This window comes from Botryllus schlosseri, chromosome 15 (genome assembly GCF_051294905.1).
Source record: "Botryllus schlosseri isolate E-star chromosome 15, Bs_hap1, whole genome shotgun sequence".
Taxonomy (NCBI): Eukaryota; Metazoa; Chordata; class Ascidiacea; order Stolidobranchia; family Styelidae; genus Botryllus; species Botryllus schlosseri.
In genome coordinates, this window is record NC_137250.1 from 22,716,293 (window position 1) to 22,788,381 (window position 72,089).

General features: G+C 40.8%; 2 protein-coding genes across 4 annotated transcripts in view; both read right to left on the minus strand.

Moving 5' to 3' along the window:
• LOC145457253 (protein zyg-11 homolog) overlaps window positions 1-10,800 on the minus strand; it is a 15,788-nt gene extending 4,988 nt beyond the window's left edge. Inside the window, exons 1-9 of one of the 3 annotated variants that reach the window (XM_080335441.1) lie at window positions 10,058-10,799; window positions 9,701-9,845; window positions 8,143-8,265; window positions 7,423-7,566; window positions 6,734-6,832; window positions 1,834-1,998; window positions 1,014-1,175; window positions 880-927; window positions 567-665 (exon numbers count right to left, since the gene is read on the minus strand). In XM_080335441.1, the coding sequence (XP_080191567.1) occupies window positions 567-665; window positions 880-927; window positions 1,014-1,175; window positions 1,834-1,998; window positions 6,734-6,832; window positions 7,423-7,566; window positions 8,143-8,265; window positions 9,701-9,845; window positions 10,058-10,221 (1,149 nt within the window). In that variant the 5' untranslated portion in view covers window positions 10,222-10,799. Of the gene's footprint in view, window positions 1-566; window positions 666-879; window positions 928-1,013; window positions 1,176-1,833; window positions 1,999-6,721; window positions 6,833-7,422; window positions 7,567-8,142; window positions 8,266-9,700; window positions 9,846-10,057 lie in introns of all 3 variants that reach the window. The other 2 variants (XM_080335440.1, XM_080335442.1) reach the window with 2 other exon arrangements.
• Window positions 10,801-23,237: 12,437 nt separating this feature from the next.
• LOC145457250 (uncharacterized) lies at window positions 23,238-58,444 on the minus strand. Its single transcript, XM_080335435.1, has 4 exons — window positions 55,955-58,444; window positions 48,162-48,249; window positions 23,890-27,864; window positions 23,238-23,613 (listed from the first exon to the last, which is right to left on the minus strand). The coding sequence occupies exons 1-4, from the start codon at window positions 58,081-58,083 to the stop codon at window positions 23,536-23,538; spliced, it is 6,270 nt and encodes a 2,089-aa protein (XP_080191561.1). The 5' UTR covers window positions 58,084-58,444; the 3' UTR covers window positions 23,238-23,535.
• Between the last annotated feature and the right edge of the window lie 13,645 nt (window positions 58,445-72,089).

The window sequence follows — 72,089 nt, forward strand, 5'->3', positions numbered from 1 at the left end:
TTAATATATTGCTGAGATATCGTGATCGTCCATCCATGAATGTATTTTTACGCCATATTTTAGCATTAGAAAATTACTTCCTGTTGTGAATTTACTTCGAGTATACAAGTGTCTCAAAGCATGTGGAGGATAAGAGGCTTATACGCTGAAACTACTTGCATAACATTGAATAAATTGTATTGTATTGAGTACATCCGACTCGAAGAACTTTATCGCAACAGGACTTCTCGAAGTTAAGTAGTCAGACATCTCTAAACTATGATATTTGGTAAGCTATTATTCTGATACAGATCAACAAGAGACAATAGCCTGTATTGCTGCGATATACAGCAAGTTACCATGGCAAGGACAAGGATTTTGTTAAATGGAGTGGCGCAAAACAAATATGACTCATGCTGTAAGAGGGCAATCAACTTTCAAAAATTGGGTATATTTAAAAAAATACGACGACCTTGTGCTTTCAGGCTGGTAAGATCTTGCTACTGCCTGTTTTAATCCATGAATGAAATCGATATTATTATAAACAAGTTTAATTAATGGAAGACAGAAAATCATGTTCAACTCACTCTGTGATTCTGAGACACCAAGAATTCTTTGAGCACTTCTATAATGGTTTTGTGCCTGATAATATCAGGTTGGATGTCTTTTATTTCAGCCAAATTACCCTGTAAAAGAGTGTTTTATAGTTTTATTACATGGTTAACAGAAGCTAAATCGGTAAGGCTGGAAACTATTTCTATTGACTGATAATTATGAATGAAAGTAAACAAAACAAAACTTTGCAGTATCATGTGAAAGTTCTTTTAATATGATAACTTGAAATGAAAATGAAACAGATGTATATTGGTATACGATACACAACAACATATCCCACTGTACCAACAATTGTATTGCATCCGCTTTCGCGTCTTGTCTGATAGCGTGATTCTGGAAGAAGAATAAAAATTACTAGACGCAACAGTGATACCAGATATTTGAACAGGCATAGACATTGGACATGGTAGTAAACTCACCCGAAAGAGTGTTTCGAGAATTTCAAGTCCATTCTCCTTAACGATATTCAGTGAGGTTGAAGGCATTTCATCCGATAGATTTGTCAAGACACAGAGAATCCGAGATAATAACGCCATACTTGAAGGGGCGCTCAATTCTTTCCTCAAAATCTCAAGAATATTCTGAAAAGATAGTCAACCAACGCCATTTAGTACAGAATATCGCCAAACTGGATAAATTCTACGTGCAGTACGTTCACAGCTCACATACATGGAAAAGTTTTGAAGTCAGTGTCTTGTAACCAAAGACTTTAGTCTGCACCACCACCTCATAGGACTATACGGGGACAGTGAGTATGCTCCAGTGATCTCAATAGTATATCTTATTGGATGAAAACCATGTTGGTTGGCTCAAATTGACATAAGATGTGAAGGTCAGAATTTTATCAGCGCGAACAACTGGACAATGCTTGATGCAGCAAAAGAGCTGGGACTGCCGAAGCTGTTCCAATGCAGCATTATTGTTTTCAAACCATGGGTCGAAGAAGTTTTTGTAAACAAGGGAAGCCAGAGGTGAACTGCTTCTATATAGTATGTAAATGTTTCAGAATACTTTCACTTCAAAGTAACAGTTTTTTAGACAAAACTCACGTATTTGAAATTGCTACTTCTACTTCTGCTTTATGTGCTACTTCTACCTCTGTACACGATAGCACAGCCACAAAGTAATGCAATAATATAGGTTCTTAACTATGACTTTTATATGTTCCGTCTCAGCATTTGCATCGGTGTTGTAACCAGGATACGTTGGCTTGACATACATCACGCTAAGTAAGCATACTTTCATATTAGCTTGACTGCAGATTTCCGAATTTTGCTCTCGCGACAATTGAAGAGATCTTGCAAGGATATCCAAGACTTCCATGACTTTGGTTATTTCAGCCCGTTCAAGAGGACAGTTGAGCGCCTGCAGAGTTGTTTTGCAGACATCAAGCATGGAATCACCCTGAATGAGAAAAGCTAATGTTCAACAACGTTTCAGATAACTGACAGTTTCAATAAACTTTTCAACAGTTCAGAAGTATTGCTTTCGGACCTGTCATGGAATGATCGAATAATGATTTGAAGAAAGCGAGCGCGAGCAGTCATAACTCAATTCTGCTGCAAAATGATTGAAATGGTGACCTACAGCACGGATTTATATTTCGAGCACCGACTACAAAAACGAAACATATCAACTTGAAATAATGTTGATGTTCGTCCAAAAGAGTACAAAATAACACAATGATATGGCAAATTGCATTATAATTTCATCAACAAGCTTTTTGTAAAAGTTCACTGATGATCAATAAACACGGAGCTGTGTGGAGGTCCCTACGATTCCTATTAAATCATGGGCGTTAGCCCGGCGGAAAAAGATGCAGACGTATCGACTTATGCCTACAAAATGAGCATGGCGAAGATTAATTTTCTGTGCATGTTTTTATAATGCCAGAATTAGCTGCTTTATGGAAGGGTCAGCACTACAAATCGATTTAACGACTTCAATAGTTTAGAACAGGGCCGGCATTCTTTAGCATACATTCTCATTCCTCATTACATAAAACAAGCCAAAAGCCGCAAGCCCTGCTTCATCACCTCCCTTAATGACGATTAGGCCACACTTTCATTTTGCTAATGCCACAGTATTAAAACAAGCCATTTGGGGTACAGAACCATAGAATATCGCAAAACAATTTGCTAAAAGCTTTTCGACTGACTCTCGTGAGTCACATCAGTAGCAAACATCATTCACGCCTTACAGTTTTATCGACGAAAACACAGAATTGATACCGTAATTGTAAGCAAATGGTGCAAATACAACTTTTAACATGACATTATCCCGCGCCTGTGTGCTTCTATTTGACATATTTTTGAAGTTTTCATGTTTGAGTTGCCAGCGAACCCTAATGCGATTCATTTCCCATTAATAACATGAGTTGTCCTACGCAATGTGAAGAACAGTTTACCGTACTAGTTTTACTAGTTCATTGAACTTGCCTCGAAAATTATTTATATACTGTAAGGCAGTGGTTCTTCAACTTTTTAGACCGCGACCCAAATCTGAGTTTTAATGGCATCTCGCGACCTAAGCCTAACACATCAAAAAGAATACATTTTTAATATTAGTAGGCATATGCTACGTTTTATGGGGCATATATGACATAGCGCATGATGCGCAGACAACAGTTGGACGCAACTTAGCTCTATGAAATATGTCTGACGCACGCAATTTCAAATCGAAGTGTATTATTTTCTCCGGGGTTCGCATCTGTGCTACTGCCACTCAAGATTGCAAGGACGGGTGCCAACCATTTTGACGATGGATATGTCAATATCGAAGGTTTTTGGCCAACCAGCGACGGTCAATTTTGGCCAACCTTCTACCATTGTCGATCTTTTTGGCATTGCACATTGCCCAGCCGTATGTTTGCCAAAACTTCATGTCTTCATGAGTTCTGACGCCAAAGGGGTTGGATTCAAAATGGGCCTATAGGCAGGCCACTTTAAATTGTACTTTGGGGTCTCAAAAGTACAATTTAGTATAAAATAAAATTTCTGCCGAGTATAAAATAAGGATTTTTTTGTTTACCATTTTTCGGTGTTTGTCACTTCACCGGAGTCTCTAAGAAACACATTGGCGGGTTATCGCTTCCGTTCGGGCCCTGCTGCCTCCCACAGGTGCTGCCTGACGGTTGGGGGGGGGGGAGACCGGCAGCGGCGGGGGTGCAGATGCCGCATCGCACTGGGGTTCTTCCTGCGCAGCGCTGTGTGTGTGGCTTTGCTTGCACGGCGGGATTGATTTCCGTTTCATTCCATTCCACGCTCAGCTCATCTTCCTCTTCCTTTGTTCATTTTTTTTTCTGTTTTGTGATCTATCGCATCTCAAATTAAATTGCCATAGTAGGCTTCCAAATTTCATCTTTCTCGCTCGCTATAATCTAAACTCTAGTGAGTGAGTGAATTATCTTAACTATAGGTTGTAACTTGGCACGGCTGACCATCCCTGCTGAACTGGACAAGACTGGAATATACTGTTGCAGTGTATATACCGGCAGTAGGTTGCTTGGTTGAATCAGTTCTTAAGGGGGGAAGGATCATCAAAATATTTCATATTTTTTTTTATTGCAGAATTACAAAGTATGAGACTGGCTCTTTCATAAAATAATATCATCTTGCATGATTTCAAGCAATAAGTAGGTTAAAATTCAATTTAAAATCTCTCATTTTCGTGAGAAATCGAGAATCCCCCCCATATTTTTTAACTAGCTCAAAATTGTCACCAGTTGCGAGACAACCTGAAGGACTTGTGTTCAGCAACTACAGAGCTTCGTGAGGAGGATGGCTTCCAGGGTGAATTAGAATACGTCAGAGTGGAATCAGTTTCTGTTTCCATGACAAATGTTCAGGAGTTCATCCTCGACTTTTTGTGCAGGCCAAACTTGATGAAATCTCGGAGGCTACAAGGAAAACTGTTCAAAGGAAAGTCGGCCTTCTAGGTTTGCACCCTACTTCATGGCGTCTGTGATCTCCTGGCAAACAACGCAGACATCAAAAACAACGAGATACCACCGACGCTCCCGAAGGAACTGGTTAAGTTGCGTCGTTCAGCTGTCTCTGACTTGGTTTGCGAACAGTCAGGACGGCTTCGAGCAGCTGGGTGGGCCGAAGAAAAACTCGAGGATGTCGAGACGTAGCACGCTCAACTGCGGGACTTTAACAGAGACCATGACAATTTCCGCATTACGTTGGAGGAGGAGGGCCCTGACAGCAGCTTCAGGGACGCTTGGGGTGTCCTCGAGGGTATGAACGTCCACCTGCCCACCCTAAAGGACTTCTGCGGAACGCTCTCGACCGTGTTTCCAACGACGGCACCAGTGGAGGCGGATTTATCCGCCATCGGAATTGAAAAGGATGACTACCGGCAGAGCCTGACCGATTTCTCCCTCGAAGGCTGCCTTCACGCAACAGTTTCAAGAGCTGCTGCAGAAAATTGTGTGATTTTTGGTTAGATCATTAAACTTGAAACACCGGCAGGTGGAGTAACGCAAAACACGAGCTGGTTTTCACATAAAAGTCTCAGTATGGTACCCTCCTACGCCAGGAAAGCTATTTTTCATAAAAGTATAATTTAGTATAATTTAAAATTCTGGTTGAGTATAAAATAAGCTATTTTTGCTAAATTGTACTAAAGTGCAATTTACCCGTACCCCTAGTCTAAAGCATCCCAACGGTCTTCGACTGTGTTTCCAACGCAGAGAAAACAATGTCGGACAAATCTTATCATGAACCCACACCAAATTGCGTATCCTCATTCAAAGGTCACACATTTTCATGATCAAGCCATACTGGGTGCCTTGCTTATTATTGGCTATAGTACCAAAACAGTGACATTGGACATTGGTGAGGAAATCGTGCCAAGCGCAAAGAATTTCTTTAGTTGCAAGAATTTCACGATCGCTGTGGTGCTGTCGCAACCCAAATTATACTCTTGGCGACCCATGTTTGGGTTGTGACCCATACTTTAAGAACCCCTGCTGTAAGGAAATCAACATAAATTTTGAAATCTGGGTCATGGATTTTGGCGCTTGACTATCACCCCTCTAATTCGAGCATACTGGTGTATGGTGGATGTTTGGCAGTGACATGATCAAGGAAGTCGTAGTAATCATGTATTGGTTCGATGGTGAACAATATCTTGCTTGCCATATTTTTTTGAAACATATTCTGGTCACAACTACGGCAATAAGCATGCATTCAATTGGTCATTCGAAAAAAGAGTTCATGTGTACGAAAAGAAGGAAAGGACGTAGTCTATTTTTGTCCTTGATGTTTTTTGCGGCATATACACCGACTCATGATACGCATACACACGATCTGTGCATACTGCATATGCATGCCATGAGTGCATGATGTGCATCTGCCGCTGGACAAGGAAGTGCAGATATAGCCTTTACGGCTTTCTAAGTCATGCACCACCCCTCCATGCTATCCCAGTAATGCATGAGCGCCAAGCAGGGAAGTCATGGATACCAGTGTTACTAGTCAGGTCTTTGGTCTGACCAGGCCGGGGATCGAACCCACGACCTACCGATCAAGAAGCCGGACGCTTCACCATTACACACTCTTGTCGGTACGAGAATATCAAAGCACGGATGCAGTCGTAATTGTGCGAACCATTGGAGCGTCACAACCACGATTTTGATATTTCTATTACCGGATGACCTCTTGACCTGCACAGTTTGTATTAAAGGAACTCTACCTTACCATTATCATTATATTAAAATTTTTATCAAATCAATACACCACAAGATTGCGATATAATGAAAAGATAGGAGGGTGACGAAACGACTTAAAGTAGTCTTTTAATCAGACACCCCCCTTGACCTGCAGCATGTAAATAAGAGGTATGCACAGGGATTTAAGAAAGGATAACACAAAAGGAAGCAAGATACGAGTACTTGAAAGCACACTAAGATCCTTTTATATGCCCCTATGGACTCAGCAACACTTTCGTGGGCATTGGTAACACTCCATTTGTCCACAAACAACTTACAGGCAGACGGTCAAAAATCGACTCATCTCGCATTACGTCATAGTCTATGTGAAAATGCAATGTAGCAATACTATCCCAGTTACGATAGTTAGTCTACATTCGACTCTGCATTGAAATCGAGAATGATACTTACAAGTAAGCTTACTTTAGGGTCAGCAAGATATCTCAAGATACGGATGCCACGAGCTTGTATCGGCGATCGGCGTTTGAATGAATTCATAATATCCAAGACACCTTGAATCAGCTGTAAGAAATTATGGATACCGGTATGACAAATGGGGAGAGATGTATATGCTACTTTCAAGAATGGCTGAAAAATAGCATCATATCAATGTTTGATATAACAACAATGAAAGAAACATCAAAATGTATGTGTCAAACTTTGTACGAACTTTCAACAAGATAGTGTAATGGTGGGGCGTCTGACTTTTTGATCAGTGGTTGTGGGTTCAATCCCTGGCCGGGTCAGACTGAAGACCTGGTCAGTAAAACTGTTATTTATGGTTTCCACCCTTGGCACTCACTATCACCGGGATAGCATGGAGGGGTGGGGCAAGACTTGGAAAGCCTCACAAGGCTATATCTGCACCTTCCTTGTCCAGCGGCATATGCACATCATACACTCATAGTATGAATTATGCACGTATCGTGTGTATGTATATCATGAGTCGCTGTATATGCTGCAAAAACGTCAAGGCAAAAATATGCAACAGCATATTATTATTATATTCCTACTTAATTGACATGTACGGAACGATGGTGGCTCATCATGATGAAACATGTCCTAGATTTGACATTACAGAAAATTTCAACAGTAAACGAGTCACCACTTACACGTTGCATCAATTTCTGAAAATTCAAGAGCTGGGATCCCGCTTTTTGAATCTGGCTGCGAACAAGTTCGAGACAAGTGATAATAATGTCGATGTTCTCTGCATCGCCAACTTGCTTGTAATAATCCATGCACTTGAGAATTGCCTGAGAAAGAAACACCGCAGTCAGTGGTGCGCTGGTGTCGTATCCCATGTCAACTAATACGCAATGAAATTAGCAAATAGGGTTATGAAAAACAATGCAATGCACACAATGAGAACTTTCGATAATTTTGGTGTGTCGGTTTCAATTCCGATAAGTTTTCCTGCATCTTACTCTAGTATTTAGTCATTGAAGTTTACCCCCTTTGCCGTAAAAGCCTTCTAATACTATTTAGCAAAGATCAAGACCAAGATTCATTTTCCAGATTTGGCATATTCTGTCGAATTCTTATGCCAATGGTTGTTTGTTTTACTCCCATGGTGACATAGCATTCTTCAACAATCCACTCTGCATCTTATATTTTGTTTCGTAATTGGTTACACAACTATTCCCATCTAGACAGTATTGTGTTCTTCTAGTATTCGGGCCAATCTAATCTTGACGAGATAGATTTCTGCTAGAATTTGTAGTTATCACACCAGTCCCTATTTCAGGCGTGACATAGCAATGACTGTAAAATAGGGTTGTTCGAAAATAACATTTTTTTCCAGAGGTAAAATCTAAAACATCCAAACTTACCGACAGATGATCAGCTTCAAACTCCTTGTCGTTATGACCTTGTATATAGTTCTTCAAAGTAGACCTGACTTTACTTGGAGTTTTGTAACAGTTGTAGAGATTTTGTACAGAACCTTCCGAGCCCTGTTAAAGTAGTATGGATAGAATTTGAAACCTTGCAATTAAAAATTTGCTGACATGTAGGCTACCATTTCTAGCCAGTGCGAAATAGTGTTCATAATGATTGATGGGATGGGACCATTCCATCTATAACAGTGGTCGTCAAACAGGGGGCTCATGAAAAAAACTTGGTCCCGTGAGGAAATGAAAAGTTTGAATCGCGAGCGGCCCACGCCATTGGTTTTTAATTTAGTTTACAATCAGGTACGATTGAGGTAAGCTCAAGTGGGGTAACAGAACATCACATTGTAATTGATTATTTTTGATCCAGCTCATCATTAACGCTCTGTGTATAATCTAAACTTCATATTTGATAAGTCTGTCATCAGTCATAACCTTCCTATGGCATTAAACTATGCGTTGGGATTGCAGATATTTTGGTCGTGTAATTTTTCACTATCATCAAGGGGGGCGTGACTGAAAAAGTTAGAGAACCACTGAAAACTGATCTATAATATTGTGACAATCATTCCACTTTAACTATAGGGTCTATGTAGGCTAACTAGATATAGTAATTTAACTATAATTGATCAAGTAGCGGAAGAGAGGAGGGGAGATAAGATAAATTTAGCATATTTCAACGCCACTCAAAGAATACGGTAGTGCCTTCTCAGCAAGAATTTGTTGACACCACGCCTCTTGTGGCAGTGTATGGCACTTGGGCCAGAGTCGTGACTTGACTCGAGTCATCTTGATTGCATGACTTGACTTGACTCGAGTCACTTTGCTAAAATGACTTGACTTGACTCGGTGTATCAGAAATGTGGATTGACTAGTGACTCGGAGCAAATTTAACGAGTCAATTTCAAGTCATCAAGTAATCAGTGTCGATAAAAATCACAGGCATGCTCGAATTGTGTCATATCTATTTGTATATGGGTATGTATTGCATCTTATCAATTCATTTCTCTATTCTCTATTCTGGCTGGTAACTATAAACTGTTGCTATGCAATTACGTAGTTCAACAGTTTTATGTATAAGTGAGTGATATAGCGCCTTCTTGCGTGCATATTCAACTCTGTATTCGCTCATCGGTTCGGAATCAATGATCACTCAAACTGAATTTCAGACAGCTTGCAAATTGCAATGACGTAATCATGCCTCATACATACTTCGAAAAGGCAACTTGACTTGAAATGTGACTTGACTCGTGACTTGACTTTACTCGAGTCAACTCCAAAAATCGAGGGACTTGACTTGACTCGAGTCAAAATGTGCAATTAAATCGTGACTCAAAGGTAGTGACTTGATCCCAACACTGGCTTATGCATGATAGACCAGAGCGCAGAATTAATAATTCAAGACTTCAACATAATAGCTAGCTATCAACAAAAATGTGGAATATCTCAATATATACATCGCATCCACCATCACGAATCTTTAAAAGAGTAGACTTACCTGACTTTGGGCTTTGGAATCGGGCCTACTGGCAGTATTTGCAGGTGTAGGTCCCTTAGAATCAATCACTTGCATAAGCGTTAAATTGTTGGTTAACTCCTCAACTTGTATGTAATGTTGCCTGCGACATACTGGGCATTGAATGCTGTCGTATAGAAAAAAACATTCATTGATGTGGCATTACGAATTATGGGAAAGTACTGGAAAACTTTGTCTATTATTTTGCAGTTTATGAAATATTCAAGGAGTCAATAGCTGATTGGATTGTCATCATGCAGTAGTGATAGTGATTATTTAGGGAAGGAGGAAGTTCCAGCGCCATGACCAAGAAACACAGGTAATATTTGAGGTACTTACGTCGACCTTGCGGACATTTTGCGCAAGCAGCCAATATCAAACGAATGCTGGCATGGCAACATTTTCGGCTGCATCACCCCCGATGTCTGAAATGCCTCCATGCATATGCTGCACTGCAGCAAGTCACTCAATATATCTTCGTCACTTGCAGACATGATTACCATGAATTGACATAACAAACCGCGGAGCTGATTGAGGCCTCCCACCAGTCACAGATCCTCAAATCTGCAAGCTTAAATGTACTCTAAACTCTGCTGCATCTAACAAAAGACAGTGCTTTATCAGTATTAACTGCTGATTATATAGGGGATATGATCATGTCATGACGATGTTCTTGTCAACCAACCAGATTAAATGGTTATTCAAATAAATTAATATCATAAACTAACAAGTAACTAGGGTTAACCAAGAACATATCATACAAAATCCAATAGTTGGACTCGCTGAGCACAGCATGTTGAGCAGTGAGCAGCAGTAAGAAAAGAAGCCAAGGAACACATAACAGTTTATAGAGTCACACACAGTCAATGAGTCTATGTGCAACGTGCATTGTGCACAAAGAAAAATAGGTTGCAGAATGGACAGTGTATAAGCATTGACTTGTAACTAGTATTTATTCAGAAGCTAGTCCCGGTGGGGATCATTACAAAAACACCAAGAAGCGGAAGCATAGAAAAGCGGAAGTGGTCGAGATTTGACCCTAAAACACGGAAACAGCGGACACGGCAAAAATGCAAACAGCGGACACAGCGGATACACCACAAAAATGCGATACAATGAAAAGACAGGAAGATGTCGAAGCGACAAGAAGTAGTCTATGGAATCTGACACCCACCTTGGCCTACGCGATGTAAAGAGGAGGCATGCACACTGAATGAAAGTAAAGAAGATAGTATAGAAAAAGAATGCGACAAGAAATAGGGCGGCATGTCATGGGAAGCGAGATCGATAGGTCAGTCGTGGTCCGGTAATCTTGAGGATGGACTGTATTTATTTAGTAGTAATTGCTTGTATTTCGACTTGAATGTGGACATGCTCGTCGACTGTCGGATGGCCGGCGGGATACTGTTCCACACATCAGGTCCGGCATATTTGATGGAGCGATGATCTTTTCGGTGTCTGAGATCGCAACCATTTGTCGTGCGCAATAACTCGAATCCAACTCGAGTCAATACAAAGATTGACTGAGTCATTTCCGTATTTTGAGAAAATGACTCAAGTCATGAGAAAATCGTGAGTCGAGTCGAGTTGTGACTCGAGTCATTACAACCCAGGAAAACATTGTCTGGATCGAAATATCGTAAGCCCCGCATCGAGTAATACAAAATGGAAGAGAAAGCATCGAATTACGCATGCGCTGCTGCAGCTATTCCGCTGTGATCACTCGTCCATGATATTTGGCTATGTCTCGAATAAGAAAACTACTTCTCGTTGTGATTACTCGAGAGTCGAGACTTCTATATAAGTGTAGGTAACACGTGTTAGAGATAACCTTTTATTATGATTGAGACTCTATACGCTACTACTGCATCAACGTCGAATAAACCATTGTATTGAGCATATATCTGGTACGAAGAACTTCACCCAAGGCAACAGCTTCTCGAGATGAGTATTGTATAGCCGAGCACCAAAACGATTGGTTAGCTGTACTTTTATACAGATCATCAGAGACAATAAGCTCTAATTGCTGCATGGGCCCCGAGAACAGTCGTTGGATATACATCTTCAATACTGAGACTGACGTTTTGCTATCGACGACTAGGACATTCTTCACGGACGAACACGGTACACGTTTTAATTGTCGATTTCTGTTGAAAACTTCACGACAGCAGACCCTATGACTGTGTAGGTGTTAGTGATTTTTTGAGTGTTATTGTTATATTTTCGTTGCATATTCAATATTGCCATAGACAAATGTCACTTATAAGTGTCTAAATGGCGTGTAATGATAATGAGAAATCAGTTGCTGATAAGGAAACCGAATCTAACTCTGAAATCGGTCACGCTAAAGATGTTAAGCAAGAAGCTGCTTTACCTGGTATTGCCGACGAAAGTATTAGGCACACTCTTCCTATCAGCGTTGTTAAAAACGGGCCTACGTATTTATGCGAAGCCCGAGTTGCGGACATTGCGGACGATCCGACTATTGTCGAACCGCAAGATTTAAATCGCATTCCCGTTCAGAATTATGTCGTGACTTCAGCCGTCGCGCCGTCAGTGAATAGCTCAGCTTCTCTGAGACAATGTATGACACACACGCAAAGGCAATTGACTTTGGTTGTTTACTAACTGAAGCGCATTACATTCGATACGCGTTCCGGTATCACTAATCTATGATTTTTCAAAACCAAGATATTATGCTAAAGATATGGACGAATGTATAATCAGGTATTGGGTAGCTTTTGCTTGAATTCGTTAGCCTAATATGGGAAGTATCATGTGTACAAATATAATGAACTTATCCCACAGTTGTAGAATTCGTTAAGCCCAATATTATGGGATTACCATACGCAAATAATGGATTTGTCCCACATTTGCTTGAGAAGAATCACCGATAATTATGCAATTTATACGGCCACACTCAGATGTATTTGGGGATTAGATGCGGGAAATCGGCGACTGTGATTTCGTTACGCGCGTGAGTGTGAACCGGGGTGACTATATGTATTTGGATGTAATATCTGGTATACTTAAGGTTAATGAATTTTAAGATGTTCCAATTCGCTGTAAGGTTGGGGCATAAAGTTTTTGCTCTAAACAATCTGCCGGCAGTTTGAACGAGACAGGGCTGAATGCGTCTTCTTTTAGCGAATCTCCTGGTTTACACGATAAAACTTTTGAACAGTACCGCAACCTCGTGTCTGATTTTAAGTACATTTGACTGTTATGTCGAAAAGCATTTTTATGCGATACAACGCGTATCATGAGTAACCTACTTAGCTATAATGGCCTCCTCTATTTAGGTGTAATCGGTGAATTCGTAGTCAACATTGTGAACGCCGCAATGCAACGTACTCAGCGCAAGACCTGTTATAAAATTAGGTATAAATATGACATATCTTGTTCGGTCAGATGATATAACTGAACTGCGTACATTGGTTTGGATTCATAGATAACGGACACGTGGATATTATGGAATAGACTAGTTATGGAAATCGTTTTTTTTTTCAATTCGTGAACGGATACCTTATCACATAACGCGTATGTGAATTTCAGCTTTCGATATTAATACTAGGGCTGGGCAAAATCGAGTACCTGAGTGATTCGATTCTGAATCACGTAATATGCTTCGAGTCGAGTCGAGTAATCAAGTAACACCCATTATGACGTCATAACATAATGTAATACGTCAAAGTTCAAATATGTACCGTTTATGCCACCACAAAGAATATAATGCCTGTTATCCATCTCCTAACTAAATGATACTTTGGTATTTTTTTGACCATACCGATTTCATTTCACTTGGTGAAAATGTTGGGGGATAATCATGACTTCGGAAATGCGCTACGTCCAGTAACCTTTGTAGCTTTGTACCTTATGTCTTGTATGCTACGATACCGTCAATTAAGGTTTCAAGGCTTCAACAGTGAAAGTTAGTTTCGAAACTATACTTCTCATTGACAAATTAACTTCCAGTGCCGAGGACCGTACAATTTCAGTACTCGAAAAAATCGTCTTTTACTACTCGACTCGAATCATTAAAATTAATACTCGATTCAGATTCGAGTACTCGAATCATTGTGCCCAGCCCTAATTAATACGGCACACGCTATATCGCCACGTTCAGGTTCCGCTGTCTAAACCCAACGGTTTCTTAAAATTTCGTAACTTTTAGCAAGGAAGTGTAATTTCGCTATACAGATTTCTTGTTCAGCATAATAGCCATAAATCATCATTCGGTTCCACCATTAATGTGTCGAACCGGATTATGCTAATTTGCCGAATATTGTACTTTTACCGATCGTCCATAATGACGCATCTTTCATTCAAAGAACCATTCGTGACTCCACGATCCACATTGAGTAATGGTATTCTGACGGCATTTCAAAATGTGATTTGCTAGGAACTTCAGCTTTCAAATCATCGCAGACACATACCAGTACTCTGTATGATAACATCCTCCATTGATCAATGTGTGTTTGGCTGATAATTCCATTGCTGACTGACATATATAATAAATCTTTGAATTGTTTTCAATTACGCCATGCCTCGTGAGCAGGGCATCTATTCCGTAACTCCTTGCGTGTCGGTTGAAATGAGGTGAGTTGTTTGGAATTATCTTTACAAAACTCAGCAGTGCCTATCAATCGCACCTCCGCTGTCAAGATCACGCAAACCATGGCCCCGGCCGCACCGGGAATTTATTACTTGGATCGCAATTTAACAGACATGTTTGACTTACATCAAGGAGTTCGCTAGTTAGCAGACTTCCTGTGCATTTTGCATTTACTTCTACCACGTGCAGAAAATTTTTTTTGCTCGTCTGCTTACATTTTTTTTGCAGTCACCAGAGATTGACCCCTTGCTTGCAATGCTGTAAGGGAATAGCGTGCCTTATATTTCTTTAATTGTTTCTGATATTGTTGACACCTTGCTAAATCCGGTGCCTTCTCAGACTGGTTACTTATCGATAGGCTTTGTGTTTATTTCATGCTGTATTGTTATCTGGCGCTAGTTGTAATCGTGCTAGTATATTCCCTTTCTTCGTCATGCTGTCGTGAGTTTTTTTTACAGAATTGGCGATTAGTGTCCGTCGTCCACGCTTCCGCGTTCCGGCGTACCAAGCTTCTACTCATGTGTGCGAATTAATCGAAACGATTTCGGCCTACTCAACAACAACGACCTGGCAATATACTTCGGTACGATTCTGACACCACGTGACGTCGCACTGCAACGTCTGCAACAGTCGACAGCAACAGTTCGCAGCTACTTCACCGACGCAACTGTATCGATATCCGCTAACGATCGACGATATCCCACCCCTGCAATCATTGGCCGACCATGCTGAATCTCCAGCCCCCCAACAGCTATACGCTGACGTTTGTGTGAATCAGACAAGCCATGAATCGCAGACGATAATTACAGTTTTTACAACCGAAAACGATGCCAGACCCCCAGGATACCTGCACGTGGACGCAAAAGTGCAGGCACACACGAGTTGAGTGGCATTTGTACGCCGGAAACGCATGTACATTATCGATCGAGATTTTGTACGAATTTCACTGACCAGGAACACACTGGTGCATATGGGCCACGGCCCGAAACTGAAGCTTACGCGGACTTGAGTATGTTGGTTACTCTAAGTCACAATATCGACCGAGATATTGCAATGATTGAACTGGCCACTATTGTATATATACCGGCCACACACTGAAGTTAATTTTGCCTTCACGTGAACAGCGGCGGTACCACTCATGATGATTTGGGCTGTCACGTGGATGTATTTGTAATTGTTTAGGCTTACTAATTGCTTAGGACTACATTGTTTTATGCTATTCCAATTTAGGATAACTTGTATATTAGAAAAGCAGTATAAAACCTTACTCTTGCAATTCTCATACTAAAACCGAAACTGTATAGGCCTAGTTCATTATAGTTGTTGGATAACATTTCATGTAGCCTAATTACTTGAAGGGTCGTTGAAATTAAAAGTCTTTACTCGTGATTGTTACTATCCGGTTTCCTTTTTTAATGGGGGATGGGGTGACCCTTCTGTATCAAATTTGCATTCGACATAGTAAATCGATTTTGTCATTCATGGTCGTATAATCTAATTGGCTTTTTCCTTAATTATTCCTAATTAATTCCCTTTTCGAGTAGAAATAATGCAGCTATTCCGCTGTGATCACTCGTCCATGATATTTGGCTATGTCTCGAATAAGAAAACTACTTCTCGTTGTGATTACTCGAGAGTCGAGACTTCTATATAAGTGTAGGTAACACGTGTTAGAGATTACCTTTTATTATGATTGAGACTCTATACGCTACTACTGCATCAACGTCGAATAAACCATTGTATTGAGCATATATCTGGTACGAAGAACTTCACCCAAGGCAACAGCTTCTCGAGATGAGTATTGTATAGCCGAGCACCAAAACGATTGGTTAGCTGTACTTTTATACAGATCATCAGAGACAATAAGCTCTAATTGCTGCACTGCGCATATCTATGAAGGAAGGCTAATGCCCGATTGTTCCGCCTTCCGCTATTTCAGTGGTTTAGGAATCAGCAATTTTCAATATTCCCGCGATCTCTGCTGTCTGCGTGTCCTTTTTCGTCAACTTCTGCACTACCGTTGACCACAATCATACTTGCAGTTTTGCACATTGTAGTTGTAGCAACCGTACGACCTTTAGGTGTCGCTATGACCATAGCAATTTACAACGTAGCTACGTTGTAAATTGCTATGCTATGACTCTTTTGCATGTTGAATTATGACAGCAGACAGGCCACAACTAGGGCTGGGCAAAATCGAGTACCTGAGTGATTCGATTCTGAATCACGTAAAATGCTTCGAGTCGAGTATTCGAGTATCACACATTATGACGTCATAACAAATTGTAAGGTGCCGAAGTTGAAATACGTACCTTTTGTGCCACCATAAAGAATATAATGCCTGTTATCCATCACATTAAAGATACTTCGGTATTTCTTCGACCCTACCGATTTCATTGCACTTTGTTACAATGTTGTGGGATAACCATGGCTTGGGAAATGTTTTTCCAGTTACGGTGGTAGCTTTGTACTATGTGTTTCGTATGCTGCAATACGGCCAATCGAGGTTTCAAGGCTTCCGCAGTGGAAAATACTATCGAAACAATAATTCTTGTTGATAAAATAACTTTCAGTAGCGAGGAACGTGTAATTTCAGTGCTCGAAAAAATCGTAATTTGCTACTCGACTCGAATCATTAAAATAATTACTCGATTCAGAATCGAGTACTCGAATCATTGTGCCCAGCCCTAGCCACAACCACCAAGTGTGAGCTGTTTTATTGTGAAGGCAGGAAGCGAGTTCCTCACACAGCAGCAAGATACAAGGAATAAACAAGGTGTCAGAATAGCACGTGCACAGTAACGAAAAGGGGCAACACTAAATGTTGCTGTCTAGCACAATCAATTATTCAGCAATCATTCACATTACACCTATAGAATGTAACAATGTTTACATTCTGTATTGCAACACTCCCGCTTGATTGATATTTCAATGCTTCGACATTTTGAGAGCCATTATCCCTTTCTAGTTCCAGAAAGTGTCACGAATAGTGGAAACACATTTTGGTATCAGACTAACCATATTTATCAATCTAATTGCAAATGTATCGTTTTTTTATTCAAATAAATAGACTTTTCAGTGTGGTCTTGCTTAATGCAAACATCATAGCAGTAATGCGATTCACCGATACCCGTCAAAGTCACCCTCAAAGTGTTCCTTCAGAGCATGCCAAGCATCCGCAGGCGTATTGCAGGATGTTATTAAATACAGTTGCGACGTAGAGACATCCAATGTAATGATCGCTAAGGTCTTATCCAACTTCTTCTGATGTTCCCTTGTCTGCTACTGATTTGCGCCTCGTGGCAACGCTTCCGATCCATCAACATATTGGAATAATTCTTTCGCCTTCAGCAAACAATTATCTGGTATTTCCATGATAGCAAGTTATCACTATTCAGTTTGTCCGCCGTAAATTTCTGTACTTCACCGGTCGCCATAGTAGTCATTAGGGGACACTGTAAAACTCACAAAACCTGCAAAAGCAAGGCATATTCTGGAAATCACAATATTGTGGCTGTATGGCCCCAAGATATCATGGATTAGTTATGAAATTAAACTGCAGGGTTTTGTGGTTGTCCACAGGGGTTTTGCGGGAAACTAATAGGGTGTTGTGGGTAACTAGCAGGGTTTTGAGGGTCACTAACAGGGTTTTGCGGGTGCTTAGCAGAGCTTTGCGGTTAACTACTTGGATTTGGGGTTGTTTAGAGGGGTTTGGCGGGTTACCTGCAGGGCTTTGCGGGTGCTCAGCAGGGTTCTCCTGTTGACTGAGAGGGTTTTGCGGGTAACTAGCAAAGTTGTGAGGTTTATTAGAAGGCTTTGGCGGGTGAAAAACGGGGATTTGCGGTTGTATAGGAGGGTTGAGGCGGTCGCTGCAAAGACTTGTTGCAAGACACGCTGGTATAGTGCTTGATTGGAGTCGACGCTACAGCTGCAGGTCCCGTTGTACGCACTAGTTGACTGACTAATGACCTCTCTGAGTACTCTTGCAATCCTGATCACACACGGAGATCAAAGGAGCTTTCTTTTATAGCACAGAACAGCCAAATAGTAGTAATAGTGGTCAGAAACTTGTAGATTTACCAGGATCAAATCATACTGCAATATATTGACGAATATAGAAAGAACAAAGTTAGATGAATCTAATTGTCTGTGTACGACACTGCGACTAAATCGCGAACAAGCCCGCTACGGCGCTACACTGGCGATCTCTCAAAGCATGTGGCATGTGCTTCGCAGACTACTTTATCAATGAGATTAAGGTCGCAGGAAATGAGGTTAGGTGAAGGGGTGCGTGATAAGATTACTGGCATCCTGCTGGGGCAGATGACACAAGGGTTTTGCGGGTAACAATAGTTAGCAGGGTTTTGCGCGTGATTAGTCAATTGCAAAACCCTACTAGTTACCCGAAAAACCGTCCTATACAACTGCAAAACTCTGGCAGTCAACCGCAAAACTCTGTTAGTCAACCCCAAAGCTCTCCTATACAACAGCAAAACTCTGTTCAACTGCATAACCCTTCTATACCAGCGCAAACCTCTGGTTGTCAACCGCAAAACACCATTTTTCTATCCGCTAAAGCCTTCCAGTAAACCGCAGAACTCTGGTAGTTACCCGCAAAACCCTTCCAGGCATCAGCAACACCTTGCTGGTTACCCGCGAAACCCTCCTAGACAACCGCAAAACCCGTGTAGTTAACCGTAAAACCCTTCCAGACAACCGCAAAACCCTGTTAGTTTCCCGCCAACTGCAAAACCCTGCTATGCCACCCGCAAAACCGTGCTGTATAGTTACCGGCAGTTTAATTTCATGACTAATCCATGATATCTTGAGGCCGTGCAGCGACAATATTGTAAAACAAAACTCACAATACCTAAATATGCGTTGCTTTCGCAGGTTTTGAGGGTTTTACAGTGTCCCGTCATTAGGCTCCAACGCAAATATTAGAAACTGTAAGCTCTCCGTCCGATCCAATATTCTCAATATCTCTTTTTCGGAATCATAAATCATCGTTACTTACCGCAGCGGAAGCGTGCTGGTACCATAACCTGTTGACAGCAGACACGCCACAACTACCAAGTGTGAGTTGGTTTATTGTGAAGGCAGGAACGCGAGTTCCTCACACAGCAGCAGAAAACAAGGAATAAAGACTTTGTCAGAATAGCACGTGCACACTTCACACTTGCACTATAGAATGTAAACGTGGAATGGCAGCGACCGATTTTGCAGCTTCGTTCCGCTTCGCTGAAGCTTTACTCAGACTTATTTTACGGCAGCTACTGTGGAATTTCTGGCAATCCAAAAGTTGTCTTCCAGAGCTCAGAATTTACTGAATCCGGTCTTGATCGAAAGCTACTGTCGCACTGATTTCGAAAATATCAATCAAAATATGGTGAAGCACCGTACTGAGATGAAAAACCACCCTCAACATCTAAAATCTGCATTGTTCAGAACAATCGGATGACCGCAAAACAATGACCATAACAATGACCCATTGCGGCTCTTCGATTGTTCGGACAATGCCGATAATTCAGACTTGGAGGGCGAATTCTAATCGGTTCAGTGCCTGATCATATTTTTATTTACATTTTCGGAATCAGTGCGATAGTAGCTTTCGATCAAGACCAGATTCAGTAAATTCTGAGCTCTGGAAGACAACTTTTGGATTGCCAGAAATCCTACAGTAGCTGCCGTAAAATAAGTCTGAGTAAAGCTTCAGCGAAGCGGAACGAAGCTGCAAAATCGGTCGATGCCATTCCATGTTTACATTCTATACTTGCACAGTAACAAATAGGGGCAACACTAAAGGTTGCTGTCTAGCACAATCAATCATTCACATTACAACATTACATTCCCGCATGGCCATGAAAACGAAATTCAATTGGTATGCGTTGGCGGTCGTCCAGGTGAAAATTGAATTCACGAATTGACTGATTCGCAGCTAATCAGTGTAATATATATTTTTCCTTGAAAGGCGATGTCTTTATCCAAACTCTATCACAGACTCTTGTCAAGATAGAAACACGTGGAAAAGCATCTCTCTCCAATGGGCATGAATACGAGTTTTCGTCATCGTAATGATGAAATTTGACAATGTAAATATACTATTGCCTAATTGAAATTGGTGTGACGCGGCTTCTGCCGGTCGGAACTGATCCAAATTTATGGAGCAACGTTTTTCTAGGCAACCTGACGATTTAACAAGATCCTCAAGATTACCGGACCACGACTGACCTATCGATCTCGCCTTCCATGACATGCCACTCCATTTTTGTCGCTTGCTTTTTTCTATACTATCTTATTTACTTTTCATTCAGTGTGCATGCCTCCTCTTTACATCGCCTAGGCCAAGATGGGTGTCTGATTCCATAGACTACAAAAAGTCGCATCGACACTTTCCTATCTTTTCTTTGTATCGCATTTTGTGGTGTATTGAACTGATGAAATTGCTAATAAACCAATGATGATGATGAAGTGAATCGATGAAATTTGGACAATTCTAGCTGTCCAGTTTAGTTCATTGCGACTGTCCCGGAATGCGGGCGTAGGCTTCATAGGTAAGAGAAATGCGGCCGTGAATAGCAAAAAGGTTGGCCACCCTGCACGGTCCGGTATGTGAATTGGTACACCCATGTCGGGGAGTACGGTCCAACGCTGCGATGGGTTGCTCCAAAGAGACAGTGTACGTGGTGACATGGAAACGCTAGCAAAATTAGCACCAAACCAATCGGGCTGATTACAGCGGCGTGGACACAACCAAAGCGCATTGGTCACTGCAAGCGGATTGTCCACTGCCGTGCCGTCGAGTAAGCACTCGCACTCTCGTCGCTATCGCTCATTTGCTCCTGCGCTGCGGCATCGGTTCCATGTACTGTACCTGCGTCACAAATCCAGCGCTCCAGTCGGTAAATGCAATACGGTTGTTGCCGCAGGTTGCTTATTGGCATGAAGTAGTGTTGCATGTAATCCTGCATTGCCTTGACCTATCAGAACTTGCTTACCCGATCCGTTCGCCCAACGGTGCACTTTCGTGATCAACATTTTTACAGCAACTTAGTTATCTATATCTATAGTAGAACTGCCGTGTTCAAGGCCGAATACCTATATCCAATATACGTTTTATACTCATAGTAACGAAGGTTGGAGTGTAGCGATTTAGGAAACAAAGTTACATTCAGTTTAGGGAAATAAAATTTAGAGTACGTAAGTCATGAAACGTCTTCGAGCAGTATTTTGCTTATTTTGTGAACTGGCCTACTGCGCAGCAAAGTATAGGTGGAATTATATTCCTGTGCATCTATATATTACAAATTTTTAACAGTGTTTTCGTTCTCAACGGAATCTGATATATGACACGGATTCTGTATATATAGTCAGTTGTAACATATGAGTGGAACACCTAATCAGACGAAGCGACAGCATCTCTCTTTGTAGAAAATGTATTATCATGCCATAAAAATCTCGATTCTGTCGCAGCGAACATTACAATTTCGCAAAATTCGGGGAAATTGGGAGTCGAGTCAAAGTGATAACACTTATTTTAGTCAACATCAGATATTATCGTTAAAATGTGGGTAATTCGTGAGCCCAGCCATGGCAGCACTGTGTAATGCACTCTTGTCCAAAGGACCGCGCGGTGAGTTTTCGCAGACTCGTAAAAAAATTAGAGCGAACATAGTGTGCCCAGTGACGGGATTTTGCCTTCCACCTCTCCTCGTATCAAATAGAAAATGAATTACATACCCAAAGACCATTTTTTGTCTCTAAAAATCAGAATCAACTTCATTAAATTGTAACATTGAGTCGTCGTGGTGCCTCCTGAAACGGCCGAAGCTATGAATTCAGGAGAGTATCTGGATTGATGGGTATTTCAAGGATTCGCTGAAAAGCAATCCGCTATATTTTCAAAATTTTGAGCCTTCTACTTATCTCGATTCGAAGCTTGAACACGTAAACGTTCGGGAATTCGAATTGTATGCAATTTTTCACGCGTAAATTGCCATGTTACCCAAAGAAACGCTGTAAACCAAATTTGGTTCAATTCAAGTAGAAGCCGCCACAGAGCCAATTAAAATTATCAATTCATTAAAAAAAAATTTAAAAAGAATGACGAATTTTTCTGTCAACCCCATGAAATCGTTGAGTCGTCTTCAAAAACGATGCAAAACAAATTTGACTAAATTGCAACTAGTAGAAGCTGAGTTATTTCAGTTTTTCGTTGATAATTCTCGGATATTTTTTTGATGGGGGGAATTTTCTTTTTAATTTTTTTTGTCAAATAAAAAAATTCTTTGTGCTTGGCAACTTTGTCAGCAGTGGGCACCCGCACACGCGTGCAGCTTTAAGGGAACATTGATTGTGAAAATGTTTGCGTTGAGTCGGGCGGCGATATCATGATAATCAGTACATTTCGTCTTCTAGTCTTCCTTCCAATTTCAAATGGATCAACGAGTCGTACAGAATGGATAAGGTACATTTCATGGATATATTACCTGAATTCATGGTGCAAATATTGTCCATTGTCCCCACATTATAAAAAACACCGTAGCACTCAACTCCATCTGGATATACTACTTGGAAATTGAATGCTGGACGTCTTTTGTCGTAGGATACGCCACCGAATTCAACTTATTTATGGTAAACAATATTTACATTCTGGATATCGCCATAGTCAACATCCGAACCCTTGGACTATTTTGGAACTGCGGTTCTCAGAAGCCTCGACGTAGGAGGCCACTTCATTGAGACTACCTACTCGATGTTCATGATGGTTACTAATCACGACTAGATATTCTGTGTTTCTAGTGATTCACCCTACCATGATATATTCCTATGCTGCGCGTGAAGTTCCTCATTCGGGGTGTGTTATCAATCGCTGACAATGACGAATACCATACGAATCGGACATAAGTGAAACAAAACATTTTCTCTTGTATTTAGTTTAGAAATCACGAACAAGGAACTCGCATGAACTGCGATTCAAAACGTGTGTGAAAATAGGCAGACGGTCAAAACCGAAAAGCAGAAATATGGCAGTAAAACGCCTAAGCAAGTTATTGGTACAAACTTGGCAAATAAACAACAAATGCAGGCCTGTGGATAAAAGGCCTTTCGCTGCCATTTATGCTCTCAGCGACCATATGAAAATGATTGGAACATGCAATGTAATGATGCGTCAACATTCAATGAAGCATGGTACTGGAAGTTATTTAGACGAATCTAAGTGGCTTCCCTTCACATCCGGTGGCTCGGTATTTGAAGAATCAATGAGTGGACGGTTTGGCTGAAAAGATCAAATTAATGGTTAACTTACATCCGAACGTAATTCCTAAAGAGACGTTTAGGAGTACAGGAACTCATTATAAATTAGAATAATATTTTAATATTTATTAGCCATTTCAGGGATGGGATTCACCAGGGGTTACTGTCATTATCTATCAGTGTCTTGATACACATACCTAACGGCATAATCGCTGAATATGGCTGTCAGCATAATTGATAATTTGGCAACCTAAAGAAAAGAAAATCTGTAGGGAAACAAGTCGAAGGAATCAGTTACCGTAAGAGACTTTCTCTTCATCACTTCAGTACGATCTTTCTTCATCGAATTCCCGTCAAATCCTGTGATTAATGACGAAATCGCGTTGGCGTGGTTTTCATCTTGGAGCTCAGTATCCCGTAACTTGGCATTAGAAACAAATTTGATGTTGTCGTGCTCGCTAGGTATCGTATAGTCAGAGCGTAATTGCCGGAATGTCCTGTTCTCCCTGCGCCGTCGTAAAGTTTTCAGTGACAAAGGATTTTTCATTTTTAAAGATTTGGTCAATTGAACTTCTGCGCTTTCCATTGTTGGATGAACAGGTATTGGGCGAAGTTTATCAATCATAGCGTCAAAAATATTCTTCGCGACATCGCCACAAGCTACATGATTTGGAGACAATCCAGAGAAATTCTTCGGTGCTGCCCAATCGAAGTCGTTGTCTGTTTCATTCTGAGTGTCCGGTGACACGTCTCCGTCAGTAAAAGGCCATTCGCAATCGTTGAACTCACCGTCCGGAAAACGGGCCCCGGAATCTGTCGAAGTAAAACTGGAAGACAAACTGTCGTCATCGTCACTATGAAAAGTCATAGCTCTTGGCGAGGAACTTCGTTGATCACATTTTGCAGTTGAGCAGTCTGCACCTTCGCCATCGTCATCAGAGCAACCGTACTTACGATTCCGTTCTTGAATATTGTTTTCGTATTTGTAAACGCAGCTACTTATAGTACCGGAGGAGATGTGTTCGAGCGTATCTTCAACATCACATTCATCAACGCATGAATTGTACGGCGATTCCTCATCCAAATCCTTCATATCTACATCGTCGACTGCGGAGTCATTGACTTCATTCTTCAGATGCACATCACATTCTTCGAACTTTATCCTCGGTGATGCATTCCCGCCGAAGCCTGATTGTAGTTCCGATTTCACCAAACATGTTTTAGAACTTCCATCACAACCTTCCATTACTTCGGAATTCTGACCAAAGTAGTCGAGATTTGAATCCCGATTTGGTGGTTTTCTCACTGAAGGCGACGCTCTGGTGCGTTCAGAATTCTTGCCTTTGCGTACAGGAGCGGGGGATATTATATCGTCAGGAAGTTTCGATAACACAACCTTGCATTTACTCCAACGATTCATCCTCTCGGCATGCATGATAGCCGAGAGATTTTCACGCTTTACAACGCAGCTCGCCATCTCACTTCGCACCAGCTTTGTTTCCTTAGAAAGAAGATCACAATTACTGCTATTATCAGTTACCTTCTTAGGTGGTTCAATCGGACTTGAAATTTCATGAAATGATGTTGGCTTGTGCAAGTGGAGTCCCAAATCTACATCGCTATCAGTACAGGACGAGCTCGGAGGTTCTATGATACGTCGCCTTTTCCTTTTAATTCGCTTCGCTTTTTGTCTATAATCTTTTTCATCTGCGTCTTCTTCGTCAGAATCTGACGACGGCGGTTCAATAATACGTTTATATCGGCGTTTATTTTTTGAAGACGAGTCGTCGTCGCCTTTACGGCGCAATGAATCTTCAGTCGATAGATTGGTTTGCATGATGTCATTAGATTCGCTCGACCCCGTCTGTGGTTTGGCACTAGAAGATACAGCAGTATCCTCGTTTTTCTGTTCGGCTTTGTTTTTCACCGCCTCCAAAACGGATTTATAGTCGTAGCAAAATGGCAGGTCGTCTTCTGAATTCGCTTCGTTCATGAGTTCTCTTTCTTTTGAATGAGTCGCAACCGGCTTCGTCGTTACGAAAGTTTCACTGGCATTGCTCTCATTGGGTGATGTATCTGCGGTTGTGATGCCATAACCACCGACATTCCGCACACTTTTAGTTTCATTCGTAGATTTTCGAACAGGCAATTGTCTGTCATGCCCGTGCGTTCGAATGTCCCCATGCGCTGGCGAAAGGATAGTTGGATGAGATGGATTATTGTATTTGGGATGATGCCGGCTATTGAAGCCTTCATTGTTCTCTCGCGGTGGGAGAGATTCGCTGGTCTCGACAAGGACTCCCGAGTGATGTTTCACATGACTAGCAGCAGCGAGCGGTGGAAGATTTTCGGTGATTGCGTCGGGTACCATTTGCTGTAGGATCCGCTTTCGAATTGGAAGACTGTTCGATTCCGTTGTGCTTTTAGTGCAACCATCGCCATGCTGATTCTTGTCGGCACTTGCATCAGAATTCAGCCTCGAAACTCCGACGTCTGGGCGGTTAATTTGCGATCGCGAGGTAGTAGAATCGGAACGACCAGTATTTTCAGGCATCGACTGACAAATATCCGCCGAGGGAACTTGATCAGAGCGTAAAAGCTTACTGGATCGGACGCCGGCTTCGGTGTTTGACTTTACTGCTTGCCGGTCATCATTAGAAACGAACGGCCTGGAAAATTCATTGGATCTGTCCACATTTATTTTCGCCACAATATTGGTGTTGCTTGATCCTGATTTCAAAACACTTGCTTGAACGAAGGGTGCAGAGATATTGCCTTTGATATTCCCGGTGTTAGGTCCACGAGCTTCGTTCGAGGGGGGGTTTGCAAGAGGCACGACGGTTGGTGTTTTTATTGAAGACTTTTGTTGAAGTCTACCCAAATACTGCATAGTTGGATGCAGTTGGGCAGATGTAGACATATCGGCAACAGTATTGTACAACATCTGTCGATCGCGTACGTCCTGTGGGCGACTTCTTGCAGCCATGGCTTGATACCGAGAATGATCGGCCCGTCGATCACGCTGAGCAGTATCAGCTCTTTGCAATGGTGGACAAGTTGATTGGACCAGGCTATTCGGCAAAGTACAAGACTGTTTCATTGTTGCCGATCTCTGCGTTGGGTTGCGGTTAATTCTAGGATCTAGATATCGATTCTGAGTATCTGTCCGAATTGGCCTCGCAGGTTGCGGGAGTTCGATCAGTACCTGCCTACTAGCAGACGACGATGTTGCTCCAGAAGAGCCGCCATTAGTGGACATTTGGACTGTTTTCCTAGATTGTGCCAAGCTACGGGAAGTTACAACAGTCGGGGTACTTTGCCTGGGAGAGTTCGTTACAGGAGATTTTCTTATATTTGACGAATATGGCACGCTATCAGAACCAGTATGCTTCAAAGGACGCTGTGGGTTTTTGTGAGACTGGTTCCGTACATTTGGTACATTTGGCGCGAAACTACCATTCGCATTGCTACCCACAAAACCAATAGGTTGCGACCAAGTGTAATAGTTTTGAGAATTTACTTGTTTATATTCAGAATGGGTGCGTGGTGCTACAGAGGCAGGGGCATTTTGAAGTACCGCGGAATTCATGTAGCTAGTACCATCAGCATTCACACTTGGAATATTCTGGGGCCTTCGTGAAGCAAAACCGTTTTGAACACTAGTTGGTTTGTTTTGAGAATTTGCAAGGTTATATTCAGAAAGGATGGGCTGCGCCATAGAGGCAGCGACATTTTGCAATACCGCGGTATTCATGTAGCTAGTACCATCAGCATTCACACTTGGAATATTCTGGGACCTTCGTGAAGCAAAACCGTTTTGAACACTAGCGGATTTGTTTTGAGAATTTGCTAGGTTATATTCAGAATGGGTGCGCGGTGCTACAGAGGCATGGACATTTTGAAGTACCCCCGTATTCATGTAACTAGTACCATCAACGTTGACCCTGGAAATATTCTGGGGCCTTGACGACGAAAAAACGTTTTGAAAACCAGCGGCTTTGTTCTGTTTGGAATGCGGATAATTCAGTCCATGTACTTGCGCATTGTTCGGTGTCGCGCGGTTCGGGTAATTGTTCTGCAATCCATGCATTTGCTGGTGAGTGACAGGTTGATGCATATTCCTCGCCGATGGGTGTGCTTGTCCGTTTGGCAGGCTCTGATATCCACCATAAGAGCGGTTAAATCCTACCGCAGTAGAGTCGGGAATCCGGACGCTCTGCACGGGTGTAAAAGTATCTGGCGTGGTTTGCATGGGCGGCAATTGCATCATACCCTAAAATAATAGCTGCTGTGTAAAGTTCCATGAATACATAAAATGTAGCAATGATAAAGATTCATTAGTCAGCAATGATATTCTACATCGCATGTAATACATGAAAACAATCACATGATTACAAACGAGAAAGCGCGCGTCTAATCAGTACGGTGATTGGTTTTACGTCCAGCGCAATGGGGTTTTGACATCGCAATGAGTAGCCCGCACAGCGGGAAATGTTTGCTGATTATAACGGCTTTGGGCTGCACTACCCGATTAATTACCAAACTAGAAACCCCGTTCTTTTGAAATATTCAGTTACAATTCAGTACTCCGTAATATCACAGTTGCTTATGGCCAATTAGCGAGAAGCGCGTTTCCAATTAACGTCCGTGCACAGCAGCACGTAATCTGCCGCTGAGATTGTCCTTTGTACGCGAAATTTAAGTCATTGACTACTGTGCGGGCGCCCTATCTTGGCTGGCATGAATTCTCACGTCTGCAACAAGCCTAGTTCCGCTAGCCTGAACAACCGCATCTGCAATAGGCATGGTTCGCAAGATATCGTCGTTGGCCTCGCACGCTTCGACTCCTATCACTCTATGGTTTAGAGCGGGGGTGGCCAAAATTTGGTCCGCGAGCATGTTTTAGTGGCCCGCGCGATCATTTTCGAAATTAGTTATTTTACTAATCAAAAATGAATTACCCATGTATTTTTTTGTGAACTGGTAAGGTTAACCGAAGCTTCGAGAATCGAGTATGTCTGACCGCACAATCTACGATGTTGATGACTGAAACAGCAACAGTGTTGGCTACGCCAGAGTGGCGAAAGGGGCCATGCCTCCACATTTTCGTAAATATTTGAAAATTAACGCAAGGTAGAGTACTTCGCGGCAGATTGATTCAACTTAATTTTTGGCCCAAAATGATCAACGCGTGTTGGCCGAAACCTGCCCAGGAGCCGACTAGTTCTGTCATTGAAATATGATCCCGCGGTACAAATGTGACCCATAACATACGCAAGTACTGATATTTCAGGCTTTTTAGGCTGTTGGACGAAGTCATTTAGAAACTTTGAAATATGTGCGCGCAACGCGCGGCTACACCATGAAACTGATTCTTCGCAGTGTTAATGTTAGCGATTTTGGAAGATAAGTCTTGCATTCACCGTTGTCTAATATAGCTTTCAACAAATGGTCATCGATACCCAAGTGCCCTGCGCAATTGGGGTGTTCAAAAATGACTTTTTTTCTCAAATTGTACTGGCTACTTGATAAAATTGTTAGGTGATCTAAATTCAAGCCTACACACCAGCTTTGGTCCAATTCCAACCAGTAGCCGCATTGCTGCAGAAGAAAGTTTCTATTTTTTGTATAAAAATTATTTAAAAATAATTTCAAAATTTTCTGTTCGCCACACCGAAGTGTTAGGTTTTCTATAGAAACGACGTTCACCAAATTTGACTCAATTCCAACCAGTGAAAGCGGGGAGCTATTGCCGTGGAAAAATTTGGATTCGAATAAAATATATTCACGGTGGACACAACTATAATAAATAATTATAAGAATTGGGCATCGTAAATACTATTATATAAAAATTTAAATTTTTCGACGGCAGTAACTCCGATTCCACTGGTTGGAATTGAGTCAAATTTTGTGAACATCGTTTCTATAGACAACCTAACACTTTGATCGGGTAAACAGAAAATTTTCAATTTTTTTTTAAATTAATAGATAATAAATTGAATCTTCCTTCTCATGTAGCTATGCGGCTACTGGTAGGAATTGAACCAAATTTGGCGTGTAGGCTTAAATTAGGTAACCTAACAATTTTATCAAGAAGCCAGTACAATTTGAGAAAAAAAAGTCATTTTTGAACACCCCTACTGCGCAATGGTTTGGAAAACCGCATCTGGCCCTTTGGTCAAACAGGTTGGCCACCGATGGTTTGGAGTGCATGCCTATTAGTGATTGTTATGTCACCTAGGTTAAAGAGTGACATCGTGAAACTGAATGAGATAGAATCTTCGCAAACTTCTACGTGCGTGATTGATTTCCGCTGATAGTAAAACTAAACGATCAAAAGATCTGCGTCAAGGCAAGTTATCAAAGACAAGGTCCGATTCACATGAAATCGGTGCCATTACAGAACAAGACTCCACAACAGACTTATGATTTGCAAAAATCGTCGCTGAGGTCGCGTTACACGCATGCCCTATTCAATTGTTCACAAGAGATCAGGGACAGCACTGCCGGAGTGGCTGGTAAACTTATTGTACGCGAAAGTTCTTAAAAACGAGAAGCTTGTATAAGCGTCATTTACGCATTGCACAATGTACTTAACCTTAACCCGAACTAATTGATGCTGTATTGGTAAATTTGAAAAAATCTTGAAATCGCTTTGATTTAAACCCCCTATTCGGCTGGCTATGCGTCTGGCAATAACACACTATCCAATTAAAAATTTACAAGACTAACGAGCAGAATTATTACAAGGCATGTACGGCATACCTAGCATACCCAGGTTCGGCGCCTATGGCGACTAACATAGAATGACTCTATCGATGTTCTCAGTTGAATGTCGACGTTGGGGATATATCTAACTATAATGTAACGTCTTTGTGACATACAATAACAATACCTGAGGCAGTAATAACTCGTTACATTGGTGGAACTGAAAAATCAGTCGACACCATACATATTGGGTGCCGTTACGATTGAGATCTGTGAAGAATTGCTGAATTTGCTGCATTTCTGTGATATGACTGATTTTAATTTTAGGGACATAAATACACCTCACTCGATTGACTCATTGATATACGCCGTTTCAATCGATTAAGTGACAAATCATAGGAATGGCATAAACACAGTTATTTGAAGCGGCCCATTAACACGTTATAATCAAGTCACACGAGTCTGATGTTACCTCCATAAACAAACCGTATACAACACCTCGCCCAACACTAGCCCTAGCCAACAGACTTGTAGATGTACAAACTACCCATTTGGTTGGTTGACGGTCAACTAACTGTTTTTGAGTAGTTCTATAGTCCTAGTCCAAGTTGCGGATATTGAAAAGGGAGTAGCTCCAGTTCTAGTTGTAGATTTTGAAAATTCAGTAGTTCTAGTTACAGATTTGACAAAATATTAGTTGCCGAAAACTAAAAAGCACGTTTCATCGTTTTGCGTGAATTAAGACACTGGTGCTCTGTTGTGTGATGTTTGTGCAGCCATTGCTAGCTCAGAACCATTACTACTAAAGGTGACGTAGCCGGCAGGTGGGTTTGTGGGGTCTAAATTTCTACCATTTTAAACTCGAAATGCATGTCCTGTTGAAATGTCGATTGTAAGTCTGATATTTCCGATAAAATGAAAATTAAAGTGTTGCCAAGGAGAATGGAATTCAATCCAGTACGGTTCTCAACATTTAATTACTTGGGAGCCCCTACGCCAGTAAGTGGGCAATTATTTTTCTGAGAATGAGAAGCAGGAAATAAATTGGCGGGTCAAGTCAAAAGTTTGCACTATATTCTGCGAATTAATTTATAATCATTTCGAACTTGAAAGCGCTGCATTTCGTTGTTAACACAAGCTTTTAAGTTGCCAGTTATAGTTCATGTACAAAAATAATAATTATCCCACGTAAATATTCGAAAAAATGTTCAATCTTTAATCACACCAACTCCCAGACACGACCTTCTATTAAGACACCAAAATGCATGTGATATTACAGCTTGGTCACTGCAGCCCCGAGCGGTGTGTTGTGTAGTTTGGTGAAATAGCCTTGTTGTTTTGGTAGTTTCGAAAGTCGCCTTCTCACAGGCTCAGCCGAGTGACTGCGAGTTTATGGCATAATCCGGACTGAACTCAACTCGTGTTATATCGACTTTATTTTAAATCTTGATTAGGCATACCACGAGCGTAGGCTACGTAGACACGGCCCATGAATAAACACTCACCAACCTTCAAAGTAAAAGCAATTCCGGACCAATTTATACAGCCCATGGTTCTAATTACAACACATTCAAATGTACAGTTAAATAGTATATTCGTATTGAAATGAACCCGAATATTTTCGGCTGACACTCAGGGCCGGGTAATCGTCAGCAACTAGTGTAGTGTAGTTCACAATTCCAAGCAACTTATCATGGGCCGTAAAACGATTAGGTGTGGCCTACGCCAATATGCATGCCATGTATTACATATCTAACTACACATTTAATACATTACCATTATTGTGCGCCCGGAAACACCAACCAAGAACGGAAGAACCGCAGATCTTGTTAGCTGTCTATTAGTTATCCTCGTTGCCAATTTTGAAAAGTGAGTAGTTCTAGTTTTAGTTGCGAGTTTCAAAACGTGAGTAGTTTTAGTTCTAGTTTTCGAAAACCCAGTGTAGTTTGTACAATAGGGGTGTTAAAAATGACTTTTCTCATTGTACTGGCTACTTGATAAAATTGTTAGTTTATCTAATTTAGGCGTACACACCAAAATTGGTCCAATTCTAGCCAGAAGCCGCATTGCTACAGGAGAAGAAAGTTTCTATTTATCATATAAAAATAAATAAACAAATTTCAAAATTTTCTGTTCACCCCGCGAAAGTGTTAGGTTGTGTATAGAAACGATGTTCACCAAATTTGGCTCAATTCCAACCAGTGGAAGCGGGGTTATTGCCGTCGAAAAATTTGGATTATCAATAAAATAGTATTTACGGTAACCAATTCTTTAATTATTGATTATAAGAGTGCCCACCATAAATACTATTTTATTCAAATCCAAATTTTTCTACCATAATACGTGATGTAACTACTGGAATTCTTCATAGGGCCAGATTTCGTTAAAATCAAGTTTCTTCGTGAAAACATTTGTCAGTTTTACAGGCCTAACTACTCCGTAAGGACACACAGATCGAACAAGAAATGATGATAAGTAGTACGATTTTAACATTATACGTTAGGTCAAAATTTGATGAAAATTTTTTAGGTCTGAAAAAATTGCCCTACTTATCACACATTCTTTTTATAAGAATCGCAAAATGCCACTATCAGTCTTGGCCAAAAGGTGCGTATACACACTACACAGCCGCGTACCACACGCCATACATGGGTGCAAATATACTCGTGTTGAACGAAACCAGAAACTATACCTCAAACTTATAAATCAAACACAACATTTTAATCCAAACGAAGCTTGTACGTAGGAACGTTTGAAGGTATGCACTAAGTTTTTCATGACCGTGACATATTTTTGAGTTTACATGTACATTGAAGTATGGATTCCGTGCGAAGGATAGGGGCGATTGAGTGCACATTACGTTAAGGACGCCAACTAGAACCATAATGCTAACATTATTATACACGTGTCGATTATCCTAATTACGCACGCACGGCTCTTATTGTGATAGCGATTGTATTAAATGCTTATAATTAAAGCCCAACCGATCATTGGTTATCTTATAACAACATAATATCGAGTCGATACCACACCAGTGTTTGGATCAAGTCAGTACCTTCGAGTCACGAGTCATCTCGAGTCATTGCACTTTTTGACTCGAGTCAAGTCAAGTCAATCGATTTTCGAAAGTGACTCGAGTCAAGTCAAGTCACTCGATTTTTGGAGGTGACTCGAGTCAAGTCAAGTCAAGTCACGAGTCAAGTCACAATTCAAGTCAAGTTGCTCTTTTGAAGTATGAGGCATGATTACGTGGTTGCATTTTGCTAGCTGTCTGAAATACAGATTGATTGGTCATTGATTCTGAACCAATGAGCGAATATAAGTTGAATATACACGCAATAAGGCGCTGTATCGCGTAAGTAATTGCACAGCCTCAGTTTATAGTTACCAGCCAACATAGAGAATAGAGAAACGAATTGACAAGATGCAATACATTATACAGTTACAAATTGATATGATACAAGTCAAGCCTACGCTAATGGTTGAGGACGATATCAACTATATTTGAATTCAATTTCAATAAAACAAGAGGTTTGGTTAAAGAAATAACAGAGAACGGAAATAGACATTATGTTATCAAATTACTTTACTGTATTAGTTTACGACAACGTAATCTGTAAGTTTCGATCACTTCGTTTGCGGTCAATTTATGTGCGAGAGAACAATGGAGGTTCAGTAAAGCGCACGGTCACTGAAAGATTGGTCACTCTAACGGGTTGCACCAACATTTAGCGAACAGTCCGACCATATGCAAGATACAGGGATTTTTATCGACACAGATTACTTGATGACTTGAAATTGACTCGTGAATTATGCTTCGAGTCACGAGTCAATCCACATTTTTGATACGCCGAGTCAAGTCAAGTCAAGTCATTTTAGCTAAGTGACTCGAGTCAAGTCAAGTCACACGAAAAAGGTGACTCGAGTCAAGTCATGACTCGAGTCATCCCAACACTGTATCAGACGTTGACAAAATATCGGTATCGGAGATTGGAGGAAGAAAATATCGGCAATTTACGTGACGTCACAGTATGGTAGTAAGGAGTCGGAGAACTATCATATGCGACTGTCAGAGTGGGAATATTAATGAATTCTGAGTAATTTACAGGTAGAAATTGTCAAAGTGAGGGACGGGCAACATACGGTCCGCGACGGGATTTTGAGCGGCCCGCAAACAGTTTCCGGTCTTACATAATGTGGCCCGCGGCCACAGTATGCCACAATCCCCACTACTTGATAGTCACAATTATAGTGACTGCAGGTTATTATGCAGTTATTTCTTTTTTTGTAAAGAACTTTTTGTAGGTACACGTACAAAACTTCAATATACAATTGAATAATGTATTCATATTGAAATGAACCCGAATATTTTCGGCTGACACTCGTCAGGGGTAATCGTCAGCAACTAGTGGAGAATTGAAAAGAACATTGTATATCAACAACCGTGTCACAAAATATGAGGATACGTAGGAAGAACAACGAAGCGTTTGCAGGAACACATAAGCCAGCATGTCCCTGGATCAGGGGTCACCAACCAAGCGATTGCGCAGTGTGCACTGTCCAGTGTCCATACTGCCGCAACGCTGCTGTTCTAACCGTGCGCTACATGTAGTGATTTCCCTACGCACTGTCCTTATTGTGTACTCTCCCAAATCCCAACTATTATCACGCAGCTACTGTTCTAATTGTGCAGGCAGCGATTGCCCTAAACAAGCACTGTCATCAACCCTTATTATTATAACGTAGTTGCTGGTCTAATTGTACATCGAGCTACTGCCCTAAATACGCACTCTCCCCTTTATCACTTAGCTACTGTTCTTATTGTGTATGCAGCGATTACCCTACTACGCAATGACCTTATTGCGCGATGTCTATAGGCTACAGTTATCTTTTTACAATCTATAGCTATTATCTAAACAAGTGAATTGCTTCTGAAGTTTGTCTATTTACGATCTAGCTATCATTCTAACATTGTAATCACTTCTGCTGTTATCGTTTTACACTCTGGCGCTCATGCTAACAAGTCACAATTGCTTGAGCAACGATCGATTTGCAATCTGGCTATCATTCTAACCAGTTCATTACTTCACCAGTTATCTTGTTACACTCTGGCTATCATGCTAACAAGCTATAATTGCATCTGCACTCTGCAGCGATGAATTTGCAACATGGCTAACATTCTAACAAATTACTTACTTGCGCATTTATCTTTTTACACTTTGTCTACCACGCAATCTGGCTATCATCTTAACAAGGTTGTTGCTTGAGAACATGGGCAGTGGGAAGTCAGCTTCTTGTAATCTGGCTATGACTTAATCCCTTACAAACCAAACAGTTCACAATTGATAAATAGCAGGTTGGTGAGCGTCCAGATCAAGACGTCTCATACACTTTTGCATACTTCAGTTGCCTTCTATATTTTAGTCAGCTAGCGGCGTTCAGGAGACGCGGATAGTAAAAAGCAATAACGACCTTACAAACATTATAGCGCGACGGGAGAGTGACCAGGAGACCGGCGTTGTGTCCTCGTCACGAACAGTGTCGCGTACACGCTGTATCTATAGACAAAAACTTTCAGGACGCAAACAATTGCATAATTCGTTAATTAATAACCCAAAATTCTGTGCGTGTGGCGACTCGTGATAAATTGGTAATAAAAGGTACGCGTACCGACAGTAGGGTTGTTCAAAAAAAACTTTTTTCCAAATCTCACTCGCCTAGTGACTAAATCGTCATGTTGTCCAAGAAAACGATGCACACCAAATTTGACTCAATTCCAACCAGTAAAGGCCGTGCAATCTTGAATTGAAATTTTTAAATTATTATTAAAAATAAAAAAATAAAAATTCTAAAATTTTTCTGTCAACCCCATATAAATTGTTGAGCTGTCTTCAAAGATGATGCAAAACAAATTTGAGTCAATTCCGACTAGTAGAAGCGGAACTATTTGAGTTTTTCGTTGATAATCCCTGGATCAAGGATAATCCGAGAATTATCAACGAAAAACTCGAATAACTCCGCTTCTACTAGTCGGAATTGACTCAAATTTGTTTTGCATCGTCTTTGAACTTTGAAGACAGCTCAACAATTTCATGGGGTTGACTGAAAAATTTGAGAATTTTCATTTTTTTTATTTTTAATAATAATTTATAAATTTCAATTCAAGATTGTACGGCCTTTACAGGTTGGAATTGAGTCAAATTTGGTGTGCATCGTTTTCTTGGACAACCTGACGATTTAGTCAGTAGGCGAGTGAGATTTGGAAAAAAAAGTTTTTTTTGAACAACCCTAACCGACAGCCATGTAGTATCGCATATCGATGGTTGGAGTTTTTTGCGGATGCAATATGCTTAGACTAGAGGCCAAGCGATATCGAGTAAATATCACACTATAAAAGAAATATCGGTATTGGTCATTTGAGATTTAAAAATAACGGCAATATTCGTGACGTCACAGCGTGGTCGTCGGAAGTCAGAAAATTATAATCTATGACTGCTAGACTGGGAAGATTGAACTATTTCTTATAACTTACAGGTAGAGATGGTCAAGTAGTCAGTGTCGGTACTCACGTAGAAGTAGGAGTAGCGTCGTCAATTTCTACTCGAGTACAATTAGCGCAGTTCAAGTAGAAGCAGCCATTTCCAAGTAAGTGAAAATGTAAGTTTTCCAGGTATAGTTTTGTTTAAAAGCTAAACACTGTTAAGTAAAAGTGGTATGAAATCACAACCATTCGAGTTATTAGTGCAATCTGAAAAAGCAGAAGTGCTTCACTGCAGACCACCCTCACTTACAGGTGTCCAGGCGCAACCTGTCTAGTTCATTTCATGTCCAAGCGTAGCGACGGCAGTAAAACTATTCAAATGCTCATGAGTTGGATGCCGTATATATCAGCTGAATATATCAGGGTTACCGGTGAATGTGCTAGTTACAAGTTTCACCGGTAGACGGTATCGACTCAATTTGATATCTGTCAGGGTTCTAGCTTAGACCAATTATTACGACGCGTGCCTAACAACGTACTGCACAAAACCCGCTACACAGGTCCGTGGCGAGGATATGGAGCCGTGAGCCGTGAACCGCGAGCCGTGAGCGCTCATACAAATACACGCCGGATTTAAGACTAAGCGATGCGTGCCTAACAGTTTACCGCGCAAAACCGGCTGCACACGTACGTCGCAAGAATATGGAGCCGTGAACCGCGAGCCGTGAGCGCTCATACAAATACACGCCGGATTTAAGACTAAGCGATGCGTGCCTAACAGTTTACCGCGCAAAACCGGCTGCACACGTACGTCGCAAGAATATGGAGCCGTGAAACACGAGCCGTGAGCGCTCACACAATGAACACAGGCGCCTCTTGCTAATTGGCCGCGCGCAACACTGATAAAATACGACATACTGAATTGAAACCTAATATTAGACTCAGAACAGTCATTTCAAAAGGACGGGATGTCGACTCCCGAACCCTCCCTCCTGGCTACTCGCCTGGCCCGACCTATATCGGATTTTTGAGCCGATACCGATGACTAGCACCTTCACGATAACCAAGATATATTCGGGCGATATGTAACCGATGCGGCATCCAACATGGCGCATTTCCAAAACTTCGCAGCATTTCGATTTACAGTCATTGCTATGCTTGGACAATAAATGAACTAGGAAGGCTGTATCTGGACACTACGGCTGTTCCAATTTTCTTTTTCGAATTTGATTGGCTACTTGATAATATGCATGCCGGTATGCTTACTTACGTTGACTTATTTTAGTGGTTCAATATTTGAGCGTGCGGCACAATGGAAAACTACAGTTTAGCATGCAATACTTCGAGCTGATACTGAGCATGTGACTTTATAACCACGGAAATAATCCAATTCACTAAAATAACCCTTTGCCGTAATCCGAACCGTGATCTAGCCCTAACTTTACCCAAATGCTCAAGTGTCACATGCTCATTAGGGGTGTTCAAAAATGACTTTTTTTCTCAAATTGCACTGGCTACTTGATAAAATTGTTACGTTACCTAATTTAAGCCCACAAACCAAATTTGGTTCAATTACAACAAGTAGCCGCATTGCTATAGGGAAGACAGTTTCTGTTTATTATATAAAAATTGATAAAAACAAATTTCAAAACTTTCTATTCACCCCATCAAAGTGTTAGGTTGTCTATAGAAACGATGTTCACCAAATTTGACTCAATTCCAACCTGTGGAAGCGGAGCTATTGCCGTCCAAAAAGTTCGGATTCGAATAAAATAGTATTTACAGTGGGCACAACTATAATAAATAATTAAGGAATTGGCCACGGTATATACTATTTTATTCAAATCCAAATTTTTCCACGGCAATAACTCCGCTTCCACGGATTGGAATTGAACCAAATTGGTGTGCAGGCTTAAATTAGGTGACCTAACAATTTTATCAAGTAGTCAGTACAATTCGAGAAAAAAGTCCTTTTTAAACACCCCTATTGAACAGATACAGCGTTTATTTTATTTCAAGTCCAAGCATAGCAGTGACTGTAAAGCGAAATGCCGTGAAGTTTTGGAAATGAGCCTCAAGCTGGATGTCACATCTTTGAAATATCGGCCGAATATATCCGGGTTATCGTGAAGCTGCTAGTTATCGGTTTTGTCGGTATCGGCTCAAAAATATTACATCGATCGGGCATCGGACCCTACTTATCATTGCAGCCCTAGTGTCCAGATGCTTTTATTTTTGCTTATTGAGAAGTACAGTCAGCGATTGTACCACTTACCACTTACGCACTGCCGTTATTGTGCACCATCCTTAATCATTAATACTGTTGCATGGTTGCTGTTCTAATTTTGCAGTACATTCAGTGATTGCCCTTGTTACGGCACTGTCCTTATTGTGCACTCTCCTAAATCTTTCTAATTAGCGTAGCTACTGCTTCAATTGCGCAGGCAGCTATAGCCCTAAATACGCGCTGTACTTGCTGGCTGCAGTGCACTCCTTATCATTACTGCTTGGCTACTGTTCTTATTATGTATGCAGGATTACCCTAATTACGCACTGCGCTTATTGCGCAATGTCCTTAATCATTCTTACGGCGTTGCAACTGTGCAATGTGCATGCGGAGATTGTCCCAATTACGCACTGATATTATGGCGCAATGTCCTCAATCTTTATTATAGCGTTGCAATTGTGCTTCCTGTGCGGAGTGTGCATGTGCTGTGCGTGCATGCAGCGATTGTCCTAATTACGCACTGCTTATATTGCGCAATGTCCCTAACCATTATTCTGGCGTCGCAAATTGTACAATGTACAATGTACAATGTACATACACGTAACGATTGCCGTTATTCTGCACTTGGCGATTCTGCTTATTGCGCACGTAGAAACTGCTCGCGCTCAGCTCATGTTGAGACATCTTCAGCATCTAGCCGTGCTAGAACCATAATTGGATATGCAATTTCAATATTGACACGAAAAAGTAAAATTTCGAAGGTCGTTTAGGAAACAAATTTTAACATTCATATTCCAGTACAATGTAGATATTTGGATTTTATGCGCGTGCTATTTGGATTTTATGCGCGTGCAGACGGTAACGTGCTCAGAGTTCTCGCCCCCTATCCTTGATGTGCAGTTGTGCACTCAATTTCAGTCATTGCTACGATGCAGTCAGCCGGACGAGAGGCTGATACAAGAGCACACATGACGGTAATTGCCAGCGCCGTCCGCACGCAATGGAAATTAGCAATATGCGGTCAATAACGTACAACGAAAGCGGAAAAAAATCAAACGCAACCGGCGGTTCGCCAAGGGTGAAGAAATCAGAATATGGAGTCGTTTCACTCACGCGTGAAAATCATAACCACTTGAATAAATGGCGCAAGTCGGCAAAACCTACTTGAGTACTCTGAAGAAGTTGCAGTGCTTCGTTACTGACCATGACCATGTCTACTAACAGTATTCAAGATGCAGCTTTTCTAGTTTATTTGATTCCAAGCACAGCGAGTTAACCCCAATATATTCAGCCGTATAGCTTGACGGTAAGGTGCTAGTTATAAGTTACGCCGGTATCGACTCCAAAATCTGAAATATGATATCTGTCTGGCTCTAGCTTACACCAATTATTACGACGCGTGCCTAACAGCGCACCGCACAGAACCTGCTACAGCTACACGGATATATGACGAGGACAAGTAGCCGTGACAGTCTTATTATATTACAGCCGCGCGCGTTCACACAAATACACACCGGATGTGAGATCAGCCGTACTTATGTGAAATTGCGATGAATCCGCGGGGCGCTGTACGGACAATAATGAGGTTTACAAATGCTAACTATATTGATATTGAGACACACCCGAATATTTTAAGCTGACACTTAAGGTAACAATAGCGGTATGAGTATGGCAGATCTCTTGCGCGTATACTGGCGGCAGTTACGCACCAGTGAGAAAACTAGGCGCGGCCAACTCAGAAGAGTGTATCAGAAGAGTTGGATTGATACTGCGCGTGTCGTCAGAATAATCAATGCAGGAAATCGCGATGAATGAAGTTATGATCGTGCGTACAACATGCAACACGCGCGCTTGAAATAATGCGATGTTGGTCTACTTCGACCGAATGCCATTATTATCGTGTAGCGACTGTGCTTATTGTGAAGTGCAGGCACGATTGCACTACTTACGCACTGCTAGGGTTGCATTTCAAGCAAAAATCAATTTAAAACAAGGCCTATTTTTAAAACATGTTTTATTGCTGTTTTTTTAAGCCATGGCGTCACGAATTTTCAAGTGTGACGTCATAGTGGATTGACATTGACAATTGAAAATATACGGCATAGCTAGCTCCTTTTGACGAAATATATGTACTAATAATGTTGAACCGACTATTTAGAGGGTTCCAACCATCCCATATCGATATACGTCGTCAATATCGGGTGATAATGGTCAGTAGGCTCATACAACATGTTTTTTGGGAAGTATTTACACAATTATAGCATAATTTTACAACTTAAAAAAACACAATTTGGTTTTTTTTAAAGGCCTTTATTTAAAACACTGTTTAAAACGTGTGTTTTAAATGCAACCCTGCGCAGTGCCCTTATTGTGCACCGTCCTTAATCATTAATATTGTCGCATAACTACTCTAATTCAGAAGTACAATGGCAGATGCAGTTACTACCCTTAATACGCACCGTCCTTAATCAGTAATATTGTCGCATAACCACTGTTCTAATTGTGCAGTACAATGGTACATGCAGTCCTTATTGTGCACTGTCTTTAATCCTTACTATTGTAGCATAGCTACTGTTCTAATTGGGCATGTAGCTATTGTAGAAGATACGCTCTGTCCTTTCTGTGCATGTTTATTATTATCACATAGCACTGTTTTAATCGTGCAGTGTGCACGCAGGATTACCCAATTACGCAATACTCTTATTGCGCAATGTGTAGGCTGCAGTTATCTAAACAAGTTAATTACGGTACTTCTGAAGTTTGTCTATTTACAATCTACCTGTCATTCTAACAATATAATTACTTCCGCTGTTATCTATTTAAAATCTAGGTAACATTCTAACAATAATTACTTCTGCTTTTATCGTATCGTTTTACACTCTGGCGCTCATGCCAACAAGTTGTAATTGTTTGTGCAACGATCGATTTGCAACCTGGCTATCATTCTAACCAGTTAATTGCTTCAGCAGTTATCTTTTTACACTCCGGCTATCATGCTAACAAGTTATAATTGCTTCTGCAGTGAAGGATTTGCAATCTGGCTATCATCTTAACAAGGCAATTGTTCGGAAACATGGGCACTTGGGCAGTCGGCTATTTGCAATCTGGCTATGACTTAATCCCTTACCAACCAAACATTTTACAATTGATAAATAGCAGGTTGGTGAGCGTCCAGATCCAGACGCCTCATACACTTTGGATGCTGCAGTATTTTAGTCAACTAGCAACATTCAAGAGACGCAGATAGTAAAAAGCAATAATGACCTTACAAACATTTATAACTTGATGTGAGAGTGACCAGGAGACCGGCGTTGTGTCCTCGTTACGAACAGTGCCGCGTACACGCTATATCTATACACAAAAACTTTCAACGCGCAAACAATTGCATAATTCGTTAATTATTAACCCAAAATTCTGTGCGTGTAGGGATTAGTGATAAATCAGTATCAAAAGGTACGCGTACCGACAGCCATACAGTAGTATCACATATCGATTACCGGATTGTTTTTGCGGATGCAATATGTTTAGACTAGAGGCCGACCGATTTCGAGCAAATATCACACCATGAAAGAAATATCAGTATTGGTCATTTGAGATTTAAAAATAACGGTAATATTCGTGGCGTCACAGCGTGGTAGTAGGGAGTCATAGAATTATAATCTACGACTGCTAGACTGGGAATATTGAATTATTACTTATTGGCCAACTTACAGGTAGAGATGGTCAAACTAGTCATTGTTAGTACTCACGTAGAAGTAAGAGTAACGTCGTAAATTTCTACTCAAATACAATTAGCGTAGTAGTCTCTACTTAAGTAGAAGTAGCCAAATTTAAGTGAAAATGTTAAGTTTTCCAGGTATAGTTATGATTAAAAACTGAGCACTGCTAAGTAAAAGTAGCATAAAATCACAGCTATTTGAGTTATTACTGCAATCTGAAAAGGCAGAAGTGTTTCGTTGCTGACCATCCTAACTTACAGGTGTCCGTCCAGGCGCAACCTTTGTAGTTTATTTCATGTCCAAGCATAGCGATGGCTGTAAAACTATTCAAATGCTCTTGGGTTTTGGAAAACGAGTTAGATGCCATATATATCGGCTGAAAATATCGGTGGTAACAGTGAATGTGCTAGTTACAAGTTTCACCGGTATCGACTCAACAATCTGATATCTGATGGCTCTAGCTTAGACCAGTTATTACGACGCGTGACTGACAACGCACTGCGCAAAACCCGCTACAGAGGTACGTGGCGAGGATATGGAGCCGTGCGCCGCGAGCCGTGAGCCATGAGCCGTGAGCGCTCACACAAATACACACCAGGTATAAGAACAGGCGACGCGTGCCTAAGAGCGTACCGCGCAAAACCCGCTACACATGTACGTGGCGAGGATATGGATCCGTGAGCCGCGTGCCGTGAGCGCTCACACAAATACACACCGGGTACAAGACAAGCGTGCCTAAGAGCGTACCGCGCAAAACCCGCTACACATGCACGTGGCGAGGATATGGATCCGTGAGCCGCGTGCCGTGAGCGCTCACACAAATACACACCGGGTATAAGACAAGCCTAAGAACGTACTGCGCAAAACCCGCTACACATGTACGTGGCGAGGATATGGATCCGTGAGCCGCGTGCCGTGAGCGCTCACACAAATACACACCGGGTATAAGACAAGCATAAGAACGTACTGCGCAAAACCCGCTACACAGGTACGTGGCTAGGGTGTGGAGCCGTGAGCCGTGAGCCGCACGCGCACACACGATACACCCAGGAGATGAGACCAGCCGCACCTATATGACACTACCATGAATTCACGGGGGCTTGTACCGGGCAAACATGAGGTATACAATTGAATAATATATTCATATTGAAATAAACCCGAAGATTTTCAGCTGACACTTAGTTCTGTACCTCTCTGCAAGCATGGGTGACAATAGTGGTTAGATGACACGCGAGTACAGGCGTCAGTTACTCGTTGGCGGGAAAAGTGGGCGCGGCAAATTCAAACAGTTGAATCCATACCCCGCGCGTCGTCGGAATGATCACGCAATAGAATTGCGTAGAATATAGAACACGCGCAAATAATGATGTGATGTGAGCCTAACGCGACGGAATGACATACTCAGCTCACGGAACGGCGCTGCTTCGAGTTGAAACTGCTTCAATTTGACGGCGGGGAAATGTAACTAGCCACCAACTACACTGGCATATATATATATATTATAATATGGTAGCACCGTGTATATATTATATATGCTAGCTCAATTTTGACCACCAACGCTCATTATAATAATATTATACTAGAGTACGTAACGATCACCAACTGGCACGCAATGATAGCGAACATGAGTAGTGTGTTATCACAATTTCTAATTCGGATCCAACATTTGTGGCACTAAAATCTCAAATTCTAATTCGGATCCAACATTCACGGCACTAAAATATAGACAGAATGCTGAAACCGCAGTGTGCCATTACCTTCTCTCGCTTCACAAAGGATGCCTACCGTGTTTCGCTGCGTTTACCTGAAACGTATCGATTACTCTGTTCGACCGCGCCCTACTTAATTGTCGTGGTTTGTGCACTGTGCAGTTACTTGATTCGACTCAATTGATTCACAGCAAGGCACGTAGTCTATCACAATTTGGTACAAACGTTATGTATGATGGTAAAGGGTACGCTAAATTTAAAATCCACACCATAGTCATAGTACGATGAGTACGATCGATTGGATGTAATGATCACATGCGATTTCTCGTCTACTATTTCGATGGTTTGAAGTAGCAAGGAATGATACAGACTTGCAGACAATGACAAAATGAATGAACCTTGCTGAACTGAACACTCCTAAAGTTTTTACTAGCAGGATACAGTCAAAACTGGTCACGTCAGCAACATCTGTGAAGCCTGCAACTCAAATATTTCCTTTCACGCGCGCTGACTTCGAAATTCGAATGACTAGCGCAACGCTCGAGGCGGATTTTCCTGTCACGAATGAATAATGAATGAGGTAACACCAACGTCCAACACTGTATCGCGAGTGTGGTAGTCGGGCGGCGCAGGGTTAAAAATGAATTTTGTACTATACAAAGTTTGGATTATATTAGGAGGACATATAAAATCTGGTTATGGTTTGTTTTATATATATTATCATAGATTCCAAACACTACAAGTTTGCGATAACATGAAAAGACAGAAAAGTGTCGAAACGAGCAGACTTAGAGTAGTCTTTCACTTAGACTCCCACATTGGCCTTGCTGGAAAATAATAAATAGAATACATGCACATTGCACACATTGCACAGTGCACACTGAACTAAAAGTAACAGAAGATAACGTAAAGGGATAAGCGATTACAATTAAGTGGCATGTCAATGTATTTGAAGTTAATATGTCACGTCAAGGCCCGGTAATCACTAAAATAGTAATGAAGTATTATATGTACCGTACGTACCTAGTGTATGTACATGATGTAGTATCACTGCATTCGGAATCACGATTTTAAGAAACAAGATTATAATATGGATTGAAATTTCAAATAGTTTTCAATTTTCATGCTTCACTTGCAGCTGTATACATTTACATACACGAAGATTGAAGATCACTCCTTTCATTAGGCAACGTGACATATTTCAACTAGACTTGACTGTATTATTCCTGACTTATCTCTACTCAAATCACAGGAGGCAGTAGCGGCACAGAAAAGTAATGTTAAGCTTAAGGATGAGATGGCACTTTTCACTAAGTAATTACAATGACGACACTGATCTATCAATGTACAAATCAAAGTTTCTAATATTGCTTAAGGCAATGGTTTTCGACTTTTCTAAGAACCATACGCACAAATCAACCGCAAATTATCGCACAAAATATAATGAAGAGAGTCCACCCTTTTTCATTCAACCGCCCAACAAGTAGGCTGGTGATATATTAATGACTCGGTTGCGGCTGATTATTTCTGGCAATTTCAGACCAGTTAGGCTCAACTTCTAACTCAAAACCCCCCACATTAGGCCATCAAGTATCCCATCAATAAGACAACCCCCTTTCATCATTCTGATGTCAAATAGTAACGCACTAAATTCCTATTAAGCCAAATAAGTAGTGATGTTTAGTGCTATATCTTCTCTAGTGCTTGGATGGGGAGATTTTTCATACCCGCGTTCGCTCCAGACGTTGATTACGTAATAATAATAGGGCGCGAATTAACTCACTCCAGCTGGTGCGAGACAAAATTTGAATGAAAGCTACGATTAGCGGCGCGTCATATAACAACGTTTTGCAAATGCGCCGCGACGATATAATTTAGGGAGCCACTGTGATTAGTAGCATATTAAGTTTATTTGAATTATTCCATGTCAGAAAATGTGAAATATATGCACAATTTTGATCCGCACTACCTTTGTCGTCCGCACCAGCGCGTACCATCCTATTATTTCGAAAAGCACATGCTTAGAGCAAACGCCGTAAATAGATTGGCGACGCGTCCCTAAGTGAATGACTTTTGCGAACCACCTGTGCGCAGTATCAACACGAAAACTCTTATTACGCTTGCATTATTTATTTTGAAAATAAATACTAGCCTACCTTTAACATATCGGGAAAAAGTTTTTGACATACCGATTCTAATTTCACCTCGTGATTGTTTTTACATTTCTCATAAAGTTCGAATGCTTGTCTATAATGTTGTTTCGACTTCTAATTATCTTTACGTGGTATCGCAATCTTTCGAATTAGATGAAAATATCAATGACAGTAACTCGCACACCGATCCCCTTGTAAAATTACGTTTCTAAATATGCAGATAACATATTTCTGATGTGGCAGCTCTCCGTTCAAAATGTAGCTTGGCTGATCGCAATATGTAATGTAATGATAGCATGCCAATATAAGAACTGCGACATAATTAAAGTTCCTGAGTGATTTGATTCTGCATCAAATATTAGGCTTGAGTCGGGCGTTCGAGTATCACTCACCATGACGTAACAATAGTATGAATGACGTAGAAAGTTCAAATATGTACCTTTTACGCGACCACAAAGGATATAATGTCGGTTCTCTATCACATCAAAAATGATTTGGTACTTTTTCCATCGTAACTATTTCACTGTGTTTTTCGATAATGCTGTGGGTTTCGATTACGAGTTCACAAAAATATCATATTAACTAAAATTTGCAGCTTTGTATACTTAGGGTTGCATTTAAAACAAACGTGTTTAAAACAAGGCCCATGTTTAAAAAGTGTTTTGTTGGATTTTTCTAACGCAGTGTCGTCACGAATATTCAATTTGGACGCCACGTTTGATTGACATTGAAAATTGAAGATATAGGGTAAATATAGCTGATTTGACGAAATAGTCCTCCAACCCCTGTCATATACGAACCGAAAATATCTTTAACCAGGACTACACCGCCATGCCGTATTTTTACGGTCGGTGGTCAATCATCATCAGAACATTCATTCCGTACCAATGATATATATCTACGTATTGTAGCTGTTGAACCGACCATTTCAAGGGTACCAACAATTCCATATCCTATACGTCAGCTATGTTGGGTGCGAATCGACCGCCATACAACATGTTTTTGGAAAGTATTTACACAATTATGGCATAATTATACAACTTAAACATTTTTTTCTAAACGCCTTTGTTTAAAACACTGCTTAAACCGCATGTTTTAAACAAAGTGTTTTAAGCAGCCATGTGTTTTAAATGCAACCTTATTTATGCTGCAACTACAATACGACCAATCGAGTTTTACAGGTTTCCGTCACGAGTGTCTAATTTCAAGACTGAAAAAAGTAATCGCCTCACTATTCGACTCGAATCATCAAAATCACTACCTGATTCATAATATTCATAGACATAATTCTAGTCTACTTGGGTCGGCTCGTTGGCAGTTACGATTATATCGAATTTTACGACAATACCATTGATAGAGATGTACGGGGTCAGGTTTTGGATTCGGCATATTTTTCAAAAACATGATCGGGTCAGGATTCTATTTTATCGAACAGGATTGACCCCGGACTCGGAAAACCATGATCCGTACATCTCTAACCATTGGACTACATTAGGATTGTAGACAATGCGATTGAGTAGTCATTAATTGTAAACATAAAGTTAAAAGCTCTCGAATTGATAGACAACATTACCGGTAGATTTGTGTATCTTGAATTCGGCATCATTCCGTTCGATACGGCATAGTTGTTCATCGGAGTGACATGTCTTGATTGATTGCCTCTAAAAAAATATGAAAATCCGTCTTAAAAGCGGTCGCTGAAAAATTTGATACCGTGTAATGCAATAATTCACTGTTGAAGAAGCAATCTTAATCGTGTTATTGAATTGCTGGTTAAAAATAGAGTAATAACGATAGTAAGTTTATAGCAAACATAATTCTAAATATATAGCTGCACGTGCATATGCACATTGCACATTGCACATTCATACCGGAAAACATGCAATATTGTCGATTTATTAGATTCGCAGAACTGAGTTTTTGCAATTGCCTCGAGCATAGCCCAACCGTTATCGCATCTTTGAGCAGACACCGATAAACTGATAACTTAGACCTTTACCAATAACACCGACATATTCGGCCAATATTCAAAAGATACGCTATCTAGCTTATTGCGCAATGCGCATTTCCGAAACTTCAGTGCAATAATGCGAACAGTTTTACATCCATTGCTAGGTGTGGTACACGAAATATACTAGAAAGGTTGCATCTCGATACCTGTATGTAAGCTATAAGATATAGGCAATTTGGCATACATCAATTTCCCCATCGTTCATATATTACAGATTAAAGTTTTATGTCTCCCTATACCGCCATGCTGTTACTCCGCGAAAATGACCGATATTTTTAGCTCTGATAGCACCGATATTTCTTTCAAAATGCGATATCGACTTTATATTATCGGCGAACTATCCGGGCTGTAGTCTCGAGTCTGCCCGATAGAAACGATATCTCCATAATAAGTAACATTCTCATTTCAACAAGCCCTTCACGCAGTATTTGTCCAAAATTTTCATCAATATAACGAGCTTGGTAGGAGAATAAAAGAACCGCGCGATAAAAAGGTTAGGAAGAACTGATCTACGTTACCGTGGATACTGGCTCCATGCCATTTATGTTATCCGGTGTACAACTGGATTATAATATAAGCTTCCAATATTTCCTGTTAAATACGCACAATCTTAAATTTACAATCGAATAATATATTCATATTGAAGTAAACCTAACTATCTTCGGCTGCCACTCGTCAGGAGTGATTGCCAGCAATTAGTAGTGAATTGAAAATAAATACAACGGTCTTTTCAATTCTCTACTATAGTTGCTTACGATTACCCCTAGCCCTGACGAGTATTATTCAATTGTATATTAAAGCTATGTACCCTCAAGCTACTCATTAGTTCTTGGATTTGTACAGTACGCATGTACCAGGAATTGCAGCGAAAATAAGATAAGATACTCTTGCGGTGGTACACAATTTCAGTGTATACAATTGAATGATATAGTCATATTAAAATAAACCCCAATGTTTTCGGCGGATATCTCGTCAAAGATAACCGTCAGAATTACTCAGAAGGCCTACTCCACGCCAAAGTCGTCAGTCGCTATGGCGGTTCAAACCTATAACGGACACACCAAGCATACATGTAAATTTAGCCATCCCGTGGGACTAGCGGGCCGCCCTACACGTTATGGTAATCAATTATCCATGCCCCTAATGCAAGTACTGATATCTGAGTGCGCCTATGGAGTAGGCTCAGTAGGTCTACTCCACGCCAAAGTCGTCGGTCGCTATGATGGTTCAATCTTATGGATGTTCAAACCAAGCATACGTTTAAATCCAGCCATCCCGTGGGACTAGCGGGCCATCATACACGTTATGGTATTTAATTATTTATGCCCCTAATGCAAGTACTGATATTTAACTGCGCCTTACATATGCTGCGAGAAAGCACGTTGAGCGACTTTCCTATCCGCAAGGAGAATGGATGCCGAAAAGGAGTTCCCCGCAGGATATTTACATTAGTTGCCAGTTGCGCCGTGTATATTAAAGGTCGTTTGGAAGTTATTGGGAATTCGGCAATTGGAGAATTAGGCATTGGACGGCCCGCAATCAAGATTCTAACCTATCCCTATACCATATCCTTAACCTAACCCCTGACACGAGCCCCAAACTAACTCCAAACTTAACTTATAACCCGAATACGTACATATCAACTGCACAGTGTCGAATACACCACACTCTTAGCGAAATGACCTTGTATTTCCACCCACGTACCAACTCTGATATACGGGTATGAATATATACAATACACGCACGGCACACGAGGCCTGAGTCTACCTCAGACTTATACCGCGGTATATATCGGGTACAACATATACCGGGAACATTCATTTTCTAATTTATTAGACATTATTGTTGCATCGCTTTCACAGTAACAATAGTTATCACATTTCGAACGCCTAACTGACCAAGTGCTAAATTCACAGATAACCCGTTTGGCATACCTAAAGACAGATAAAGCTATGGAAAGCTTTCGGCCCGCCTACTATTACGATTCCCGCAGTGATCGGATCGAAATTGTTGACGTTACTTTTCGAATCAATACTTCTGGAAAGGGATACTCAACTGTTGGACTTAACCTTACCTGTCTCACTATTTACGTGGCCTTTACAAAACCAAATCCATTATCGTTGATTTGACCAACATGACAACACATACATGTCGTTTATTGCATTTGCTAATACTATTACCGCTTTACCGGATTTTGTGCATAGTTACACGTTACACCGTATTAGTTAGGCTTATCATATTTTGGAAATCTAAAAAGAGGACACTTTTTCAGAAATTTGAGACTTGCAAATTAATGCTCAAAAATCGGTGAATTTTTCCCACTTTGTGATCGGTTGACTAAAAAAAAGGTCATCCTTTTCGCTAAGAGGTCAAATCGCCGTTTTTCACTCCGAAATACCCGCCGGGGCCGGAGCTAATTTACGGCATATCACTCGCATTTTGCACTAAATATGACCTAAATTTTCAAAAAAGAGGACAAAATCTCAAAAAAGAGGGCAAAAGGGCGTCCTCCGAGGACACTTTCAAAAAAGTCAAAAAAGAGGACAAATCCTCTTAAAAGAGGACGTATCGTCGTATGGTAACCCTAGTATTAGTAATTACATTTGTATGAGTGTAACTTACTCCGTGTGAGTGATAATGGGCCTACGCAAATCGAGAGCTTTTTTATCTGGACCTCTGCTAAAATAGTTGAGTATCAATGCCTTATGCCAATACGCCAGGTCGAAAACGCACAAGATCTCAATCGTAAAGCAGACTCCCGTCAGCAAATATCAAAATTGAAATTGCAATAGTACTAGTATCGAAGTAACCGTTACTTCACGCGCGTTACTTGAGACGACGCGCAGAAGACATCAGGAAACCAGTTTTGCAGTCCCACGGGTGTAAATCTAAGTGACAGCAGGTTAGCTTCAAACACGACAGTTGTGGTTGGTTTAGCATACATCGCGTTTCGACAGCTGCGGTTATTTTACGCCACTTTGGTACTCTTTTCCTGACATGCTACGCTAAACCGGCAGCACCTCGGTCACTTCAAAGGATGACAGAAGATCAAGTTGCAGACAATGAAGTGTGAAAGACTGACGCTTCTGCAATCTTATCGAAAAGAATGTGCATTCGCACCCAAAAGGTGCTACACCAAAACAGTGTCGCGCTTATAGTCCCATATAAAACGGGTGTATATTCACATTTCACACCCGTAGATCACGTGTGGTACTCAGGCGTGCATGCGCACTTTCGATTAGAGTTGTACCTCTACTACACGTATGAAGAATATTTGACACACGGGGGTCAAAACCATTCAATTTTGTACGTCTATTTGATGTTTTTAACTTATAGTTTCTTTACGGCAGGGGTGGCCAACCTTTTTTGCTATTCATGGCCGCATTTCGATAAGTCATGGAGCTTACGGCCGCATTCCACGGGCCACGGCATAGCTCGCAATGAACAAACTTTACGCAAAATATCCATTTTAATCTGTCCGTGTCCATTTCAGCGAGCTCCAAACTAATCTGTTTATTCATGTCTGATTATTATACGCTCCGACATCGCGAGTGGTCATGTTATGAATAGATTCTTGGATTCGTCATGGTCGCGCGAAGTGCGAAAATTTCAAACCTATGCAGACAGCAGTCAAAGTGCGAATCTACTATTTGCACCACACCTGGGCAAACTGCGGCCCGCGGCGTGATTCTGAAGGGTCCGCGATAAGTTGCTTGGAATTTAGAATATTAGACATACTTTTAATTGTTTAAATGTGAACTAAAACCATCGGCTGTATAAACTGGACCGGAAATGTGTTCCTATGAAGCATGTTTGTTTAATGTTTATATAACGTGTGTAAGTGACCTAAGTACAGATAATCTCTAACTGATGAAGTCCTCTGTCAAATCTGCTTCGCATCTCAACTTCAAACATTCAACCTAACTTTGATGCACCTGTTAAAGCCCAGCAGAGGCTAGATTTCTGTCACTAAACAAGACTAAAAGACACCAACTTATGAATTCATTTTACTGTTTGTCTGCACAAGTTAACCGTTTGACAATCACAATCTGACAGTTCTTGGTCATTATATTTAAAACACATCATGGTGAACTAAAACAAAGAGGTGTCCGATTTTTTTACCTTAAAAATTTAATTTTGACCAAATTTTGACCTAACGTATGCAAATTAGGTGTTTCCCATAAAATGTTAGAATTGTACTACTTATCATCATTTCTGGTTCGAACTGTCTGTCCTTACGAAGTAGTACGGCCTGAACACCATGTCAACCTATTTGTTTTATTTGAATGTTAATGATTCACAATGAGCAGACAATGGGCCGTCTACAACGGCAGGCCTATAAAGTAGGCGACAAGCTGTAAAATATCAAATGATAAGTTCCCAGGAAGTGCAAAATCTACGATACAAACGAAATGCAGGTTGTAAAAGAATTTTGACTTTGTTTACAATTTTGACATTGTTTGACATAACACTACAATTTTGACCTAATTTTGACTTTTTCTGACATGCCAAAAATAATTGCCGTAGTGATTAGTGTAGAACAGTTCATACTTACCACTTTGTAATTCTGTAATAACACTGCATAAATATTTTTTGTTAATTAATGCTCTCTTTCTCATTATCTAAAACACATATAATCAGCCGTTTGTCTCTTACAGCTTCCAATTTGTAAAATTAAACTAATACACCGCAGAGAATAGTTAAACTTTTGGCACGGCCCGCCCAAGTATTTGTTGCTTCTCAATAGGCCCGCCAGGAAGAATAATTGTCCACCCATGATTCACACGCTTTTTACAGGAGACGCGCTCTAAATACGATACGGTCTCAAATTAATATAAATATAAAATCGGGAACAGCTTTTGGCAGCAGCCATTTTCTTCAGAAAGCCACTGTAATGGAACTGCGGCTAAATGAAATTTCCAATTATCCTCATTGCACGCTAGTGGCATAAATAATTTATATCGTCGCGCGACTGCGCGTCTCCGCTGCTTAATCCGTTGCGAAATTGCTGTAACGATTTCTTCACCTGCACTTGATCGGCCCAGTTTCTCGTCGCAACCTACATATTCTAGTCACATCATTTCTTTAGGCAATACGTGGGAAACAGATGCATGATTATTGATATTTTCTATCGGCGTTCATGAACATTTGAGTGCTTTGACTCCCAAAATAATGCAATTGTCGTATCTATTGTTCGGAAATAGGTAGAAGTAAGGCATAGGTGAGGCACAGGCAGTCCGAGCCTTGACTGTGAATGCGTAATTCATCGTCAATAGTTAGAATTGATAACGAGTGACTGCCGTGCTGATTCCGAAACTTCTCAATTCTCAAAGTAGACCCTACTCGGCGTAACGTTGCGCTACACAGCTACTGGAAAGCTACTTACAAATCAAGAACGCGGATAGCTATAAATATGGCGTTGCTTGTAATTTGAATTTGCAATTGTGAATGTCATTTCCTATGCAGTTCATTTCTCGGCGTAGACCGGAATACAAAGAGAGCTATGAGAAAACTCAGGGATATCCCTGAAGAAAACTACATTGACATACAGGCGTCGCCATGGCTGCTATTCTCTTTGACCCATCAAGGTATCGTATAGTCCAAGATTTCAATAAGCGCGATGTAGGGTACATCGAATTCGCGAGTGATATTTGTCGGCGGTGCGACAACAGCTTAAATTCGAGGATTTTGAAAAAGTATGTGCGAGCCCCTAACCCTGCATACGCCACCGTCTTGGTCTCTCAATCACATGTTTATGCTGCCACGAGAATAACTGCTCTGATCGTTGCGAAAATTGACTAAAAATCTGCTGCAATATTGATAAATTGAGCACAAAATTAAAAATCTGTCGAAGAGCCATATCTTATACCCAAAAGTGCCATATATGGCTCGCGAGCCATAGGTTCCCGGCCGCTGGGCTACATGATATCTGGCATGATTTAGAATACTGCGATTTCACACCTATAGAACAATATTGCAAATCGCATAGGCCTACATATTGCAACATCACTTTCAATTAGTGTGAGTCTTAATGATAGCTTAATGGCTCGAATAACATCAATTTTAGACGGGTCTGAGCACGAATGGCCAGAAATGTAGTAATTATGGTAACCGAAAATACTTATTTTTAATTACATGTTGACGCACCACCTTCCTAAAATTAAATCCGTGATTGCCGATCGTTCCTGGTCGCGGCAATGTTTAGAACAGCGCGCTTCAACCTTACTCTTACTCGAAACCCGTACACCCCTGGCCACATGACACACTGATTGCGTATAGTAAGCCTAATCAAAGCCGTATGTCGATTATATACAGAGCATGGTGGCCAACCCGAGGCCTGAGAAGGTTTTGAATGGCCCGAGAGTAATTTGTCGAAATTAGTTATTGCCGAGGTAGTCAATAGTGAACTTTCAAGGCCAAAACAAGAATTGATTAGCGCCGTCGCGATATTTGGGATGTTGCTGACTAAAATATCAGTTCCGATGCATTGGCGTAGCCAGCGGCCAGCGACATTTTCGTAGATCTTCGTATAGAATCATGAAGTAAAATATTTAGCGGCATATTTTAAAAACATTAAAATACGAGAATTCACTGAATTGAGTCTGGCTATATTCGCAACTGTGTGAGAACTAGTCCAACAAGCGAATTCTCATGTGCCCGTCTTGGCCTTAACCATCGATATTGATATCATGTGCCAAGGCTCCGAGTCCGAATTGTTCTGTCCTTGCAAACTGAGCCCGGCGGTATACAAAGGCGTGTAACAATAGTATTGACCGAATTCATTTATTAACTATGAAAAATTCTCGCCCGTCGCGCGGCTAGGTCTGGAATAATACGGCGTAGCTGAGGAGCAAGTCCCCACGACAGTGAGAGTGTGAATGCTCAATCGCTTGCGCAACAATGGCCAATACGCTTGCGGTTTCCGCTGCCCCTCACCTGCTCCCAGACGACATGATGCGTCACAATACCACACTCCGTTACAATGCAATATTCGAGGCTGATTTTAGGGGGTTCCAGGACCACGAGCAGAATAAAATTTATATTTTCGCAATCACTACCGCGGTAGCTTTCGATTGATACCAATTTTATCTATTTTCGCACTCGGCAAGTCGGCCAAAAATCACCGTAAAATTGCCTTTGGCCAAATGGAAACTGTGACGTAGACCAATCGCAATGAGCCGTGAGGATTTACTTGTGTCCACACCATATAGGACACTATGGTTCAACAGTGGCATCGCAAAACAGAATGACATCGAATTGTCGCTTGTTTACATCGTAGGTACATAATATGCTGTAAGTAACTGATCAGTCAGTATAATCGTATACACTTAGCTTTTATCAATTTTAAAACTTACGTTCGAGTATCCCTTGTGTTTCCTGCGCATGTAGGTTTCATCGCGATCGGCGCGGCAGCGGTCTGACCAAGCATGCCATAGCTTTGGCATTGCTGACGTGAAGGAAAGTTTCCGTTCCGACCGGCCATCGGAGATTGGTGTGTTTGCAAAGGCATTTGTCTTCTTTTTTGCTGGTTTGAAGAATGGAAATCTTGAAGTCCCAACAGTTCTACTAGTTCCGGCATTGAAGGCGCGGATTCAACATTAGCGGCATTGTTCATAAATGTATCGCAAAAGCTATGTCTTCTTGCAGCATAGCCAGCGTTACAGACATTTCGCTGAGCGCTCATGACACTGTCCTGTTGAATTAATGGATTTTCCCTCGCCCAATCTGACGAATATCTTCTGTACATTTGATTTGTTGCACCGCGATTATAACTGCTACGAAACTGATGTTCCGAGACGTTATAATCTGGGATGTTGCAATTTGTCTCAGAATTGCAGACTGCGTAATGATTTTCCTTGTTATAATCCAAGTGCACCGTAGATGCGTTATATTCTGTAGGAAAAGATATCCCGCTTGCATACGTCGAATACACCTGGTTACTATCGTAGCAGCTTTCGGATTGTGCTGTCATTCGTTCAGTAGGTCTTTCGTGGAAGTTAACTCGCCCCGTGGCGGCATATGTTACAGTAAATTGACCGGACGTTTTGGTTATTTGGGATGAGCTAACAGCCGTTTTCTCAGAATCAATTACCAGTCTACCGGATCCTTCTTGCCATAACTCTTTCAAAAACGCTTTCGCTGACTTCTCCTTCATGCTGTCCGGATCCGGAGATATCAAATCATAAGATCGGCCGTTCACTAGGGTGTAACACATCTCCGGAAGTTTAGCTTTGGATATATCTATGAGAGGGGTCGAGTCGGCAGTATCCTTTGCCAATGAGTTTAATGAAATAGGTTCATCGTGATTCGAAGCGGGAGAAATCGGCTCGTACGCTGTACGTGTAAAAACGGGTTGTTGCACAGAACATTGAGGCGATTTAGGATGTTCGCGATTTCCTGATTTACAGTCCGAATAATTGATTTTATCGTCAGATGATGCATTCACGTTACGATACTGCGATTCAGTTCGCTGTTCGCCTTCGCGAGCGCGCGATATCAAGTCGCTAGCCAACGAGGCACTTGCGCTTTGAGAAGCGTCCGGACGTTCTCCTATAGTCACGCGGTCAACTAAACTGTGGGATCGCGACGAGGTTTGAAAGTCGCCGGGATCAATTCCCGGTTTTAAAGTCACATCTTCTACTCTACCGGCGTTCGGTGGTTTTTCTAATTGACCTAATTCTGCGTCTCTTGTAGTGTCGGGAGTTGTTTCTGAACTAACGCAATCGGAAATATCTGCCGATTCAGTTGCAGCAGTGCTTTCAATAGATGCACGCGCGGTATTCAGAGGGTTAACCTCAGCCCGGCTGCAGGATGCTGTCGGAACACTGGTGTCAGATTCGCTGTTGATCACCTCTCGACTTTTACCAATATCGCGCGTGGTACAATCGTCCGTAATGTGATCGTTCGCTAAGTTTGCTGTATGGTGCATGCATGTTGCTGATATACAATCCAAGTTATTTACAGACATATGACCCTCGTTCGCTTCATGTGTTTCCGTTTCATGTCCGAGTATTTTAGCGCCCATCGGGGACGATTCGTTCGCACTAGTTTTACTGTAGTCACATACTGTCTCTACATTTACGGGTTTGTCCAATGCGTCGTCAGTAATATTCGACGTGCTGCAGTCAACCATAGACTCAACCTGACCCAATAAGTCACACAGTAATTTTCCTAACTCGTCCATCAGTTCCGTTTCGTCTTTCTCTAATGCGTCTTCGTGGCAGTCTGAAGACGGTTGGCGACTGAGAGGAAACCGGTTGTCCGCCTTCTTTTTAGGTATTAATACGGTGTTCGTGTCGTGCAGTCGCTGTCGATCTCGGGAACCTTCCGGAAGTCCATATGAGACATTCCTTATAAACACGCCGGGCTCCACATTTATCTCAACGGTTATCGAGAGACCCGGATTCGCAACCGAGACACGCTGCATATTACTCCCCAGGGCATTGTCGTTTATGACGCACACAATCAGTTTTCCGTTGTCCATGCCAACTGTTTTCGCATGAATTCCTTAGACTTCCTAATATGCCGTGCGTTATCTGTGAGGTTTTTAAGGAAAAAATATATGAGAGAGAAATAAGATACCAAGAATGTCAGATAGTAAGTTTACATAACATAGCAGAAAGTCATTGCCGACATGCTACCTGTACTCCCCGGGCTAAATAAGCTGCATTAGGCAATTGTAACTATAGCTTATAGCGCTAGGCCTACTTACCAACAATGACACTCACGTTATTTGGTGGCCTCCTTTACGGTAGGCTAAAATTAAGTAAAAACAGGCGGTCAAATATGATATGTGCGACTGTGGCTTGATAGACAATATAATCACGAGCGCGTACTCGAAGAATAACTACCATGGATCAGGACGAACACAAGAAAACGCATCGCTCCATCAAGTAGCCTATGCCGGACCTGAAGTGTGGAACAGCATCTCACTATGCGACAGTCGTCGAACATGTCTAATTGTCCATGCCCACGTTGAATCGAAATACAAGTAATTTCTACTGAATGAACACTATAGGGACTTTAGTCAGCCCGCAAGATACCGGAACACAATCTAGCATGCCGATCTCCCCGATCAGAGATAAGCAATGAGCATTGAACAATGAGCATAGATTAGGATTGGGATTTGAGAACACCGGATTTGGGAAATTTTGCTAGATTAGGATTGAATTGGGATTTGAGATTTTATTTTTAATGGATTAGGATTAGGACTGGATTTACCGATTGGCAAATGGGACAAATTTTCTTCGTCCTGTAACGACTTTACAATGTTTGCCAAGTTATTCACTTCGTGTACTCTTACACTCATTGAGCGTCCTATTTCTTTTCACAGAATTATATAGCATAAAATGTTGGATGTAGCTTTCTAAGTGCTTCTTGGAGGTACAGAACTTCAATATACAATTGAATGGTATTTTCATATTGAAATAAACCCGAATATTTTCTGCTGACACTCGTCAGGGGCAATCGCCAGCAAGACAGCAACTAGTACAGATTGGAAATAACATTGTATATCAACAGTCGTATCACAAAATATGACGTTACCAGCATGAAATTTCGAATGAGAGAGCGTTCAATGTACTACTTTCAGGCGGTACATGAACTCCTTTTCTTGACAGAGTATGGGTTGGTGTATTTTGATAAGTCGACTCCAAGGCACACAAAGGGAAGTGTGAACGGCCCCTCCCAACGACGCGAAATCTGTCGTCTCGATAATTATTCGCACAAATAGGATTATCTATTAGATGTTTGCCGATGGCAGAATTAATGGCCTTTGATCTGTCAGCATCAAGCTTAATCGGATGAGTCAAAGGGTGAGCTTTTCACCGAGCCCGATGCACGTGTTCTGATAAATCTGAGGACATGCTGGTTTATGCGTTCTGGCAGATCCTTCAGATCAACGGCCATTAATTCTGCCATCGCCAAACATCTGTTAGATAATCCGATTCTCTCTCATTCAAATTTCATGCTGGTGACGTCATATTTTGTGATACGATTGTTGATATACAATGTTCTTTCCAATTCTCTACTAGTTGCTGACGATTACCCCTGACGAGTGTCAGCCGAAAATATTCGGGTTTATTTCAACATGAATATACTATTCAATTGTATATTGAAGCTTTTTAAGTGAAATTCCAAGTTTGAATCGGATTAGGATTAGGACTAGGATTTTAATATACAAAAGTTGTGGATTAGGTTTAGGATTGGAAACTACTGATTTGGATTGGATTAGGACATAGAAATTTCAAATCCGCTCATCTCTGCAACCGACACATGCGGCATTCATTTTCGTCGCTTCATTTTTTGTGTTCCTTCCTTAAATACAGCGTGCACTGTGCATTGTGCATACCTCTTAGTTACATGCTACCGTGTGGGTGTCTGATTAAAAGACTACTCCAAGTATCGGCCCCCTCTAATCTTTCCATTATATCGCAGTCTTGTGGTGTTGTGATTTAAGGAAAATTTTAATAAAATGAGCATGATGAATCATGGCTGTATGAATAATTTAATACCAAGGGATAACTCCACGTTTCCATCAATAGAGTTTGGAGAGCAGCTACCGCGGGTTTTAATTTTAGAAATAACGGTAATCGAACAGCTAGTACGAGGTTAGAAATGTCGCACTGGTTACACAGGTACATTATTTTACAATTTCACAAAGACTGAAAAGATCTTACAAGATTTGAGTAATGGCCTGCTGCCTCGATATGGATATAGGCCACTCCGCTACTAAAAAATACCGAACATGTCATTACACGAAGTCAAATATCTAGCGGCGTTACAATATTGGAACAGATAACACCGTGTAACACGATTTGTTCCTGGTTCTAATTGATATTTTCTGATTTCTCTCACCTAGTAACTTCTAAAAATCGATATAGTTCATTCCAAACATTGATTTTATGGTTAGGAGAGAAATTTTTTGAATTTGCTATTATGGGGCATTGTGCAATATTGTGCATGGTCATACCGATTTACCTATATAGGAAAATGATATTTACCAAACTGTCTTTGATCGCTGTAAGTCCATTTTTAATCGCTTGACATCGACTAAGAAGTTATATTCTATCAAAGTATTTACTAAATATTATGATGCGTTAGTCGTAGGCTATCGATTGCTTTTTCGCAAAGCAAATTACAGTCTGCTTTTGGATATTTTCTGTCTGACAACGGGTTAATTCTGAGTATGGATAATAATAGGAAACGAATTCGAATGTTTGTTATTAAAATCAAATCACATAACACAGACATTTGGCACATGGAAATTTGCAGATAAATGCATTAACTGTATATCCGAATCAATACCATCGTTAAATGTTAAATGCAAAACTAAATAAATATTTCATGCTAAAGCAGTTTAAGTATGAAATCAGTTTAAAATGGGATGTTTTGCGGTATATTCTTTTGTACTCTACGGTCTTCATCACTTTCGCGCATCAAGACCCTGACATAATCTCCCATAATGCGTTCATTATATTGCCCTTGGTGTCTTCTTTAAAATTATTTTATGTCTTGATGGAATATTCCCATTGTTCTTTTGAATAAGCTCCCATATTGTTTTTAAACTCGTCCAAGTGAGCATCAAAGATATGTAATTTCATGGACATTTTGCACCCCATGTTTACATACGACTTTACCAAATTGGCAACGAGTTCGGCATAGTTATCTTCCTTGTTATTGCACAAGAACCCATTCACCAAATATGCAAGCTATCCCAAGCCTTCTTTTCAACATCATTAGGCATTTGGATAAAATCAGTCGACTTGAGAATATTTTTAATTTGTGGACCAATGAATACACCAACTTCTACTTTAGCTTCTGATAGTTCAGGAAACAAGTTCTGGAGAAACTGGAATGCATCACCATCTTTATCCAATGCTTTCACAAATTGCTTTATAAGACCAGGTTTTGTGTGAAGGGGGGGGGGGGGCATAGCCACATAGGCACTTTGTCTGGGTTAGTAAACCTAGTTTGATTGCTTTCCGTTTTTCTCTCCAACAACAAATTCGTTTTCTTTTGGCCCTATTTGCTTTTTGTAGTGTTCTATGGTAGTCCTATTATCCCAAAGGCAACGTTGGTAACGATACTTTGCGAACCCCCCTTGCATACATATCAAAAACGCTACCATTTTAAAGAAAACGTGAAAAAATTATCAATTGCAACTCATAATATATTCTATACAGAACCTCAAAAATCAAACCTGCAAACAGAAGTATCTATTTAATGGCAATTATTGCGTATATAAACATTTAAAAGTGATTAACATCCATCTTGGATGCTCTTAAGCCATATATTTGATTTCTTTTCTCATAAATATTGCTATTTTAGAATTTCAGTCTCTGAACCACGACATCAAAGTTGATATGAAATAAAGTTGATTTCCGGCACTTATTGTTCCAAAAAATAGGGGAAAATTTATTAGAGCCTGGGAACAAAACAAAAATAAATTGATACATTGTGTATTTAGCAACTTGAACAATTAATTTTTGTGTCATAATTAGGGTGACTTGATTCTGAATCGACTGCAGGGGCATAGACGGGGGTAGAATCGAAGACAACTCCACCCCTTTCCAAGCTCGACTGTAACCCGTTTTAAAATCCCTTATTTGAAAGAATAATTGCTAATCCCTCATTCTGAATGCATTCGTATAATATTCATATTGTTACTTCACGTCGTTCTTATACACTGTCTCAACGACCTACATCTTTATAATTAACCATTCGTCATACTAGATTATGCTCGCACATTCTCCCATCAATAGCGCACCGAAATTATACGATATTTGTCTGTGATTCGCTTCCCTCGCTTGGTGAGTAAGTCATTATTCACATATCGTTACTGAATTGAATAAAATCTGTCCAAGTCTATATTGTGATATGCCATAACTTTGAGTTACTATATATTAAGATCTGAGAAAGGGGAAACTTTTGACAAGGGACATTAACAGACATTAAAACGGGACATCTTTAAGAAAACTGGTGGGCGATAGTAGTATAGTACCATCGTAGGTTGACTAAAAAATCATCATGTTACCAAGTCGGCACCTAAAAACCGGTTTCTCCGTCCATTTTTTGTTGGGTCAATTGCATTACAACCAATATTTCACGTGTATTGTGCGAGTTGACTTTTTTGGGTTGTCTCCACTCGACTAATTTATCAACGTAGTAAATGAGGACGAATTGCGAAAATAGAGGACATTTGGGCGTCCTCGGAGGACATTACTGTTTACTGAAAAAAAAATAGGATTGAATAGTATATTCTTATTGAAATGAACCCGAATATTTTCGGCTGACACTCGTCAGGGGTAATCGTCAGCAACTAGTAGTGAATTCAAAAGAACATCGTATACCAACAATTGTAGCACAAAATATGACGTCACCTGGCGTAGACAGGGGGTAGAATTGTAGAACGTTCTACCCCCTTCCAGGCTCGATTCTATCCCGAAAATCCCAAGTCAACGCTATTGCTATAACAACATTTCTTCACGATATCGCCTAAGTTCAATTTGCTGCGCGCGACGCCGATCGCCGACGCTGATTACATGCCTTTTTCTCGTCGATCTCTCGTCTATGGAAGCGCGTCTATGCAAACGTTAAAGGTGCATTGTTACATTTTTCTCTCAGCTTAATCCCCTTATTCTCTTATTGTTTCAAGGTCGATTACTTATTTGAATGCAAATGAGATCTCCTGCACTGTCACAGGATTAGCGCGCGCGCATCGTAACATGATCCCCGTGAAAGTTGTTGATCACTAACAAGATCCCCATGCAAGCTGTTGATTGCTAACTCGCTTTCAGTGATTAGATCCGCCAATTAGTTACGCTTTCAAAAGCGCGCGGAATACAGAAGTCGCTATCGCTAAAGGTATGACGCATAGAGGCTCATTCTGCCCCCTTTATTCAGTTCTACCCAGTGGCGGCTCGTCCTATACGGCAACTGGGGCATTGCCCCACCTAAAATTCTGTTCAATAACAGTTCTTTACCATTTATAGACGCACAGCAATCTATATATACCGAAATCACAGCAAAAATCGTATTCTTCTTGTCCTTTCGCTTGTAAATGCCCATATATATAGCGAAGTCTCTGCGAAAATCGAATTCTCTTCGTGTTTTCGCTTTGCAAATGCCTAGCCGGGGCATGCCCCGGTAGCGCTCATAACAAGCTTTCACTGTCTATTCTCTCAAAGCTGCGCACAATAAAGAAACAGTGATTTACTCTCTCCTATTCATAAAATGACCGAGCAACCGGGGCAACATAGCCTGCTCGCCCTTAAGGTGTGATGTAACAATCGTATCTACATCTGAACTCGGTTACCGTCATATGCGTTTAGTCGACCTTTGCTGGTATAGGTCGATTTTGATGGTGTTTCACACCATGATAATTCTTGAAACTTGGTATGTCATGTCGTGATGGTGGTATTTAACATTGTCCCAAGTTTCAGGGTTTCTACTTAAAGTTTAGGGTAGTAATTCCGTTTCCGAAGTTGAGTGTGTGCTGATTCGTCATGTATCGCAAACAGATTTTACTCAAAAGCCGGTATTGGTATCCATTGATTTTGACGATGTTCCATACCGAGATCGGTCATGACATTTGGTACGGTAAGTCTTAATGTTAGTATTCAACGCGGTACCAAGTTTCAAGTTTGTCACTGTACTGTGTTAGTGGTAATTTCGTTTCCTAAGTCGAGTGAGAGCTGACTCGTCATTTATCGCAAACATATTTTACGCAAAGCCGGTATTGGTCTCCATTGATTTTAACGATGCTCCTTACCTAGATCCGTCATGAGCTTTTGCATGGTATGTCTTGATTTTAGTATCGAACGCTGTGCCAAGTCTCAAGGTTGGCACTCAATGATTAGGGCAGCAATTTCGTTATCAAGGTCGAGTATGTTAAAGATGTGCGCTGATCTGACACTTAGCCTACCTAACGCATTGCGGATTTCACGCAAAAGTCGGCGTATCCGTGTTAACGCTAACTGTGTTCCATACTGAGATAAGTGATGAGATGATGATATCATGAAACAGTTTACTAACATCCTCGGTTTGCATTCAAATATTTACTTTTATTTTATATTCTCCAATGTCAATTTTGACCGTGAAATTGTGGCCTTCAGGCCATTTGCTTACAATTACAACCCCTGTCAAGCGCGATAGCTGTTTCGTTTTCGATGGCGGCTAACAGCTGATCGCTTGATCAATGATAAGCCTATTCCTCAGTAAATTTTACGCAAAATTCGGTGTTGGTCTGTTTGTATTAATTTTGACAGTGTACCATACCGAAAACGGTCATGAGGCTACTTCTCGTTGATTTCATGTAACAGTGTACCAAGTTTTCGGCTTTCATCCACGTATTTATTCGGTAATATATTTTCCAAAGGCGATTTTGCAGCAGACATATAGACCGTAAGCCGTATGTGTCGTGTGACAGTCTCCAGCATCAAGGCCAAAATATCTCCTATGCTGTATCGGGACCGAATTTCCGAGGCTGCTATCCGTAGTTCTTCAGAATTATGTTTTGGATTCAATATGACATTGTCCAATCTATGAGATAACAATTGCGTATGTGTCCGAACTCGTTGACCTTTCCAGCTAGGCTTACGCAATCTCTCGAGTTATAGTCATTTCCATTTCTGCAGATAATTAGTCAAGTCAGGTATAGTGCGAACATGAGCCGTGTGAAATCTTTGTTCCGCACGCCGTTTACGCAGTTACCACACTTCAAGTCACAGCTCACCGGCAGACCTCTCGCGGCACATACGTTACATCACTGTTGTCGGGAAGTTCGTGTTACCGTAGTTCGTACCAATAAGTTACTTGTTTACGTTGGAAAACTCCATTGTGACGTCATCTTGATAAAAAGTCGCTTGCAGCCCTTGCCCCACCACCCGATATTGTCACGAGCCGCCACTGGTTCTACCCCCTTTTTATCTCGGCTGGCTACGCCCCTCCAGCATGAAATGTCGAATACGAGAGCGTTCAATGTACTATTTTTTGATGATACACGAACTCTTTTTGTTGACACAGCCTTGGCTGGTGTATTTTGATAAAAGTCGACTCCAAGGCACACAAATGAAAGTGTGAACGACCCTTTCCGAGTATGCGAAATCTGAAGTCTCGATAATTTTTCGCACAGGCGGGATTATCCAACAAGCGTTTGCCAATTGCAGAATTTATTGGCAAACACTTGTTGGATAATCCCGCCTGTGCGGTATTCGATATTTCATGCTGGTGACGTCATATTTTGTGCTATACGATTGTTGATATACGATGTTCTTTTGAATTCTCTACTAGTTGCTGACGATTACCCCTGACGAGTGTCAGCCGAAAATATTAGGGTTCATTTCAATGTGAATATACTATTCAATTGTATATTGAAGTTCTGTACCTCAAAGAAGCTCTTCAGAATTCAAATTAGAGCATAGAGATATCTTACAAATTGGTTCAGAATTATATAACCGGCGGTTCGCTCTAATTATTCCAATTAAACAACTAGAATTATCTACTTGTACGAGTCAGTTATGAGGTCATCACTCATCAGCGCTCACTAAATCAAAATGAACCCGTCGCGTCATCGTTAAAACCGTTGCCTACTAGATGAACTACGGACTACAGTGGCCATCCAGATACAACATACCAGGCTGAATAAGTTGTCTGTCGTTGGTTTGATACACATAACGCGTGATGCAACTGCCGGTATTTTATAAGGAGTTTGGTGAGAGTTAAATATCCATTACGTCAGCTAAAGGGTCATTGGAGAATATTCAGACGATTTCCGACCGATTAAATGTCCTAAATTGTTCACATGACATACCCTTACAGAAATGGTTTTAACTATGGCGATTTATGTTGCACTAAAATCGTGAGAAATTGTACTTAATTTTAGCAAAAGTTGCAGTCACAAGTTGCATTTATGCACAAGTATTTTGAAATTATTAGGGTATAAGATACTCGCAAGGTTGCCTTGCCTAACCCAGCCATACTATTCTATTACCGCCGCCCCTAAAGTATGACTGACACATTTTAATTAGGCTATAACATTCACAGTTCATAATAATACTTGGAGTGAAAATGACTAACAGGCAGTAGACAAATCTCAAGCGGACCGCAGGTTGTACATCCCTGCCTCAAACGATCATCTTAACGTAAAGGTTATCGCTTCTTACTTGCAAAATAACGAATCCACTTTTATAAACACACAGTTTAACTGACCAAACTCTTTCAACAAAACTTGACCACGAAAGACCATAGACCAGACTAAACACAACCTGTAACGTACGATTAGTCGTTGCCTATGTATGGGGCTAGCTATAGTCGACGACCGTACGTTAGATTTTGATTGGACATTTGATTATATGACGTTTCGATAATCGAGAAGCTTGTCAACTAGGTCACAACCGTACCTTGCTTGTAATCACTTCCTATTTATCAAGGCCTACCCTAAGGCAGCAGTCGCAACAGGTTAACAACAGTCAACTCCCTATGCTAATCTTACATCAACATACAATAACAATACAGTCGACAAAACAATGTCACATTACAACCTATTCTGTCTGATTCCTAGCTTAGATAAGATACAAATCACTCAATGAACCGCATAAATCAGCAACCCGTCAAATAAGCAATGCCGTCACAATGGGGACCAGTAAGCGTAATGGGTCTAGTACAAAACGAACAATATCTCATGTTACACAACCTGTTTCCGCTTGTGCGGGCTGGGCCAAAAGTCAAGTCATACGTCCACTTCTTATTTAATTCGGGCACTTGATAATAGTTTCAGTAAAACAGTTACATGAAAAATGGAAAATAGTTGCATTATAAAATTTTACAAACATCATATTACATAAATTCTGAGTAATTAGGAAGCTGCCGGAAGCTGTGGAAAAGTTGCAAAAACTTGACCAAGTTATAACCAAAGTCCCTTACGGTTACGGATGCATAACCGTCTGAATTTTGCTGAGATCTGTTTTTATACTTGATAACATCGGCTGAGTTCGCAAAACATAGTATCAAAGCTAAACACTATACAGTTCATACAGCTACCGAAGACCCATGCAACCAGACAGGGAGTACCGAATGAATAATCTCGAATCTCTCAACAAAACCATATCCAAACTTGCGCACCGCAAGAGAACTGGGTTAATCCATTAGTCATAGTAATTGGTTACTCTTCTAGAGATTATGGCTAGCTACTGAATTTCCAGAATATACCATAAGCATTAAGACTCATACGGTAAATAATTAACACGCAGCATGCGCTACAGAATAGCCTATATACATCAGTTAGAACTGTCTCGAGTAGGGGCTATGGCTGCAAATCGAGTGATTCGATTCTCTGGAGATTAAGTACAGTATTCGCTTATCACTCAGAAAGAATGTAATGCTCTAACACTCTATATCACATTGAAGATAATTTGCTATTTTTTTCGACCATACCTATTTCACTGCACTTTATCACAATGATGTGAATTGTTCACGACTTCACTGATATCATATGTCTATTCCGCTAACGTACGTACCTTTTGTATTGGTTACATGTTAGTATGCTGCATTACGACCAATGATAAAGTTTCAAAGTATCCAGAGCGGAAAACAGTATCGACACTATAATTCCCGCTAATAAATTAGCTCTTGGTACCACGGGGCGTATAATTTCAGTAAACGAAAAATCATCTTTCTCTACACGACTATTAGATTCACTAAAATTAATCGAATCGAATCATTGTGCCCTTTTTAAATAGGGATTTAGTGGGAAATGAGTAGCATTTAATACGGAACAGTACAGGCTTAAAATGAACAGTCTGGAAGCAATTCAAAATTCACCAAAACACTATTGACTATAGACTACAGGATAACCCTCAATTTGGGGGAGGGGGAGAGCTCGAAGGAGGCCTAAAAATGTTTCGCAAATAAACATAAATTATAGAGTATATTGGGGGAGATTCCCTAAATCTTTCTTGGCGCTTCGCACTCATTAATGTAATCAGATGTTTACGTTTGGGCACCCTCAGCGCACCGAGAAAAAATACGCATCATTTAGGTAAATATAAATATAAATAGGTATTTCGGCGCTGGCCATTATCGTTCCACTATACACACCAAGACTTCTGAATTTGCAGCCAACGTGCGACTTATGGGGCCCAAGACCAACGTTCTGAGACGGGATGACGAAGTACTGTTTCGGCCCTGGCCCAAGCATAACTCGGACTGCGTGCACGCATCATAGTTTTTGACACTCCATTTTACGCTGCTAGCTACGTAAATTAATAGCCCGATATGAAACCACCCCAGCAGATACTAATAAACAATTCAATATCATATCACCATTGAAATATCCCGAATATTTTCGGCTGACGCTAGTCAAGGGTAATCTTCAGCAGCTAGTAGAGAATTGAAAATAACTTGTATATCAACAATATCATTGAATATGACGTCACCTGCATGAAAATTCGAGTATTCGTGGCTTAAGCTCACTATCATCTGTATCAATTCAATAGTCGATCACATGTAGGCCGAAATTACCTAGCAAAAAGACAGACCTCGCTTCTCTACTCTTGCAAATCTTCTGGCGAGGCAAATTTGCGGTGTTACCTCGCAAAAGTTATTCTCGAGCAATTGGCAACCGACTGCAATATGAAAACAACCCACACTCGCGTGAACAAGGACATCCGTTTTCGGTTCATTACAGGATGTAATCAGTCACCATACAGTTATTCCCTTCCTAATTTCCTATTATACACGTTCTCACGATGACCTAACCCGCAGCGCCACCCCATAGCTTCCCACTCGATACTCAACACACTGGTTGGATAGGATGCAGACAACATTCAAAATCAAGCCTTACAATCGCTGCGAATTTGAACAATTTACAGAGATAGCCTACTGAGATAGGCTAGCCTACGGAGATAGCCTACTGAAATGTATTTTGAATATTATCTTACCTGCAAGAATTGTGATATGGACTGCTGCAATCAACTACTTATACCAGACTTGGACAAATAGATCTTAATTCGACTTGTCTATGATTAGAAAAAAATATGTATGCATCTTTACTCTAATCCTAATTCTAATCTAATTTCTGGTTTTGCTGAAAATGCTACAGGAGAGCTGTATATTGCGAAACAAGTCAAGCTTGCTGTACACTGTACACAGACATCCTCATCCTCATAAGAATGAACTGAGCTTGATTCAATTTCAAAGTTTTAGCAAAGCCGATAATTTACAAAAACCTGTGTAGCTATAACTGTAACTCAATCCTAATTCGGAAACAAACTGTATCGCTATTATTCTAATTCCTATCTGTTTAAGGAAAGCTGAAAATTTTCTTGTTGTCCGAGTGTGGTATCAGGTGCCATAAACACCACGATGTTCGGCGTGTTTTTGCCTAAAAGAGAACCAACCACTTACGGAGCAGACAAATCAAATACGGCCAAGTCTCAAATTACTTTAACCCTGAAATTTCGATGACAAGATTTTGCATGCTGCCAAGAATACAGACGCGCAAGAGAGAAGCCTGCTAACCAGCCATGCGGATAGTCAATCGCAGTGGTTTTCAACCGTTTTATGGTCGCGACCCGTCACTAAAAATGTCATATTCTCCATATCTATTACGGCCTATTTGGTATTATGACCCCAGTTCGAGAATCAATGGTCTAGTAGCCTACATTTTCATAAACCAAGACAGATTATGATAGTAAGTCGGAGATAAAATCAATTATTGTGAATCAAATACCATTCACTCTAAATGTGCAATGTACTTTATTGGTAAAAGCAAGAATTCATACCAAACGGTATTGAACAAACCTGATTAAACTAATGCCGACAAGTAAACAACTATGCCTACCTTCACATAACCACAAGCAGCATACACTTAGCAAATCTTTCGATGCTATAGTAGAAATCTTAGAAGCATTTGACTTTGCTCCCTAGCTTAGCTATTCTGATATTTCCATCCACAATCTGATCGCCATGCTTCCGTGATTACTAGTAGTCGGCGATCAACTGTAGCATTGAAATGCGGGCTAGATATATAGATACCATATCAATTCCCTGATGTACCTCGCCAGCATTCGAACTTAACGACTTGTTTTGGCGCGATTTCGGAAACCAGCATTCCTTCATAGGGAAAAGACCGCCCGCCTGCGCTTTTTATTGATATAATTCAGTCAGTATAGGGATCGCCTTTATTTGTGACTCAATTGAGTATGATATATCGATGGGTTCTATACCAATTCGGCAAATAAATCTATTCTTCTGGTGACCTGACATGGCATAGGTATAGGTTGATACAATTTTCAATTATCTACTATAGTTGCCGACGTTACTCCTGGCGACTATCGGGTTTATTTCAATATGAATATAATTTAACGCTTAAGAATATGAACGACAAGGACCGTGTTTTTATTATTACAGTTGACTCGCGGTCCAGCATACACAATGTCTCAAATTAACGTCATGTAGCCTATTTATGAAGCAAGTGCCTACTGCATTGTAAATCTGACTCCATCACTACTTCGGTAATACAATAAATTAGATAGAGACACTAGATTTGGCATTGTAAAATCAATTTGGGTCGCGGATTGGATTCAAAATACATTTTATCGCTTGCTGGCGGAACCAGTCAAATCACCATGTCAAAATGTTACCTATCATCATCATAAGTTTATTAATAATAATTTTATCCAAAACACCACAACACTGTGATAGAATGAAAAGATAGGATGGTTTCGAAACGACTTGGAGTAGTTTTTCAAATCAGACACCCACCTCAGCCTAGGGCCTAGGCGATGTAAAGAAGAGGCATGCACAGTGCACACTTAACATCTACTGAAGATAACATGTAAAAAGACAAACGATTAAAATGAAATGCCGTGCCGGAAGGAGAGTTTGATATATCAGATTGTAGTATTGTCGAAGGTATATATGGTATATGGTATGGTCCCCGTAAATACTATTTCATTCATAATCCAAATTTTTCGACGGCAATAACCCCGCTTCCACTGGTTGGAATTGAACCAAATTTGGTGAACGTCGTTTCTGTAGACAACCTAACACTTTGATGGGGTGAACAGAACATTTTCGAATTTTTTGGTATTTATTGTGACATAATAAATAGAAACTTTCTTCTCCTGTAGCAATGCGGCTACTGGTTGGAATTGAACCAAATTTGGTGTGTAGGCTTAAATTAGGTAACCTAACAAGTTTATCAAGTAGCCAGTACGATTTGAGAAAAAAAGTCATTTTTGAAGACCCCTAATGTACAGTAGGGCTGTTCAAAAATAATTTTTTTCCCAGATTCCAGCCATTCACTGATTAAATTGTCAGGTTACCCTAAAAAACGCTGCACGCCAAATTTGGTTCAATTCCAACAAGTATAGGACTCTGCGGATCCAATTAAAATTTATAATTTATTAGGGAAAATTTTAAGAAAAGTCAAATTTTTCTGCCAACCCCATGCAATTGTTGAGCTGTCTTCAAAGACGATGCAGAAAA

Bases quoted from the DNA above. Each gene is read 5' to 3' on its own strand.
- LOC145457250 (XM_080335435.1), bottom strand. From the start codon at position 58,083: ATGGACAACGGAAAACTGATTGTGTGCGTCATAAACGACAATGCCCTG. The intron at 48,250-55,954 runs GTAAGTTTTAAA...ATATTTTTTTAG, and splicing joins AACACAAGGGATACTCGAAC to AGGCAATCAATCAAGACATG. The intron at 23,614-23,889 runs GTAACTGATTCC...TGATCTTTTCAG, and splicing joins TGAAGAGAAAGTCTCTTACG to CCAAACCGTCCACTCATTGA.